General features: G+C 37.9%; 5 protein-coding genes and 1 pseudogene across 5 annotated transcripts; 4 read left to right on the top strand and 2 right to left on the bottom strand.

Moving 5' to 3' along the window:
• The first annotated feature begins 564 nt into the window (after positions 1–564).
• Positions 565–3,697, top strand: LOC137720911 (annexin D2). The gene is made up of 5 exons (XM_068460031.2): positions 565–754; positions 1,821–1,966; positions 2,315–2,533; positions 2,822–3,034; positions 3,183–3,697. Exons 1-5 carry the CDS (start codon positions 679–681, stop codon positions 3,477–3,479), a joined length of 951 nt encoding a protein of 316 aa, XP_068316132.2. The 5' UTR covers positions 565–678; the 3' UTR covers positions 3,480–3,697.
• A 7,137-nt stretch (positions 3,698–10,834) lies between these two features.
• On the bottom strand, positions 10,835–13,124 carry LOC137720198 (uncharacterized). The gene is made up of 4 exons (XM_068459236.2): positions 12,936–13,124; positions 12,743–12,816; positions 11,854–12,295; positions 10,835–11,439 (listed from the first exon to the last, which is right to left on the bottom strand). The coding sequence occupies exons 1-4, from the start codon at positions 13,050–13,052 to the stop codon at positions 11,167–11,169; spliced, it is 906 nt and encodes a 301-aa protein (XP_068315337.2). The 5' UTR covers positions 13,053–13,124; the 3' UTR covers positions 10,835–11,166.
• A 427-nt stretch (positions 13,125–13,551) lies between these two features.
• On the top strand, positions 13,552–15,308 carry LOC137719883 (uncharacterized; annotated as a pseudogene).
• Positions 15,309–16,508: 1,200 nt separating this feature from the next.
• On the bottom strand, positions 16,509–17,351 carry LOC137719885 (uncharacterized). The gene has a single exon (XM_068458877.2). It carries the CDS (start codon positions 17,257–17,259, stop codon positions 16,648–16,650), a length of 612 nt encoding a protein of 203 aa, XP_068314978.2. The 5' UTR covers positions 17,260–17,351; the 3' UTR covers positions 16,509–16,647.
• Positions 17,352–23,851: 6,500 nt separating this feature from the next.
• LOC137719466 (putative xyloglucan galactosyltransferase GT17) lies at positions 23,852–25,602 on the top strand. The gene has a single exon (XM_068458502.2). The coding sequence runs from the start codon at positions 23,988–23,990 to the stop codon at positions 25,428–25,430; it is 1,443 nt and encodes a 480-aa protein (XP_068314603.2). The 5' UTR covers positions 23,852–23,987; the 3' UTR covers positions 25,431–25,602.
• Positions 25,603–46,341: 20,739 nt separating this feature from the next.
• Positions 46,342–48,547, top strand: LOC137720811 (putative xyloglucan galactosyltransferase GT17). Its single transcript, XM_068459918.2, has one exon. The coding sequence runs from the start codon at positions 46,800–46,802 to the stop codon at positions 48,324–48,326; it is 1,527 nt and encodes a 508-aa protein (XP_068316019.2). The 5' UTR covers positions 46,342–46,799; the 3' UTR covers positions 48,327–48,547.
• The last annotated feature ends 23,542 nt before the right edge of the window (positions 48,548–72,089 follow it).

Here is a 72,089-nt window from a genome sequence, read left to right on the forward strand (position 1 = left end):
TATAAAACCACGACTTCTTGTGGTACTACCCATTCAAAAGCGTACATATACATACATACGTTGTATATATTATATATATATATATATATATATATATATATATCTATCTATCTATCTGTCTATTTATCTATTTTTTTTCTGTCATACTGCACTACCAAATACCGTCATTTTATTTCATGTAAATCACAAATTATTATTGGTGATTTGTTTCGATGGTCAGAAATTTCTCTTCAACATACTTTGTATTGGGTCAAACTCCACTTTTTCCTACTTTAGTTTAGAATAGGAATATCGTTTGTATTAAAAAAAATTAAAAATTTATTGACCAGCATTCTAATAATTTTTGTTTATTATTTATCATCTTATTCATTCTCAATATTACGATGACGATAATGAAATAGACAACACCATTACTCCAGACATATACAAAAATTATTCATCTAAATATAAATAACTCGCATATAAAATTGTGATTTGTCGATAAAAAAAAGTATGATTAATTGATTACAGAGAGAGAAACTGGTAAGAAAAAATTTCAAAATGCATGTAATTACTAAATATACTAATGTAGTAGTCAAATTAGCAAGACTGTCACTAAGTCTATATAAAGGACCAAGCTCCGCACTCTCTGTATCATCACTCTTCTTCTTCTTACATACAAAAACAGACAGAGAGAGAATGGCGAGTTGCAGAGTGCCGGATGTGGTTCCTTCTCCAGTGGAAGACGCTGAGCAGCTCAGGAAAGCTTTTGCAGGTCTCTTCTAAAACTCATAACACACTCATATTTCAATCCAATCATTCCAATTCCATATCATTAATTAATTAAATGCAATTAGATGCTTAGTTAATATCACTTTTGCTATCTGATCATCCAAACTTTGATCCATCCATACATCCATCCATATGATTCAAATTCTACTTTGTTTAACTTTGCAATTATCTTCTTTTTGTTTTCTGGGTTGGTAATCTAATATGACAGATTGATAGAGATATGATCATGGTGAATTTCTTTATGTTTGGCTATCTTAAAATTCAATCACCTCAATTGGCATCATTTTTGGTGCATATCAAAGTTTAGATCTGGATCTTTCCCTATTCATTCACTGATTAACTTGTACTTGATGATGATGATGATGGTGATGATGATGTTCAATTTAAGTTAAAGTGTTTGATCTGCTTCTTACATATTCTTTACTGTTAAAGTATGTGTTTTTCTGGATTCTAAGCACAATGAGGTTGTCAGTTGTAACCTTTCTACAATTCATTACGCTAATCATCATGATCGATCGCTTGGTCTTTGATTTTTCTTTTCTTTCGATTTGTTTGGCTTCAGTTTTTGTTGGATCGAAATAATATCACTATAATCTTGATCTGACTCGTGCTCTCTGGATTGTATTACTAATAAACACAAAAGGGGGATTACCCTTTTGCTCATTTTTCACTTGTTGCCTCCAATCTTATTCGGAATATCTTTGGTTATGTGAATGTGAGATCGTATCATTGATAAATATATCCATGTGCAATAGATGAAGAAGATTGAATACTTATTGGCATCCTAATTCATTGTCACGGTTGTATTCTGAAAATTAAAACTTCATTGCTACGAAATCGAATACATGTTTTCATATAATTGTCTCAAAGAGATTGTGATTCTCTGATTACAGTAGAGGAGAGGTGATCTATAAAGAGAGTTGCATGCTTCTATTTTTATTAAAACCATTGCTTACTATCCCCAAATGTTAGGTGCCTCGAATAATTAGCTGCTTGTCAGGCCGAAAGAAAAGAAAGATTGCTTACCTGCTTTGGTTGTTTGTGTGCAGGATGGGGCACAAATGAGGGATTGATCATATCCATACTGACTCACAGGAATGCAGCTCAGAGAAAATTAATTCAGCAGGCATACGCCGAAACCTATGGGGAAGATCTTCTCAAGTCGTTTGACAAAGAACTCTCAAGTGATTTTGAGGTCTGAATTTGATGCATTATTTCTTAAAGTTTAATATACGTGAAATATTTGCCGAAATAAGTATTTAGCAGGCCATCAGAGTTTCTGGTGCACTTCCTTTCAAGATAATTAAAGTTTCAAGTACCTTTAAATTTATAGATTATGCAATGCACCTGATGATCCCTGCCATTTGTGCCTGAATTATCATTTGCCACCCTGGTCTAATCCAGGGTTATAATATGTCGTTTAAGTTGTCAAGAAAAACTTAAAATGCTATTGTTTTCTGGTTCTGTTTTTGTTTTTGTTTTGGTTATTTGGTTCAGTAAAACTTCTGATCGTGCTGTTTTTCCTATTTTGTTCCATAACCAGAGGGCTGTGGTGCTGTGGACTCTGGCTCCTGCTGAGAGAGATGCATTTTTGGCTAATGAATCTACGAAGTTGTTGACTAAAAACTATTGGATACTCTTGGAAATAGCTACAACTAGGTCTTCACATGACCTGTACCAGGTAAAGGTGGCGTATCATGCCCGTTACAAGAAATCCCTTGAAGAAGATGTTGCATATCACACATCTGGAGATGTCCGCAAGGTAAAACCTTAAACTTCCATGGTCATTAGTACCCTGATTGTTCCCTAAAAGGTCAAGTTGGTTCGTTGAACTCTTATCTTCTTTACTTTCTATTTTGTTCAAATTCTTGTATTCGAATTAATATCTTCACACATCTTCAACTACATTGCTTTTGTTTTAATTTCTTTTTGCAGTTTGTTTTCAGAACTTGACCTGTTTTTTCTGCCTAGAATTTTTTTCTGTACTTTCCTTCGGTTGCAGTTTCTGCAATGCGTTTCAATTAAATAAAAAGTGTTAACTATGTTGCAGCTTTTGGTTCCCCTTTTGAGCACTTTCCGATATGAGGGAGATGAGATTAACGTGCCCTTGTCAAAGAAAGAAGCTAAGATACTTCATGAGAAAATCTCAGACAAAGCCTACAATGATGAGGAGCTCATAAGGATCCTCACTACCAGGAGCAAAGCACAGCTGAATGCAACCCTCAATCAGTATAACAACGAGTTTGGAAACGCCATTAACAAGGTACTGTAAATAACTATAAACATCTGTATGGAATGCATGTACTGTCACGAGGGCCGGGAATTCGAGTTGAAAAATTCATAAGGTTGATGTTTTGAGCATTTCCTTTACTATCAAACAGTTGTGTGACCATTACATGTCCGATATGCAGGATTTGAAGGCTGACAAAGATGATGAGTTCCTCAAACTACTAAGACAAACAATCAAAAGCTTGACCTTCCCTGAGAAATACTTTGAGAAGGTTCTTCGACTGGCCATCAACAAGCTTGGGACAGACGAAGGGGCGCTTACTAGAGTTATTACCACCCGGGCAGAGGTTGACTTGCAGCGCATCAAAGAAGAATACTACCGGAGGAACAGCGTTCATTTGGACCAGGCAATTGTCAAGGACACTTCCGGAGACTATGAGAAATTTCTTGTGGAACTGGTTGGACATGCAGATGCTTGAGTAATGCTGCTGATCCCACAAGGGTTACAAACCCAGTGAATGTTATTCTCTATGAGTTATCTATCTTTGCTTGAGTGTGGTTTTTATTTATTTATTTTCTCTGGTTTTGTGTGGAGTTTGTTGAATAAATCTTGCTAGTACGTTGAAAGTAAGGATTGTGGATGGATTTTTGTTGTGTATGTTCTTGTTTTTGGCTAAACGAGTTTTTATTTATTTAATTTTTTGTTTGTTCAGTATTTTTAATGTTTCGTTTTCTCTTTTGTTTTCCCATTTCTTACGCATCATTGTCAAGGTTTCAAAAGACACCAAACGTTAGCCGGTCAGCAGGTTAGGGGCCTAGCGCCTAGGCAGTTAGGTAGGGCTTAGGCGGAGGCCTAGGCGGATTTAAGTACATTTATTTATTTTATTTTTTTGTACAACAATATATTTTACACTAAGGGGAGGGAGGAGTTCGGCTAAAGTCATACAATGGACAACCTAATTTGGTATCGAATTTGCCATCCACGAGAAGTACATTTATTATATATTGTATAAATAAGTGTCTATTTATACTTAAAAACACATGCATAATCATATTGGAATACATAAATTGCAAAATAAAATGACATAAATTATAAAGTGTTAAAATATATTGAAAACAGAGGGAACAATCATATAATGAGTGTTTTTGCAAGTTTTCATCTCTTACATTTTATTGAGAAATTATAATGCAAAATGAAAGTTATGGATTTTCTGTCTAAGTCAAAATCGCGACCTAGGCAGATGTCTAGGCAGGTTTATATGGGCTAGGCAGATGCCTAAGCGGGTCTAGGCATAATTTCTTAATTTTCAAACGCCTAGGGACTAATCGGAACAGTGGCCAACCGCCTAGCACCTAGACAAGAATTTTTAGAATAGTGGTCATTGTAAAGCTTTCTTTCTTTCTTAGATCGATAGGGAGGGATGACGGCAATGGATTATAATTAGTGAGTTTAGGGTTCGATTCCCTCTGATTTAACAAAAATAACCTCACTAGTAGTAAATGAAGGTCATCTCCAACCGAAAGGGCTATGTATAACTTCGTCTAAAATTATAATCCTGTAAGAAATTATTTTTTAATGAACAATGATAGGCCATATTATATATCATCTCCAACCGAAAAGATTAAATATTAGTCCCTTAATAATTTATTAGTTTTAAGTTTACACTTTACATTTATTAAGTAGTTCTTATATCATATGAAAATAAGGTTATTGAGACATGACTTTTTTGGGTTGATAGAATGTGAAAATGGATTAAAATGAGTCAAGATAATAATGATTAAGTAGAATCATGCTTTTCAATTAAAATATCTATAATATGCGGTCTGTATTTGAACTTTTCCAAATCATGTTTTCTAATTAAGTGAAATATGGCCAAATCAGGCCTTTTTTTTTTTTTTTTTTTTTTCTTCTTCTTCTTTGGGTCATAGAAACTTCATTAACAACACAACAAAATTACACAGGATGACGCCCAATTACATACAACAAAAAGGACCCAAAAACCAAACCGGACAAAAAAAAAAAAAAAAATCTGAAACTGTTGTAGGCCTAATTAAATCAACTATATTTAGAACTAGAGAGGGAGAGGGCCGGCGGCAAGAGAGAGAGATGTAATTTTGGGGTGTGTATTGTATCACTCCATTGTGTCTTTATTATTGTAGTAGGATATATTAAAGCCTTACCCTAATAAGATTACAACTCTAATAGAATAATATCTACTAAAGGGAATATTTCAAGATATCCTAGATATACTAGGATTTACACAATCACATTCCTAATCTAATAGGACTGCAACACTCCTCATTGAGTGTGTAAATACTCAAACAAAACTTTGCATTGCGTCTTTAGTAGTTGAGGTAAAAAAGTTGATGAAGTCGTCGGCACAATAGACGAATGTGAGTCTCAAATTTAAAGAAAGTATGCATTGATAGTAAAACTCACAAAATCTCGCTAAAACCTAAGGTAGGTAAAAACTCATAAACTAAGGAGAAAAGTGAGAAGTATGCATAATGTCTAAAACAAATGTCAAACGGGACGAAAGTAGTGAACTCAACGGAATATGATCATCTCAGAATTGGTGTCTCGTCAAAACCTTATTAGGTAGCAAAAACCCAGTGGGAAAAATGCTCCTAATTGTAGAAAACAAAGTACATTAAGATCAAGTGAGTATGCTTTCTGGATACTCCCCTTGAGTTAGACATAACTTCCAAATAAGAGAACTACAAGCAATTCAACTCAAATAATTTACGCACACTGATTCCTTGGAGGAGCTTCTGAAAAGTAGACTTGGGCAATGACTTGGTGAAGAGATCGGCCAAGTTGTCCTGGGAATGGATTTGCTTGACTTCAATGTTCTGATGCTGTCATTACTGGTGAGAGTGAAAGAACTTTGGCGCTATATGCTTTGTGTTGTCTCCCTTGATGTATCCCTTCTTTAATTGCTCGATACATGCTACTTTGTCTTCAAAGATTGTTGTAGGAAGGTCAACGACAGAAGTAAGACCACTATGCTTCGAATATGTTTCATAACTGCTCGCAACCAAAAGCACTCACGTGAGGCTTCACGCAAGGTGAGAATGTCAACATGGTTCGAAGAAGTCGCAACTAGCGTTTGCTTGGTTGACCTCCAAGATATAGTGGTGCCTTTAACGATAAAGACATAGCCCGTTTGAGAACGTGCCTTATGTGGATCAGACATATAACTAGCATATGAGGCGGGAATCAACTCGAGGACCAAGGGGGCGGTAGCTCCTCCCAAGGATTCATGGGTGTAGAACAAGTCCAAATCCGTTGTACCCTTGAGGTAGTGGAAAATGTCTTTAACACCATTCCAATGTTTGCGTGTAAGCACGTTGTTGTATCTAGCCAAAAGATTAACAACAAAGGAGATGTTGGGTCTAATGTATTGAGCCATGTACAATAAAGCACCAATTGCATTCAGGTATGGAACTTCAGGCTCCAAAATCTCTTCCTCATCTTCCTTAGGATGGAAAAGGATCTTGTTTAGCATCTAGAGTCCGAACGACCATAAAAGTACTCGAAGCCTTTGCTTTATCCTCATTAAAACGTCGTAACACCTTTTGGGAGTAGTTCAATTGATGTACTAATATTTCATCTGAACAATGCTCGATCTCTAGGCCGAGACAATATCGAGTTTTCCCAAGATCTTTCTTCTCAAATTCTGATTTCAAGTGAACGACAATTTCATCAAGCTCTGCATGAGTTCTGATGTGGTTCATGTCGTCAACATAAATTGCAACGACCGCAAATCCGGAATGTGACTTTTGATGAATACGTGTGGGCATAGTTCATTGTTCACATAACCCTGACTTGTCAAATATTCACTCAGACGGCTATACCACATCCGCTCGAATTGTTTCAATCCATAAAGTGATATCCTCAATTTAATCAAGAAGGTGTTCCATGGTCTAAAACTATTTGAACCGGTCAATGTAGATTTCCGTATCTAGATCCCCATAGAAATACACGGTTACCACATCCATAAGCTGTATATTCAGATTTTCGGAAACTACCAAATTGATAAGGTAGTGAAACGTTATGATGTCCATTACGGGGGAATACGTCTTCTCATAGTCAATCCCAAGGTGTTGAGAGAAGCTTTGCGCTACCAGGCATGATTTATATTGCACTATTTCTTTTTTCTCATTACGCTTCCTCATGAAAACCCATTTGTAGCCCACGGACTTCACATGTGGTGGAGTAGGAGCTACGGGCCTAAACACCTTGCGTTTCGCAAGCGAATTGAGTTCGACCTAAATTGATTGTTTCCAGTTTAACCAGTAGATTTTACGTCGACATTCATCAATGGAATGTGGTTCAATGTCATTGCTAAGCATCATGTTGGTACCAACTATATACGCGAATGCATCATCGAGAATCATCTCCTTCTGATTCCATTCCTCATCCAATACTGTGTAATGGAGAGAAATCTCATAATTATCGGGAGGCCGGTTTGTCTTGTCTAAGACATCGCCGTAATCTAGAATAATCTTATGCGTTGGAACATATGAGTAAGCGGTGGTCGAATTCAGACTAGGGTCACTAGCTTGTATCGTTTTCCTCTTTCAGAGTTGTGAATCATTTGAACCAGGGGGTCTGTCACCCTTCAGGGTAGGAGCAGATGATTGGCTAGCCGTCAGTGTACCGGCGCCGCGTGGGAGGTGCGCTCGCCCTACCTTTAGGGACGGTCCGGCCTTCCAAGGCAGTGTTACGACTTACGTTAAGTAAGTCCATTCTTGCAGGTGCGTTTGCAGCGGCTATATGTGATCTCGTCACCTTTACAAGATTTGTAAGGCGTCCAGCATGCTTTGAGCAATGCTTTGAAGATCTAGAATACGACGTACTTCAGTTTCAGACTAGGTAATGCGGGGATCTAAAAGCGACAAGGTGGGAGTAATCCACGATAATTCATGGCGTTCGACAGGAACGTTGAATTTCTTATCTCCCCCTAATGATGGGAAAACTATCTCATCAAAGTGACAATCTGTAAAACGTGCAGTAAAAAGATCTTTTATCAAGGGTTCTAAGTAGCAAATAATTGATGGCGAATCATAACCGACATAGATTCTCATTCTTCTCTGAGGACCCATTTTGGTACGTAATGGCAACGCTATTGGCAAATAGATTGCTCATTTAAACACACGTAAATGTGAGATGTCAGGCTCGTATTCAGTAACCAATTGTAACGGTAAATGAGGTTGGGTAGCAATAGGCCTTAGGTGGACCAACATAGTTGTGTGCAATATTGCATGGCCTTACGTAGATATCGAGAATTCAATTCGCACAATCAAAGTCCGAGCTATCGCTTGAAGGCGCTTTATGAAAGCTTCTGCCGGGCCATTTTAGGTGTGAACATGGGGTACATGATGTTCAACTTTGATACCAACAGATATGTAATAATTGTAAAAAGTCTGTGACGCAAACTCTCCAACATTATCCAGTCGAATTGACTTAATCAGGTAATTAGGGTGGTAAGCCCGAAACTTAATGATTTGAGCTAGGAGTTTTGCAAATGCAGCATTGCGTGTGGACAATAAGTAGACATGTGATCAACGCGTCAATGCATCAACCAACACCATGAAGTATCTAAATGGTCCGCATGTTTGTTGGATAGGTCCATAAATATCCCCTTGAATCCTCTGAAGAAACTTAGGGGAGGTCATGAAGAATCTTTGTAGTTGAGTGTTGAATATTCAACTTCCCCAGGGAGCATGGTTTGCATGGTGGATGGCTGGGATAAGATTTTAGGTGATGCCCGTGTGATACTTTGAGGATACGGCGAATCATAGCTTGTCCGGGATGTCCCATTCGATCATGCCAAAGCAGGAAAGTGCTCTCGAACCTAGGCATAGGGCCGGCCTCGTGGTGGGTCTCCATGGATTGAATGGTCGTTATGTACAACTCACTCGGGAGACATTCTAGCTTCTCGTGAATACGCTTCTGGTCATATTCGTAAGAAGTGATCAAAGAAATTCAGAACCATTCTCTTTAGTTGTTTCAACATAATATTGATTATCTCAATATCTCTAAAGCTCAGGAACGTTCTTCTAGAAGGTGGAGAATAGAAGGCCTCTTTAATGGTTAATTTAGTACCATTAGACAACATTATACGGGCCTTTCCGTATCCTTCGATCAGGTTAGATAGGCTTGAGAGGATTGTTAGAGGTGCATTTTTAGGTACGAAGTTGGTAAAAATAATGTTGCTCATGCAAGATGGTTTGCGTGGTACCACTACCAGCCAGACAACTAACTTGCCCACTAGTTATACCTAGAAATAAATTAATTGAATCGGTCACATGCATAAATATAATTCCATTCATTCAATTAATCAATCGAGAAATAATTATCCATAATTCAAAACAAACAAAAAACGAAACAAATAATTCCAAAGACTTAGAAAAATTGTCCAAAAATATAAACCATAAACTTAGAAAAATAAGAAGGGGGGGTTCAAGTTAGACATGTTCCTAAAACAGAGGGTACCCAAAAAAAACATGGTTAGTCATATGGAAAACCATAGACATACATTGTAGAACATTTGGGTTCTATAGATATGTATTGGTTTAATTTTAGCATGAAAGTTACGGGTTTCATGTGGTATGTTTTGAATGAAAACTTTGGGCTTCAAAGGCACTAAAATCGAAACTACAGGCTCAATTTTAGTTATGAACGTCTAGTTCATATATAAGGGTACCTGCAAGAACACAAAATACAATATACAACTAAGTGTAGTGGATTTGTGGATTGCTTTAGGAACCCAAGTGTGAGTGCGTTGGGACTACGAAAGAACCCATGAGCAATAAAGGCAACAAGGCCTAGTAAAGGCAAGAAGGTGATGAGAACACCTGAGCATCGATAAAACCCGATGCTCTACACATCTTCCTCCTAAACAGGAATCTCGAAGATTCGCATTGCGGTGTTGATTAGTGGAAGTCGATCCAGAGTGCGAGATCCATAGAGGAGTAAGCCAAGCTCACTTAGGAGGAAACCTCTCACTTTGGAAAGAAACACTCATTCTGGCGAGAAAAACTTCTTAGCAGGCCATGTTTTTGTCTAAACAGAAAAGCATGATTTTCCTCATGTGTTTTGAGGTTCATGTGTCCAATCAGATGTCAAGGAACCCCAGAAGGTATTGGTGCCAGGCTCCACAATCAAACTATTAGGCAGGCTCAACACACATAGCCTGATCGTCTTTTGGCTATCATATGGCTTGGTGAGTCCTAATTTTTTTTAGCCCAGACCTTTATTAGAATTGAGTTTTGTGGCATTTGGGGAAAAAAATTAGCCTATTACCCTATAGAGATGGCCTAAAATTTCGTAGTTTACAGCCAATCTATGAAGACCTTGAACAATTGCTCTTGAGAACTCGATCGCAAATCCTTTTAGAAGAGAAACTTTCATTTCACGTCCCCACGCCACGGGGTGTATACACACCACACCAATGAGGACTGAGCGCTTCGTTGACTTCATATTTTTGTGCTTGACAAGCCAGTTGAGGTCCATTTTCTTTTAGCAGAATCTTAATAAGCTAGAGTTAAATTGTAAACTTTCTTCAAATAATTAAAATGGAAAATTACTTTCCGCACTCTTCTCCTTCTGCTCTCTAAACTTTCTATCACGAGTTTCTTCATTTATTCAATCCAATGACTAGGGCAAGAAAGGAAGGAGTAGTGCATGGGGAGAAAAAAGTATGAAAATCATTTCCCTTAAAATCAACTTAAATTACGGAGTTATCCACCTTTTTCAATCCGAAAAACAGGGTCTCAACCAGATTTTCTTGACGTCCATGACTGGACCAAGCAAATAGAAGAAGAGTTTGAAAATTCTTAAATTATCATCTATTTTGTAAAGGAAGTAGGTCGTGAAACAAGTACACGCAAACTTGAAACGACTGAGATAAACATGCTTGAAATAACCCAAATAGCCAAACCCTCCAGCAATTTTACCGACGACATTTCATGCCCTACCCATAATGTAAATGTATAGCTACAACTCAGTCTCACATCCACAGCTCCAAAACCCTAGAGATCAAAGATGCTCATCTCATCAGGGTTTTACATGTCAGACCAAAGTTCACTATGGAAAATCATACTATGGGACCGACTTTATTTGAAGATACGGGAACGTAACAAGTCAGGGATTATGAGTTACACCAAGGCGATGCTGCTTTCTCCACCTGGGGGCTGACGAACACCACCCAGATAGTCTCTGGATGATGCCTTTCCATCAGCAAAGATGTTGCTGCCATTCATCTCTCTCAGCTTAGCCGTGCTCAGGGGCTTTTCAGTAGATCCTGGAGGAACATCTCCCTTAAATATATCATTCCCCGTCAGCTCCGCAAACTTCTGGTTATGTATTTTCCTTGGAGTCTTGGAAACAGGTTCCTCACTGAACATAATATTACTCTGACCTCCAGCAGGCTGCGTCACAAAAAGTAAACTTCAACACTAGAATTCAAGAAATGTTACTTCGCAAGATAGTCCAGCATTATTCGGCAGAGTTACAAATATATGCCTGGATTACAGGAAAGTGTTCACCAACGGGCTATCTTTCTAGTTTCTAGGCTATCAATTTTGAACCCTCGGTCCAATTAATTCTTTTTGGAATGTATGGTCCAAACTAACAGTCTCATCACTAACATGCCAGACGACTATTTGACAAAAGACCCTTAACAGGAGAACCCTCAATTGCACAGCTCAAAACCAAAATTACAGAAGTCCAAGTTATCTAGTGTTACATTTCCTAATTAATTAATTATCATAACTAAAGCTGCGAAATGAAAATATGAATGAAAACATTCATTCACAAAAACGAAAAAGAATCAGTGAACTCACATTTGAAACTTTGACAGAGGTGCGCAGATTTCGGGGTGTAGGTTCCCCCATGTCTCTGGTTTCTCTAGTTTGCAGGGTGTGAGCAGCAGCCAATGATCGAGGCAAGACTTCAGGAGGAGGGCCAAAGATGTCATTTCCAGTGAGTTCCTTGGACTTGGTATTTGATACGCTCTTCTTAGATTTTGAATCTGAGTCGGACTGCAATGTCCCACTCAATTCACGCTGCTTGGCAACCTCAGGAACAGTGACAGGCTTCTTGGGCGTGATATGTTCATCAACACTGAATGAGATTTGACTGACTCCATTGAGTGCTTGCTGATAAATACGAAGCCCCGTTTTGTTACTAGCATCATTAGATTCCGGTGCAGCATCCTTGCCTGACCCAGCTGCAAATATACCATTTCCAGTAATCTCCTTCAATTTATAGCCTGAACAAGGCTTCCTGTACCGCATTTCGTCTGGGTTTTAGATTTGCAGTACAATATTGGTGATTAACCATATACTCAAAAGCAGTGATTTCTTGCGGGATCTAAGATGGGTAAATTTTGAAAAAGAGAAACAAAATTATTGGGTTTCATTGCATGCATTTGTAGACCATATACTAAATAAAGATCACATCAAGCATATGTGTTAGGCTAGTCGGCCAAGCCAGTGCCACGGCCTCGTAGATTAGAGCAATTTAGAATATCGTCTTATCACAAGAGATAAATTAAGATCACATGCATATAAAACAATCAAAGTTGATATTTTTCTGATCAGAAAACAGAAATGCTTGTAGCTTTGATTCAGCAGTTTGAGCAGGTTAATGGGTAATTAGCAGAAAATTACAGTAACGAAGCATGCATTACTAAATTAGTAGCTAGATCTGAGCTGAGAGAAGAGATCTTACTGTTTGTTGAGGCTCTGAGCTTCTTCATCAGTGATCTGACCGCCATGGAGCACCTTGCTGATTCCATCGGACGGCTGAAAATGCACCGCTTGAGCTTAATTAACTTTCTTAATACACCACCAGCAAGAAAGAAAACAAGTAGAGATTGACATTTGACTACTAAGTAGGTGTTGAAAGTGGAAAGTACAGCAACCTGATGAGAGCGGGGGGCGGAGGAGGCGGTGGCCGGAGAGTCGGAGTGTGGGACCTCTTTCCACGTCAGCATATCGGCAGTGTCTCTGCGAGGCTTTCTCAGTGGTGTTCTCTCCATTGTTTTCGGTCTCACTCTTCCTCTGGCTCTCTTCCTCGTTTGGCTTTTGGATGACTAGAAAATAGCAAATAATAAATAAATAAACAAAAAAATGTTAATGACATTAAAAAGAAAAAGGTTAATTACATTTTAATTCCATTCACTTGCAATCTCATATAACATCTTCAAACATTTTAATGTCATAAATTTATTATTATTGTATTACAATTTCATACCTTAAAAGATTTTAAGTTAAAAAAAAAGAAGCTCAAAGCAAGTAATCATTTACTACAGTAATAAAAAAGATTTAAATCATTACATGACAGTGTAAATTTAAATTCAATCGATAACGAATCTTATATTTAATTTATCAAAATTTATCGTTTGATAAAAAATAAAAATAAAAAACTCGAACCAAATAAAAAAAAAAATAAAGCGGAACTAATAAAAAAAATTTAGAAAAAAGCGAACGAAAGTAAATAATAATTTTAATTTGGATAAAAAAAAAAAGGAACCGATTGAAAGCCGACTAAAAGCTGTCAGAGTTTGATGGCTGCTTTAGTTTCATTGACTGGTGAGACCCAATTCATTCAGTGTCTGTGCGGTTGTAGTAAAGGGTCATTGAAGCTACCTCTTGAAACCCAACAATGGCTGTCTTCTCAGCTCCGCAACCATTCACCAGGCACTCCTGCAACTCTCACTCCATGGATATGGCCTTTCTTCAAATGGGTTGAATCACTTCCCACTTACAACCACTCCTTGCATTGCTCTTGGACCATGATTCACATCCTCACCAAGCACACCCCCTTCAAACCTGCGCACCAACTGCTTGAGAAAATTGCCCTTAAGAATTTCTTGTCCTCTCCCTCGGTTTTGAATGCTTTGGTTCAGACCCATGACGACCCTGATGTGAATTCACATGTTTTGAGCTGGCTTGTGATCTTTTATGCTAATTCTAAGATGACCCAAGGTGCGATTCAGGTTTTGGGGCACATGAGGGTTCATGGGTTTAAGCCCCACTTGCACGCTTGTACTGTCTTATTGAGTTCTTTGGTTAAACATAGGTTGACCAACATGGTGTGGAAAGTTTACAAGAATATGATCAATGCCGGAATGTTCATTTGTACAATGTGTTGATTCATGCTTGTTGCAAGTCTGGGGGTGTAGAGAAGGCAGAGAGTTTGCTGAGTGAGATGGAATTCAAGTGTGCCTTTCCTGATCTTTTCACATACAATACGTTGATATCGCTGTATTCTAAAAGGGGTATGCAGTATGAAGCTTTGTCTGTTCGAGATAGAATGGAAAGAGCAGGAGTTACCCCTGATATGGTGATGTACAATTCTCTTATGTATGCGTTTTGTAGAGAAGGTAGGATGAGGGAGGCTGTAAGACTTTTCCGTGAAATCAAAGGTGCCACTCCGAACCATATAACTTACACCACATTAATTGATGGGTATTGTAGAGTGAATGACCTGGAAGAATCTTTAAGATTGTGCGAGGTAATGAAGGCCAAGGAACTGTATCCGGGAGTTGTTACTTATAATTCAATTCTTCGCAAGTTGTACGAAGAAAGCAGGATGAGGGATGTAAATAAACTTTTGAATGAGATGAGTGAAAGGAATGTTGAACCTGACAATGTCACATGTAACACATTGATTAATGCTTATTGTAAGATACGAGATATGAGGACTGGTGTCAATGTGAAGGATAGGATGTTGGCAGCTGGACGCGTTTACATATAAAGCACTCGTTAATGGATTTTGCAAGGTTCTGGAGATGGACAGTGCCAAAGATATTTTATTTGCCAAGACATGCTTGATGTGGGAATTTATCCTAGTACCTATACATGGATTATAGATGGTTACTGTAACCAAGAGAATGAAGCAGTTATAAGACTTCCAGATGAGTTTTCTAGGAAAGGTCTTTGTGCTGATGTCTCAGCGTACAGGGCATTAATAAGAAGGTTATGTAAACAAGAAAGGGTTGATAGTGCTGAAAAGGTTTTCGGTGTTATGCGAGAGAAAGGTATATCAGGAGACAGTGTAATATACACTAGTCTTGCATAGCTTACTTGAAAGCAGGAAAGTCAAGTGTAGTTTCGGCGATGTCAGATGAAATGTACAAGTGGAGGTTGATGGTTACACGCATGATCTATAGATCTTTCGGTGCTTCTTATGCCAGTGATTATGATATCATACGCTTATTTTGGGATCATATATGGTTGAGAGAGGCCGAATGTCAAAAAATGTTATTATTAAGGAAGTACCACAAACATAAATGAACGATGCAGATGTTGCTGCGAGTTTGATTATAGGCTCAATGTTTTCATGCTATAACACAAACCTCTCGGCCTCTCTTAAAGGTGTTGGAGACTGTTATTGACTTGTGGCACCGGAAGGTATATGGACTCCTGGAGAAGCTAAGAAACAGTGATAAGTGCTTGTAGCATAGTAATTTTGCTTGTAAGTCAGGCTTTTTATTGTCCCTCAATATGCTTTAATGGGATTTCAATCAGGAAATGGTCTCGTAATGCCTCTTTTATCTATTGGAATTGTACTATACTCCCACCTGGATCTACTTTACAGATATGCTGATTTTGATCGTGGTTTTGGTCGCGGCAACACAATTAATCAGAATGTGTTGTTTTGGGGGGGGGGGGGGGGGGGGGGGGGGGGGGGTGTGGTTTAAATTATACTCGGAAAGCATCTGTTTGGGCTGTTCTGTGGAGATGTGCATCCTTCCATGAGTGGGACAGTTGGCTTGCATTTTCCAAAGCATCAAGTCGAGGTGTAGGCCGAACAGAAAAATATGTGGAATGGGGGTCTTCAAAATCATATGTGACAGATGATTTGTATGTAAGTGCTGAAGACCAAGTAGTTTAAGAATCCATCATGCTGCTGTTTTAAACTGAAACTACTTCAGCGCTTCTGGTTTGGCACATGCGAAGCTCAAGTGATGAATTCTAGCTACATACTGCAGTCATTGTTTATAGGTTAGTGATATTTCTATATCTTTCATTTTCTTCTATCCATTAGAAATAAATTTAGAAAGAAAATTAGAATCGGAATCTTATGAACTGGGATTGGCTCAGCCGTTTTTGTTACTGATTTGCCAAACAAATAAATAGAGAATATTGCACAACAAATAACATAACCTGGTTACAGTAGTTGTTTTTTTTCTTGGTCTGAGGTCTTAGTCATTGCTGTTACTGATATGTTGAACAAGACTTGTGCCAAAACGTTTAAGGAAAAAAGTTCTTTAGAGAACACTCTGTAGGAAAAGCTGTGTGTTTTGGCACAATGTTTTTGAAGCACAAGATCACAACCTAGGTTTGAGTCAATATTTCCACAGTTGCCTAGACTCCAGTAATATTTTGTAATTGATGGAACAATTCGATTACATTATATATTTCCTCATATGCCTTTTTGGATCTTTTTTTTTCTTTCTCATGGATCGTCTGATTCATATACACAGTTACAAAGATAAATTTCGACAATCACTTCAGTCCTAGATAACATAGGTCAGTGTGATACTAGTAGGAAAACCAAAAAACCACAAAGAATGTTTACACCAACCAAAATCCCTCTTAGTGCGCACACACCAATTATTTTTGTGCCTAAAAACCCTCTAGCGCAGCTGCTAGTGCAAAAATTTCATAATCCGAACAAATGCAACCGTGACCATGACCACTTTCACAACCACACTCATCCCATCTTTTCAACCTCCTGTTTCTTTGCCTCTTTTTCTCCATTTCCACATGATCTGCTTGAACTTGAATCTTGATTCCTACTTGCAGTTTAGGCAGTTTGACACCTTCTAGAGCATGCCCAGTTGTTGGAAGCACCGTGACCCACTGGTCCAACTCCATGCTTGGTGATTCAAGGACGTCCTTCCACGGAACCTCTGCCCTGCCCAAGAGTTGTGACCCTCCAATCCTGCCAAAAACCGGCACGGTGCTCCTCCAGCGGAGCTCGAAAACCACACTTTCTTGCTGTAGGGTGTTGTCCATGGAGAGCATCTCGGTTCCAGAGCACTCCAAAGAGACAGACTCATTCCAAACGTGGTTGGACTTGGCGGAGATTTCTCTAGTGTTGAGCATAATTCTTCTGTTGTTTCCTGCCGAAAGAGAGTATCGAACAAAGAGGTTTCCTGTGGTCTTGAATTCGATGTTTTTTGCTTGTATGATCTTCAGGTCACAGCTGAGGGAAGAAAAGATTGAAGGAGTCATTGTATGTGTTTGAGAGTTGTAGATAGATAAAGAGAGTGCTGATGGATGCTTTGGCGAAGGGAAGGTGGGTTATATATAGTGTATGGGATATTGGAAGGAAGGTGGAATTGCTTTTTGAGGAAGCTGCTTTTACTCATTAAAGTAATACTAATAGTGTGCAAGATCAATGTGCAAGATCAGAAATGGAGTATTATAAATTATAGTGTTATCTGCTTCGGATTGGGGAATCATGAGAGATTGAGTGGAAGATTATGATGAGTTATTATAAGCCCCTTGAGATTCTTGAAGAGCTGGATTTCATATAAACGATCCTTGCTGCCACTTGCTACTTGCAACACTAGGATTGGCTTACACTGCAGTGCTTTTGGACCTGCCACATGTACATGCAAATATATAAATTATGGAATGTGCTTGTGCTATGCTATGTGGTTTGTTCTTCCACTGCAAGATCATTTTGATTTCTTCATCAGACCCTGCAACGTTCTTCTGGGATTTGCTAATAAATTGATCATAACTTACCTTTTTTACATGGGAATACTTTGATCTACAACTTATGTTTTGTTTTTGCACCTCTAGACTCATGATTTGTAAAGAGACCGTTTGAGTACCATTCTGTTTTCTGTTTTCAATTTCAGTTCAACCTTTTTTTTTTTTTCTTTCTTTTTTCTTTTAAGTTGAAACGTGTTCGGTAACTGCTTGCATTTAAAAAATAAAAATAAAAAAAGGTCTGAAAGCTACGAGCCTATTTGATAATTATTTGGTTTGTTATGATTTTTTGTTTGAGATATTAAAAATGTATATTGTTGAAATGTGAGATAAATAAGAGCGGTTGGAATATGGAATATAGAGGGAGATGGTAAAAGAAATGTGTAAGGGTACAAAAAAAAGAAAACGAAAAACCTAAAATTAATTCAAGTTTTGCTTTCACTTTAAGTTTTCATCCATTTTTCCTTATTTCTTTTCCTCCATCCCATTACCATTCTTCATTTCTCTCCTTTTATACTTTCCACATATTTCAAACACAAAAACAAAAAGTATAAAAACTAAAAGGAGTTTCTGAACTTTATTCATGTATAAGAGTGGGTTTGTGTCATGCCTAAGTTACTGTGTTTAATATAACACCATGTTTTCGAGCTTAACGATCAATGTGAGATTGATACACATTTGGCCCACTATATGATGGTCTCACGTGAAGGAGGCATTTCATATAAAACCCCCACTTTTTCTACCGTTTTGTTCAAATCGCAAGATGCTAGTTGAGATAAAGCATCGGTGTGGTTAAGAGTGGACTAATGACCCGTCTCTTATAATATCCGACATTAATTTGATTTGGCAAGTGAATTTTCTCGACACCAAAAAGATAGATAATATATAAATTATAAGTGGTCTCCAACTCACATATTTTCAATATTTGATCCTAGACTCTTGCCATTGGTTATGGACAACTTGAAAGATCACCTTAGAGCAAGCCCAGCGTTGGAGAGCCCGAGTGGAGGTGGAGGCCTGAGCTCCGGGCCTGTGGAGAATTGCCAGCCCGAGAGCCCGAGTGGATGTGACATCAGCTCTGATGTCAGCCTGGTGTCAAACCATTTTTGATTTTTTTTCTGTCAGGCGCGTGCACCCCACTCGCGCGTGGGGGCGCATTGCCGACACAAATTCAGGAAAAAAAAAAAAAAAGGTGCTTTTTCAGTTACCGTTGGGAAGCCATGTGGCTTCCCATGGTCCGTTCGATCTCAACGGATCTTTAATTTGGACCGTTCGATCTCAATGGTAAAAAAAAAAAAGTCTTATTTAATATCCACCGTTCGATCTGAGATCAACGATGGATATTATTATTCTTTATAAATAAAAAAATAAAAGAAAAAATAATTTTAAAATTAAGAAAAGTTACCGTTGTGACACGTGGCACAATCTAGAGTGTTGGAATTCAAATTTTTTTATATCCAACGGCAGAGATTAATTAGTTAAATAAAAATTAAAAAAAATTGTAAAAAATTCAAAAAAAAATTGTTTTTACTTTTCTATAAATACCTTCTCATTATCATCTACCTTACACAACAATTTCATATTTTCTCAACTACTTTCAATCATATTCCTTTCTTTGTCTCAAAATTTTAGAAATCCATCACCAATAATTGTATTTTCGGATAATGACACGTGGCATAACGAGTACGATTAAAAAATTTATCAGAAATCCATCCCCAATAATTGTCTTTTCGGATTTTATGACAAGTGGCGCAACGACAACGATTAAAAATCTTATTCGAAATTACAAATAAAATTATTTTGTATTATTTAATAATATTTCGGATAATGACACGTGGCGCAACGAGAACGATTAAAAATCTTATCCGAAATTACAATTAAAATTATTTTATAAATAAATAAAATACTAATATTTTATTGCCTATTGCCAGGGCTATTGAAGTGTAACGGTGGAGATGTAAAGGCTATTGCCAGGGCTATTACTGTTCATTAAGGGCAGTTACTGTTCATAAGGTGGATTGAATAGTGAATAGCTTGGGGGGAGGGCTCCAACGCTGGAGTTGCTATTAGATTGTCTTAAATTGGGTTTGACACTAGCTAGAAACTTATGGTGCTAAATATTTATCCATATACAAATCTACAACTAGAAAAATAAAGCACCATAACACTCAAGTGGGCAAATAGAAACTTGAACAAAATCGAGAATGCAAGAAGATTTAACTTTACAACGCACGAGGCTGGATTAAAGATGGTATTGAAAATACTGACTGACCAGGATCGCCACTTTACTTTGTTATATAATTAATAGGTTTAACACAAAGAAGATTCCGGTCGTTCATCCTTTGGATAAGATAACAGTATCTTATCCACCTTTGGATTTTAAGGTTTCGTGGGAATGTACCTTGGCTCAAACAGTTCGAATCATGTTTTGCTCATTCAAGCTTAGTTCATAAGTGAAAAGAGATGAGCTTGAACAAAGTATTAGGCTGGTTAGAAAAATTAGCCAAGCTTAAGTTTTATTATGTTTGGCTAGTAAAGCTCGTGAACCATTGCGCCTGATTTTTCTACTTCACTTAGGTTTTGTCTCTGTAGGTATTCCAAGCAAGGTTTTATTAGGGCAATTATCATTGGTTGGTGGACATCCAAGAGGGAGTGTTGTAAATACTATTAATTCTGTGGTTGTCCACATGGAGCCAATGTGTAATATGTAATTTGTTAGTACTTAGTCTATGTAAGTCCTCAGCCTATAAATAGGTACTCTCATTTGCGGACGTACTGTTTGGGCCTAAAATAATAGTTTGGGCTGAGATGGGTTGACCGGAGTTGAAAATGCCACAATCCTCGCCCCAGTAAATATCCTTCGCCAATGGGCTTTTAGCCCAAAATGGGTTTAGTTCGGCCAAGTCCTCATGGAAATAGGATTGTGAGAGGATTAGTACAGGTATAGCCGGTCGAGTCCTATGCAAACTAAAAATGGCAAGAAACATAATAAACCTTGGATAAATATGAACCATCCCAACGATCAAAATGCCTACGTGATCAGATGAAAATGAATAGGTTGCATAATTGGATCAAATGCAAATCCTACTTGGAGTGAAAGAGGGCAAGACTGGATGAATTTTTTTGCTAAGAAGGGAATTAAAGAGATAAGTGGAATATTCTAGTAAATGCTGATGTAAACATAGTCCTATAATGACTCTGCCTCGATAGGCTTGTTTATTATGGAAGCCTTGCCTATAAATAGAGAAGGCTCTGCAACGTTGAAAGCCCCTTCAACTCAACATACAAACACCTTATACTTTCTATGTGAAACATTCTCACAACCCTAAGAAACAAATACTAATTATCCTAAACCTCTCCCCTCCCGGCCAACAAATATTTAGTACGTCAGAACATCACTGGGTTGGCAACCGGCAACATATTCAGTTTGTTGGAACATCACTGAAGTCATAGAACTAACTGCTCTAGAAGTACCTTTAGTTCGTCGAAACATTCAGTCGGTTACATATCCAAGTCTTTGCCATTGAAGAATCTTGGATTCTTTTGCCGGAAAAGGTTGCTTCATTAGCTTCACAGCAAAATGAAGTGTTATATGATTGGTTACTCTCAAGTGTATTTTGCAATTCGGCGTTCAGATGGCCGAACCACGTTCACCATAAAAAATATCATCTCCCTTGAGTATATGTTAGCTTGATACCGGTTCAACGCACTTATATTCTCACGAATATAGCTAAAGTAGCCGAACCTGGGGCAGAAGATCTTGAACTTTGCAGTTAACTAGGCAACCTTTCTACAACCCAAGGTCGAGATGTGTTTCTTCCTCGGCCATAGTTGCTTAAGTGTAGAAGTCAGTAGTGCACTTGACACCACCACCACATCTATTCTACTCGCCCCATAAAACTCGGTTGCGAATTGACACGACCGAATTCACAAGAAGATCCCAGTTAACTCATAGTTACTCGCCCTACGCGCCATGTAGGTGTTATGAATTATGAATTTAGATATTACATGACCATTAGGGATGAATTTGTTTGCTTTAATATATAACATTTGAACTCTCATTATGTTTTCGAGTGTGTCATTTCATTTTCTTTGTTTTCTTGGCCATAAATGAGGAACCTTGTATTGATTATCCTTATTTGTGGAAAGTACTCCATAACATTTGAATAGCTTAAAGATCATTTATTTTAACTGCTCTGATTTCTTTGTTTGGATGAGTTAGGGAAGTTGGTTATATTTTGTTGACAATTACTTTTCCATTTGGAGCATGGAATTTGATTCAAAAGCAAGAGTTAGGGAAGTTGGTAAATTTTTTATGTTCTTTGAAACTTTCCATAATTATGAGTAAGCACCGCACATTGGTTAATTTTTTTTTAAATTTAACCCAAGATGTTTGCAAGCCTATAGCAATTGACCACATTGGGATTACATTAGCGGACAACACATGGGTCAAGATGTCGAGTAAAGTCTCCATCATCCCGGATGGTGCTGATAGAAAGCTCCGGGCGCCAGGGTCAGAAAGTCCAGGCCGGGTTGTAAGAAGTGGGCGACACGTTTTTGTATTCCTATGAGAAGCTCTAATATCAATCTTTTTCTAATAAACCTTCAAACATGTGTTTTGTTTTATTTTAGCTTATTTTGTATCATAATTTTCAGCAATAATCTCTGGATGCTGATGGACTATATCAAACTGTTAAATCTATAATTTCTTAAGTACTTTGGATTTTATTTCTGTTTTCGATCATGAAACAAATCAAGATTTCAGTCATTTGACAACAAAAAAATTTGTGGGTGTCTTCGCACAAAACTTGACCATTTAAAATTTCAGTCATTTACTTAGTTTCACGTTTGCTATTTAATTGATTTTTCGTTTCTCTTGGCAGGAATAGTCCAGTGGATACGAAGGAGGAGGGGAAGACATCCGCAATTAGTTGAATATGAATCTACCTGTATATAACCAAGTATCATCTTAAATTATCTTTAAATCTGCAGTATCGCGCATACTTTTTTGCTAGTATAAACTAAGACCAGTTTCAAAAAAAAAAAAAAAAAAAAACTATGACCAGTACCGAACTACACTTTTTAGACCTGAATTTCAGAACCCCAGATGAATTTCTGTTGAATTTTTTGACACTTCGAAGGTTTCTACTCCTCTTCTTATGCCGTCATTGACTATATGGATGCTTTTTCCAAGTTCAGAAAATTCATAATCAATATAGGGTCTCAAAAATGGCGGTGTACGCAAACAATTAAAAATGTGCGTCCGGCCTCAGCTGACTATGTTGAACAATAATAGAACCGGAAAAGGATTCTTACCTGATTCTTTTCATGAAGAAATTTTTTATTGTAATCGGAACACGGGTGGTATTACGTATTTTTATATAAGTAGTGAAAAATTATATTTTTTAAGTTTTTCACCATTTGTATAGTGACACGTAGGCTTGGTTTGGTACTGAGGTGATTCTAAAAAAAACTGGTATAAAAAAAAGCTGGGAGTTGTTTTTGTGTTCGGTAAACATTCAGCTTCAGCTTTTTTTCACAGTTTGGGTGAAAAAAAGCCAAAAACAAGAAGCTGGAAAACTCAGCTTTGAAAAACTGGCTTTTTTTCACATCTGTTTTACATAAAAGTTTACCAAACACTATAATACTGCTTTTTTTTTTCAAAAGCACTTTTACAAAAAAGTTTACCAAACACTCTGCTGCTTTATTTCACAGCTGCTTATTCTCACAACACAGCAGAAGCAGCTTTTTTTCAAAGCACAGCAACACCAAACCAGCCCGTAGTGTACCACTCCGTATTCCGGTCACATTGAAAAATCTTTTCTTTCCCTGAGGATTCGGGGGATCCCTTTATCATGATCGTTCATTGTACATCGTGCAGTCAATTTTCGTTAGATACTATTTATATTTAATTTTAAATTTTAAATTTTAAATGATTTTTGACCGCACGATGTACGATTAACGGTCATGATCGTAGGATTCTTCGGATCCCCAGAAAAAGGATCGGATCCTTTTCCAATAGAACCAAATACATTGATGTCATAAAGCATCAATCCAAGTAATCTCAGAATATTAAAACAGCAAATAGCAGGTTTTTGCTGTATTTGATATTAAAATATTGAAGCAATTGGATAAACCATTTCCCAGCTGAACCTGCATCAGATCAAACAAGTTGAAATTTCTCTTTGTTTCTTGCGTTTCTTCATGTTTTCTGAAAATCAAAGACCTCTTTCTCAGAAAACATGAAGAAAGACATCTCGTTCTCTCTCTCTAATAGACCTCTTTCTCTAATAAGGAGCGGTGGTTTCCTCTTTCTTATTCTCTTTCTCTTTTTCTTTCTATCAGCTGTTTGGCTCATCTTTTGTTATCCATCCGCTCACACTGATAATCTTATCCAACAACTACAACATGAATTACCACAACAACATCAGCACGAGCACCCTGTTCCTAACAAAACCCACCACCGCCACGACGGCGACATTAGAACAAGCAATTCACAATTCACTACAGCCGCCACTTGCGACAAAAACATTTCAGTGTACGTATACAATTTGCCGGCAAAGTTCAACCTCGGCCTCCTTGATCACTGCCACAACCTAAACGTGCACACCGACATGTGTCCCCATGTGGCAAACTCCGGACTCGGCCAGCCACTTTTCAACAGCAGTGGCGGCTGGTTCGCCACCAACCAGTTCACAGCTGAGATGATTTTCCACGCACGCGTTGAAAACCATCCCTGTCGCACGTGGGATCCCGCACGTGCTACCCTCTTCTACGTTCCTTACTACGGCGGCCTTCACGTTTCGAACAAGTTCCGCGAACGGAACCTGACGGCTCGAGATGAGCTGGACGTCAGTCTCGTTGACTTTATCCAATCCCAGCCTTGGTGGCAAAAGCATAATGGTAAGGACCATTTTATGGCCCTAGGGAGGATCGTACGGGATTTTACCCGGAAGAGCGGCGACCGCGATTATGGAGCCGGCCGTCTCCTAAATTTTCCGGCTGTAAAAACCATGTCGTTCTTGATCATAGAGAGACATCCGAGGAATGGGAAAAACCAGTACGGTATACCCTACCCTTCTTATTTTCACCCGTCCACGTGGCGGGAAATGATGAGGTGGCAGAACAAGGTGAGGAGATTCAAGCGACCCTACTTGTTTTCCTTCATTGGCGCGCCCCGAAGGAAGGCGGCAATTAGGAACCAATTTATAAGGCAATGCGGTGAGTCGGCTCGTTGCAATCTCTTGAATTGCGAGACGTCGGACGGGCGTAGCAAGTGCGGGCAACCAAGTGAGGTGCTGAGGATGATGACGGAGTCCAGGTTCTGCTTGCAAGCACCGGGTGATTCGTTCACACGGCGGTCCACGTTTGACTCGGTGCTTGCGGGTTGCATACCTGTTTTCTTCTCGCCCCACTCGGCGTACACGCAGTATGCGTGGTTTTTACCGGAGGATAGAAGCTCCTACTCGGTTTACATAGATGAGAAGAGCAAAGCAGCTAGAAGAATAGAGAAGGAGCTCATGAAAGTTTCGAGCAAAAAGGTGATGATGATGCGTGAAAAGCTTATAGATTTAATCCCAAGTCTTACGTATGCTCACCCCAATGGGACTAATATTGGGTTTGGGGATGCAGTTGATGTTGCACTTGTATCATTCGCCAAGCATGTCAATACAATCATTAACTGATTATTGAGTTATTACTGGTAGTGGTAAAAGAGTTATTTCATCTGCGATGTAACTAAGAAATTTATTGGGACCATTTTATTTGGGGAAGGATTAAGGATTAATAGTAATACCCCTCATTTGTATAACAAGCTTCAAAACTGACCTCTTTATCGAAGTTGTTTACAGGTTTGGATAATGTTAGGCACTTTTTCTATTTGTCTTTTTTATTTATCTTTTCTACTCACCAATTGACTCGTACAACTGTGTATTTTTCTTTAATGTAATGAGATTATTTATATTAAGCAAGGTTCTAAAAGACGTTAGGCGTTAGTCGAGCGGCAGACTGGGGCCTAGCGCCTAGACGGCTAGCCGGACTAGATGGATTTAAGTAAATCTATTGTATTTCGTGTAAATAAGTGTCTATTTATACTTAAAATATATATAATTTCATCGTAAACTAGAAAATAGAATGACATATATATTATGAAGTATTGGAACATAATGAAAACATGGGGAACAAACATATAATGTGTGTTTATTTAAGTGTTCAATAAGTCTCTTACAATTTATTGGAAACAATAAAATGCAAAAGGAAAGTTATCTATTTTTTATCTAAGTGAGTTACAATCTAGGCGGGTGTCTAGTGGGTTTGGGCAGCCTAGGCAGGTGCCTAGGTAGTCTAGGCAGGCGCCTCAGTAGGTCTAGGTGCCCTTTCTTAAATTTTAAACACCTAGGCATTAATCGAGGGCGGTGGCCAGCTACCTAACACCTAGGCCGAGCCTAGGCGACGCTAGGCAGGGATTTTTAGAACGGTGATATTAAGAGAAGAAGAAGTTGTGGTAAGCGAAACACTAGTTTAGCCATAATAATTTAGTATCTATGGATGTAAATTTCCGCCATCTTTTACCTTGACGAAAATGCACCTGCAAAATAATAACACTTTCGATTAAGGCCAAAAGCCTCACGCGCCCATGATGTATGGAAGGGGCTTTAGCCGAAGAATCTTCGATACCAAAGTTAGAATTTTGAAAAGAATGTATTTAGGAGTTTGTGGGTAGCAAATAACTTAGCATTTTATTAGGATAAGATGGGTAATTATAAGAGAGTAGCCAACCCTTTGTGTGGAGACTAGTCAGCCATATTTGGTGATTATGGGTGAATAATTGTAAGATATTATGTGAAATAATATCTTGCAATTAACTTGTCAATTATTCCTAATTTAATTAGGAAGTTTTGAGAGTTACCTTTTGAATAACATCAATAAGGGATTGATGAAGAGTGATGAGAAGAATATGAAATAAATTCCATATTGTTCACCTTTGATTCTTCTTTGATTGAATCATTATTGTCCATTATATGTGCATGGGAATCTTAGTGTGCCTCAAGGGTAGTCTCGTCTTTTTAACCTGAAAGTCCACGTGTCACCTCTATGATTTTTTGGATTATTTTTTTGCTCCACAAATGCCCCCTCACATGTTGGGTTAGTCGTAGGAAAGGGCAGTAGGCACAGAGATCTCCAACTGCTTAGGGAAACATAAGTTTATTTCCTAATTTGATGCAGACTCCCACTTTGACTTGGAATTAGTTTCTTCTAGGAAAGGGAAATAAATCTCCACTAAAGCCCATTTAAGTTTACCTTAAGTATGGCTTTAAATCAACTTCGGAAGGCAATTATTCATCCCCACAAGAAAGAGAGAAATCTAAAGATATTTCTTCCCCCACCCCTAGCATTCTTCTTCGCTTGCCCGTCCAAAGAACCGTATTTCGTTGATTTCTTTGTCTTCTTTGCGCCGCACCAAGGTAAGAAAATTTAATTTTCTTTGTTTTCTTTTTGGGTGGTGCTGTCGCGGGGCAGCCATCAGGGTGGTGCGGCATGTCGGCAGGGGCCACAACTTCGGCTGCTTGGCATAGCTGGAGCCAAGGGCTGGCTTAAGATGGGCCGAGGAAGTGGCATAGCATGAGCCACGATTTGGGCTGCACGGCTTGGCTGGAGCCAAGGGTAGTTGCACGCTGAGGCGCAGAGCTAGTACGTTAGCTTGCTTACTAGACTTTCAGTTGAGAAGAAATCCTTCAGCTGCCTCCGGAAAGCTTAACATTAAGCTATTTCCAGCGTCTAGGTCTGGAGATAGAGTGAAATATCTAGTTGTCGCTAAGTTTGGATTAGCTTATGAAAGAATCACCACTGTCCGTCACTTAGAAAAGTGGATTTGATTGTTAAAGAGGCATCAAAACTCACTTCTTCTGCTGCTGCCACGCCAGTGCTTCTTGCCGAGAAGAAAGAAACTGTTTAAGTTTGATTTCTCAGTTGCCGTAGATAGAGGAATGAGCTGCTAACGATGAAGTGTTGGATGAGCAAACTGTTGAGTGCAAAGTAGCTATTGAGGGCAAAATGGCTGTTGGAGAGCCCAAGGTCATTCAAGCTACTAAATGAGTTGTCTACTTTATTTAGCTTGTATCGGATTTTGGCGACCTTAGTATAAGTTTATCAATTCGGTAGAAATTTAATAAACTATTTTCTTCACTTTACTCCATCTTCGATTTTCTTGAACTTTACTTGCTTAAAGCATCTTGCAAAACTTTTAGCGATAGAACTGTTGGTTGGGCACGCTGTTTTAAAAAAAGCTGACGATCATATGGAGTCACTATGGTTGTGAGTTTCAGCTTCTTGGTGTCAAGCTATTAAGTTCGTCGTCAGCTGTTGTCCCCTGATCATTTGCTGCTTAGCTGGTTTTTGAGTATTCGATCCCTTAAGCTGTGTGGCATGCATCACAACATGGTAAAGATCTGTCGAATATGAAAATCGTTAACTAATCACATCAAAATAAGTAATAGTGTGAAAATACATGGGCAGTTTGCCCCCTTCCGTTGAAGAGTACACCTAGATGGGTGTCAAAAAAATTAGTTTATCCTCTCGCACTGGAAAGCTTACCTAGATGGGTGTCCGGGAATATTTGAGGAATTAGTTTACCCTTTCGCACTAGAAAGCTTACTCAGATAGGTGTCGGGGAATTAGCTTACCCTCTTGCATTGGAGAGCATACCCAAATGGGTGTTAGGGAATTAATTTACCCTCTTGCACTGGAGAGCTTACCCAGATAAGGGTTTGGGTAGTTCTTGTAAATAGCAGTTAAGCTAAGCTTATGAATAACTTCTTAAATCTTCATTGAGAATAAAGAAATGTATCAACTATGCTGAAAGGTAGAAACTGCATAACAACTGGATAATCGTCGGCTTGCAAGGTCTTGTTCATTGAGCTACTTGAGACTTTGAACTTATTTGCATAAGCCTAAATGGGGTTCAGGGGGTGATGGGAGATATTCCCAAGCATTCCATCATGTTGCTACTTGATGAAAGTGGGATGCTTATTTATTTCAGAGCTACCCGTGGCCTGAAAGTGCTCAGACCTGACAAAGATGCCATTAATCTGCATCATCTTTTAATGAGGGTTCAATGTTGTCTTCCACTGCTTGGGTAGGTTGTCGCTAACTTGTCAAGATACTCATCGCACCAACCTTCATTCGTCAGCTTCTCAAGATACTACTTCCACTTCAGGTAATCGTTGGTAGTGTGGCTTGGTCTTTGATGGAATGCGCAATACTTTGTCTGATCTAGCTTGGTAAGATCGCCCTTCATGGAATGCGCAATTTTTCGAATAAAGAGTGCCCGGTGGGAAGACCATTTCTGAATGTTGCCGTTGCTATGCCTTTGTTGTAACCACCATCCTAGCCTTTTCCACTTTGAACCTCTTGACATAGTTGCAAATTGTCTCCCTAAGGTCTTTTATGATACTGAAGAGATGGTCAGACATCCTTTTAATTAAGCAGTTAGACGAATATTCCTTAGTGAAAACTAAGGAAAGTTCGTTGAAACTCCGGATTGACTGCAGCGGCAGGGTATGGAACCAGTATTGCGCTTTACCTTGTAGAGTTGTGGCAAAAATCTAGCACATAAGTGCATCATTGTTCCTGTATAAGATCATGGTACTGTGGTAGTGTTTGAGATGTCGATCTGGATCTTCGTCTCCTTTGTCAGGAGTGAGTGAGGCATAGTGAACCTATGAGGTGGATCTGTGTGTGCTCAATCTCATCCATGAATGGTGACCTACTTATGTTGGTCATGCTTTGTCGAAGTGCCTCGTCAGTAGCTCCATTGCGCTGGAAATCGTGCAATCGTTCGTTCAGAAGCCTTTTAATTTCTTCTTGAATTTGCCTCTGCTGGGGCAGTAGAGCTTTGGGCTGCCCCTGGTCGTGACTTGTTAGTTTAGGCTACTTTTTCTTATGCTTGGTTTGTTTACGTCACGGTTGTGGTGCATATGGTACGTTTTTGGTAAGTGAGCAAGCTGTTCGTAAACTGCTGGTTGAAGTTAAGTTAGATTGAGTGATTGCTTCCCTTCACTCGACGTGCTGCCTACTCCAATATAAGGTGAAGGATGCCCCTTACGGGCCTAACTACAAATGAACACTTCGTCTGGAAGGTTGTCTATGTTGATTATCAGAGTGTGGCCCCAGCCGTGAATGTATGCTTGTTTATGGTTTTAATCAGAAGTGCAAGCTCCTCCACGCGCTAAGATGAGAGTATACGCTATCATAAGGGTTCAAACAAAAATGTACACGACCAGAATGCTCGGTTCGTGGCTGGTTGAGGGCCTACTTTCCAGGACGCTGCTGGAGAGGTTTGTTGTCTACCTTTATCTTGCTTCAGGACATCTCGTCTGGGGTATGCTGCATCTTAGTGCGCTGCAAAAGTTGATTCACCAAGGTCGTCTGCTGTGCGAGGGTGTTTGTCAACTTTATGATTTGTCAGGATAAGTGTTTTTCACCATTTGGGGTGGAATAGCTTGAACAGTATGTGTCTCTTTGAGTGGTGGAAGTGTGATGGACTTTGGGTGTGAGATCAGAACTAGGATGGATCATATCTGTTGAAAAATAGGGTGAAAATACCATTGGTTTAATCGTTGGTCTAGAAATTTGAAGCTAAGACGATTGAACTGGTCTTGGACTGTTAAGTGGGCCATAAGAATGGGTTGGACTGCAAGTGCAGGTCAGATCATGGGCATGGGTAGGATCACGGGCGCGGGCTGGGTCACCAGGGTGCATGGGCGCTAGGTTTTTCCTCATCTCGGCGCGATTTGGGCTTGCACGGCATTTTGGGCCTGCAAGTCTTGAGCTGGCTACACTACAATAGCTTGCTGGGCCGCTGCCCCGTAGTCTTGTTGCTATGCAGCTGCTTGCTGGGTTGTTGCTCCGTGGGCTGCAGCTGTCGTTGCTTTGTAGCCTAGTTGCCATGGAGCTGTTCTACTCTGCATTGCCACGACATTTGTCATTGCTGCCATGGTGGCAAGGTTATTCCTCTTGCTGTGGCGAATCTCGTGGATCGTCGTGGTGTGGCTACATCACAATCTCCATCATTTGATCCAGATCTTTGAACGTAGGAAGTTCCGTTCATCGTGGTTTCCGAATCTTTTGCCATTGTATTTTTCACTTACGTTTATTCAAAGAATTAAAAAATTCTAGGAATAAGAACGTATGTGTCACACCCCAAATTCGAGAATAAGGATAGTAATCGAATTAGGGCATGAAGAGTAACTCAAAAAAAAAAAAAATTTACTATTACAACAAAGGTATGATGGAACCAAAGCCACCTAAAAGTTCATTTAAACTTGTTAATGAAAGCACCAATTTGTGGATGCAAATTTCCGCCCATCTCTTACCTTGATGAAAGTGCACCTGCAAAATAATAACACATTCGATAAAGGCCAAAGCCTCACGTGCATATGATCTATGGGTGGCTTTGGCTGAAGAATCTCCAATGCCAAAGTTAGAATTTTGAAAAGAATGTATTTAGGAGTTTGTGGGTAGCAAATGGCTTAGCATTTTAGTGGGATAAGAGGGGTATTTATAGGAGAGTGGATGGCCCTTTGTGTGGAGAGTGGCCGACCCTTTGGGTGAAGAGTGGCTGGCCATGTTTGGTGATAATGGGTGAATAATTGCAAGATATTATGTGAAATAATATCTTGCAATTAACATGGCAATTATTCCTATTTTAAATAGGAAGTTTTGGGAGTTACCTTTTGAATAAAATCAATAAGGGATTGATGAGGAATGATGAGAGGAATATGAAATAAATTCCATATTGATCACCTTTGACTCTTCTTTGATTGAGCCGTTATTGTCTTTTACATGCGTGTGAGAATCCTGGTGTGCCTCGAGGGTTGTCTTGTCTTTTTTACCCAAAAGTTCACGTGTCGCCTCCATTATTTTTTGGATTATTGTTGGCTCCACATTATTGAAGTCGTCATTCACGAGAACTAAACCTAAAACCTCTCATTTATAAGTGGAGAGTAATATCACTAGACCATAATATAAAGTGGCTAAAATTGCACTTTTAATGTATTGAAAATCTAATTTTTATTGTCCCATCTTTATCCCTAGTAAATATCACAACTTTTACCCTAATCCTATTTGTCTCTGTTTACTATCTCACCATTTTGATGTTGTAGGCTTCATCTTTTGAATGCAAAGGTCATGCACAAATCCAAAATCCTTTGAGAAGCTGTAATCACTGTTATCAAAATATCAAATTGAGCTTTATGTATTTGTTATAGTCAGTGTTGGATCGACCTACATGGGTTTAAATATAAGCATATGTGATATAACATTGCGTACACTTTTATGTCATTTCGTTTAGATTCTTGTTTTATTTTTGAGTGAATTTAGTTCCCTATTACTTAGCTTTGTGTTTTTCTTAGGTTTGAAGGGTAAAAATAAAGAAACAAGAAAAAGGAGGGATTTTGTGATTGAAATGAGTTTTGCATCTTGGAAGCAGAAACAGATTGCCCAAATCAGACAACTTGCACGAAATAAAATGTACATCCTCGAAGGAACCAACTGTTAAGCTTTATACCGCTAAAAAGATATGGAAATTAGCTTTCAGATAAATTTTACAGATCATGATTTCAAATTTTCTAGAAAATGTTATGAAAGGTTTCATATAGGTCGTTATCCAACCAAGCTTACGCCGAAATTGCAAAAACTGTTGGTTCTAAGTCACAACTTAAAAGAAGTCGAAATCCAAAAGGGAATGTGCACATTACTTATATCCTATCTTAAGGCGGTCTGAGAGTAATGTTTTTATCTTAAAACCGTTTATCCATATTATTCTCTAGTTTTCTTCTTGTTTATGAGATTTTCCTTTATGTTTCTTTTGTTTATTATGAGTAATTTTGATTTTCAATGACTATTTGATGGATACTGAGTTTTATTGGACAAATTCTTGCTCATTATAACAATTGAATGCTTTATGATTAAAGTTCTTTGACTGATCACCTATTTGAAGATTTGAGGTGAAGCTGCAACATAATTTGAATTAGCTTCTTGTGAACAAGGGTTGTAAATTACATAGATGTTGTAACAAGATTTATGGTTTGCATGATTCTCTCATTTTCTTGTTCGTAATGAAGCGTTGTGGGGAGTCAGGCAATCCATGACATGGAAGGTCACCAAGTGGTTGTAGGGTTCCACCTGGACTGCAAATTTTATTGTCCCTAATGGTTGGACTGGTGCCTCATTGAAGGTGTGAAGGGTGGTTTTCCCCTTGTTGATGCTATAAAAAATACCCATATTGTCTACAACATCTTAAAGAGGATGTTAACTCCCAATCCGTTGTCCATTAAAACCCGACTGACCATGGCATTGGAGATGTGTACTTTGACGACGAAGGCGCAGTCGTGGGGTGAATGGACGTCGTCTAGGTCTTGATTGGAGAAAATCAAGATATTGGAGTCAATGGCCAGCGATTTGTTGATCGAAGCCATGCAACATTTGTGGTTTCTTGCTAGTCGTCTTTCTTTATTTCCTAGTGTTTCCCAGATATTTGTATTCTCTATATATGCAATTCACTCTAGGGAATGCCTTAGATTGAAGGATGGGATGAAGGCCTTGTAGCCTCTTGGATTTCCAGCGGTGCGTCTTGGGTGTAGGGCGTTGAGGTGATGTTTCGAGAGTCAGAGCAACAATTTATGGTGCCTGGACTGACGCTTCTTTGAAGCGCAAGATGGCTTATTCCAGGTCTTTCACTCGCGTTTTCAAGTTGATGAGATTGAGAGATTATTTGGCTAAAGGACTTCGTCGAAGTTCCTCCAAGGATAGACAAATATGCGTCACGTCTTCCTATATCTAGTCTATGGCAGTAACTTTCCTAATCTTGGGGTCGACGCTATGCGTTGAAGCGTCCAGTTTGTCACGGCGTGATTTAGGGGGATCTCCATTGGGGTAGAGTATTTGGTGAGATGAATATGAGTTCGCTTTCAATAAAAACACCAATTATTGGAACCAAATTTGCACACTGTCGTGGGTGATAGGGGCACAAATTCGAGAATTAAAAAAAAACAGAGAATAATCGTGCACAAGCTTAAAACCAGAGGGTGTGTTGTCAAAGGCTCTCTGACGGTTAAGTTAGTAAGCAATTTTAGACTCAAGCAGTGGGTAAGAGAAGTAGAGTATTAAGATTGTGTTACTAGAGATGAACCCTAGATGGATGTATTTGTATTGATCGAGAGATAGACCTTGTACTAAACTAGAAGAATCCTAGAAGATATCTAGGCCTAGATATTGCGTCATCTTAGGAGTGTGATTACTTACGGCGCATGTCAATTCCTAGATTGTAGAAACTCCAAGAGTTATGAGGAATCTAATTATGTCCTTATCTGGATCAGATCTCGTGTCTTGCAAGACAAGCATGGTCATCTAGCGGCGTCGCTTTTGACTTCGCTATTACTCAAAACAAGGTGATGGTAGCACTGCTGTTCTATGTGATACAGCTCTGCTAGAAGCCACTAAGTTCATGACCAGACTTTTGAGGTAACGTTATTCCGATCAACTGTACTTTGACCTTGAAAACTTATGGTCCCACAATGGAGTAAAGTGGATTAGAATATTGTTATCGTAAAAGTCCAGTCATGGCTCGACCATACAGATAAAGACCGTCACTCAACTGGGAATTGCAGCAACCCTGTAGTGGCTCTGCCAGTTACTCGAGATTCCCAAATATTCCATTTTCTAATGTTAACAACGTATATCATCAAATAGGACCATTTTCTTCTTGAGACTTTTCACTTTTTTTCATCATGTGGGAGTTTAAAATTAATTCCAGTTCATCTACTTCCATCCATGTGGCGGTGGGGGAGGGGGGAGGGGGAGTGGTAGTTCTCCATTGAATTCTCTCTTTTTCCCTGTGCATATGTTCCTAAATATGTGTGCGCCCCAAAAGGTCGACCTCCCACTCGCTTACACAACATTTATTAGCTTGGTTGAGTTGGGGAAATCATGCAATAAGTCTTTCTTAACTCTCGCCTTTCAAGATTTGGTCCATCATCAATTTAATCAGATCATCTTGTTTGCTTTCTTTGATTAGGCTTCCTTTAATGGATTTTATTAGCATTTCGTGTTGGGAGCCATGCTGGTTATATCGCCCCATACACCTCTTTTAACTAACTAAAAGCTTAGGCTTCTTTTGCGTTAAAAATCTTGCCTCTCTTTTCTTGAAATATCTTTTTTGTAAAGTCAGGTCAGACATTCACATCTCCTTACTTGGATCATAACAGGGATATCTATTTAGTAAATATGGTAAATGAATTATAACATTTTTCAAGTAGATGGGGATTGGGGAGAATCTGAAATGTAAAATCAATATATCTATATTAGGAAATCATATAAAATGGATGTTATTACTTTGAGTAATGCTATTCTTACCACAATTTTATACCATATTTTTTTACCATCTTAGGTGGCAGATGAGTTGGACAAGCTACATCATTTAATTTCAATTTTCTTATTAATTAAAACACTTAAATAAGGAAAATTGCAGGCTTCAAGATCTCCCTCTGGCGTTAGTAACTTAATTAGGTATGAACCCTAATCCGATAGACAAATTTGATTTTGACTCTTAATTCACATGAAAGCTAATAGGCGTTACTTAATGAAATAATTAGATGAAATCCTTCTTTTAAACCAAAAAAAAAAAATTTATTTTGAAAAGAAAACAAAAAAAAAATCACGAGATGAACAACCATGAAGCACCAACGAAGATTGGAGACAGAAATACTTGAAGGAGAATGAGGATTGGGGCTACGGGGCATGAGTCTGGAGATAGAAATCAATGGTGATTGTTGTATACGAATAAATTCTACAAAGCTTGACCATAATCATGGAAATCAACATAAATGAATAAAATTTGGCATGAAAAAGAAAGGGGAAGGAAGAAGAAGCATAATTGAAAGTATACCACAATCATCATTTAATTAACAAATTTTTTTATTAATTATTGATTAACATTTTGAAATTAAATGCTAATTAATTTAGACGATGTGGCTGTCCACATTAGATGTCACCTAAGGTGGTATACAATTGTGGTACAAAAACATAGTAAGAATACTTTTGTTTGGATCTAAGAAATTCAATGAATGATCCCTAAAGGGTCACATCATAATAGTGCTTGTTGATGAGAGTTACTTAGGATTCAGAAACGAGAGGATTGGGGCTATGGGGCATGAGTTTGGAGATAGAAATCAATGGTGATTGTTGTATACGAATAAATTCTACAAAGCTTGACCATAATCATGGAAATCAACATAAATGAATAAAATTTGGCGTGAAAAAGAAAGGGGAAGGAAGAAGCATAATTGAAAGTATACCACAATCATCATTTAATTAACAAATTTTTTATTAATTATTGATTAACATTTTGAAATTAAATGCTAATTAATTTAAACGATGTGGCTGTCCACATTAGATGTTACCTAAGGTGGTATACAATTGTGGTACAAAAACATAGTAAGAATACTTTTGTTTGGATCTAAGAAATTCAATGAATGATCCCTAAAGGGTCACATCATAATAGTGCTTGTTGATGAGAGTTACTTAGGATTCAGAAACGAAAAAAAAATGTAAAAAAAAATTATTATTATTTTTTTTATTCTCCCAATTCTAATAAAATGGAACTAGGTCTAGTTAAAGTATGAGTTGGCAATAAAGATCCTAAGATCCGATGCAAACAATTAGTTGAAGAAGCGGAGCTTAGAGCCTTTACATTATATTAGTAAAGAGCGTTCACTCTAATGACGTACCTTTTGCATTGGTCTCTCTTGTTGTTCATATTTCTCTTGAATCTGTAATTTAATTTGTTTTGTAATTAGTTCCTTAAATCTAAATATTGTAACTAAGAAGAGAATAATGAAGTAGCGTATGAAATAAGCCCAAAGATTACCATGCTTTCTATTGGTCAACAGCCAACCACAACTCACTATAATTCTTCGCTGCTAGTGCAGGAAGGTAAGAAGTACTTGTTTTTCTATAGGAAATAGGCCAAGAAATCTTCAATTTGGACTTAGATTCTTTTTCTCCAACTAGCCATGATCCTCCTGCGGGTAAATCATGAAAGTTAAGAAACGAAGAAGTGATGAGCCGGACAGCAATGCTAGGTCCGAGGAAGAGACCTGTAGGTTTGGAAAGCTTGTCGAAAAATTGGAACTTCTACGATTTCTTTTCACTTCCTCCATGTTCAAAGTGCCTTAAATAGGACTTCACTTCTAAGGAGCGAAAGGCCACATCACGTAACTTTCTTTCTAACTTATTATGACGTTGATTGATATGCTACTCCATTCGAAGCGGGATGATCCAAACAATCTTAATGAAAAATGAGTAACAGCCTCAAATAAGTTTAAGAACCCAATAGGTCAGGAGGTAGAGGTATTCCCATGTCTGATTTTAACCAATTTGGTACATTAAGTCGACCTTACTATTTTTCCTTTTTTTACTAAGATCGGAGGTGAAAGCGAAGTTGCTCTGAGTTGATAGAAAAAAGACATTGTCTACTCTAAAGGACTTTGCTGTTGAAGTTTTTAATAGTTGTCAGCGCAGAACCAAGTGACGAGAAGTTTGGGATATGTTTGGCCTTTCTTTCATCCATGATATAGTACATTTTCTTTAGAGCTCTTCTAACAGTTAGCTATCACAAGGCAACCATTCATTCAAACAAGACCAACTACCTTGCAAGGTTCTAAAAAATGCTAGGCATTAGCCGGGCGGCAGGCTGGCTCGTAACGCCTAGGCGGGCGGCTAGGCGGCCTAGGCGGATTTAAGTAAATTTCTTATGTATTTTATGAATTAATTAAATTTACTATATCAAATGTAAATAATTATTTACTAATATGTTATTTCTTATAGAAGAACATACATATGTGAATGTTTAATGTTTTATGTACATATATAATATGCTTGCCGAAGAAAAAAACAAAATATTATCTAAATAATTTATAATTTATATAACATTTATATATATATATATAATATATATCCCAAACTTTTAAAAATATAAAAAGCCCACAAATTGGGTGGTCTTCATTATTAAAACCATCAACACCTCACCTCTTTCACATCATCCGTCCACCACCTTGGGTCCATGGTTTCAATATAAAATATAAATTTGAGATCCCAGTCCATCAAAACCATCAGCGTCCATGGCTTTGATAATTAAAACCATAAGCTTTTCCTTGGATTTGAAATCGCAGTCCTCGCCCTCATATATTGAAATGTTTCAAACTTTCAGTCTCTCTCTCCCTCTCTTCGTACTCTCTCTTCCCTCATCTTCACAGACGAGTTGTAGAATAGACCACAGATTGAAATGTTTAATTGTCTCTCTCTATCTCTTTTTGCACTCTCTCTTCCCTTATCTTCACAAAGACAAGTTGCATAAATTCGCCGGTAATCTCTCTCTCTCTCTTCGCACTCTCTCTTCCCTTATCTTCACAGAGACGAGCTGCAGAAATTCATCAGGGCTCTGCTGCTACATACGAGATCGGAAGTTGTACATCCGTTGCGAAAATTGTAGCAAGTTTGGGATTTGCGGCGAGATTCAAACCGCTTAGACTGCCACCTAGCCCACCCCAGGCGCCTAGCGAGTGCCTAGGTGGCCACCTAAGTCCTCCCCGCCTAACTAAACGTTTTGGTCTAAATAGGGTCGGAGCTCTTCTACCCAGCGCCTAGGCGGCCGCCTAGGCCAATTTTTAGAACACTGCTACCTTGTTGCAACATACATGCCAATGGGGAATTACGATCCACGGTTTTTTCCTCTTTCTCTATCCCTATCCTGTAGGTACAATGTTTAATTAATTTCTCTGTCTTTTGTTAACTTAATCTTAATATGTTATTCGTACTTTGTAATGCATGTTGTGTTGAAAGTTGTCTACGTGTAAGCTTTCTATTGACTCCAATGTATAAAAACGGTAGTGCTAAAATAAGGAAGAAAAAACTTAGCTATGTTCTTGTCGTGTAGAAAAATTTCTGATTTGAATTCTTTGTGAAAACCGGTTTTATTCTAGTTAATTTTTCACATATACAAGCTAGCCAACGGGGTGGAAGTTGTGTGTTTGTTGTCCTTTGTAGTCATGCCGCTGTACCACGGAAAGGCTTAGTTGCATACTTGAAAAATAACACTGTTAGGGCCCAAATATTTCATGCAAGGCCCAAGAGGATTGAAAGCCCAAGTGTTCTACAGTCATACAATTTCATGCTAACCCCTTTATAAATATCTGAAAAATTAGTAGTTAAACATTGTGTCACACAAATTTTAATTAATTATTATGCCACACCATAGAAGGAAATATATCATGTCATGTTGAACATATTCGTTTTAACCCAACACTCAACAAACTCACATAACCCAAGACATGTGGTTTCACTAGGCTTGCTAGAGAAGTTGAGACGTGGAAGGATACAGAGGTCCACAAAGCACATGGAAACTCTTCGATAATGGAGACTTTGACCTACTTGGAAACACCAATGTCTAAATCTAACTTAGAGTTATCCATGCTGGGTGAACAAATGAGATATTTTCCTTCACATTATTTTAGTCGTGCACCGTCATTGGCTTCACTCTAGAGCCACTTATCCTCCCAATGAACCTAAGCTATTTCACCCCATACCTCCACCCAGACATATGTTACCCGTGAACATATTCCTGCTACAAAACCATCTCATTATTTGGTCCATAGGTTACTAAGAAGATTCCATTCCACACTTTCTCACTATTTCATTCTCCACCTTCTCACTCCATGAACAATACCAAATCAAATTCCCCATCAAAAGATGGTTGGTCCATAGTATCTACAAAAACTGGCCATCTTGAGCCTTGGGATTCGAGAGTAGCCACAGGACAGCCTCGACTTCCTCCCTGCTCGTCTCGGTTTCTCCGTCCACGTCGGAGAAGTAAGGATCATGAAAGAATTTGACGGCAGATTTGATGGCGGGAATCGAGTTCGCAGTTGAGTTCACGGAATCGTAAAACGGCATGACGGGTGCTCGTTCGTGGTGGCCGTTGAGAGGGTTGCCGAAGTAGATGACGCGATCCCACGTGACGCAGAGGGCGGCGTCGTCGGCCTTGCATGTGACGTGAGCTAGAGCTTGCTCGCAGTCTTTGCACAACTAGAAGCGGGCGTGGCTAGATTTCAACGTGGAGCTGGGTCTTTGGTCCAGAGGCAGCTTGGACATGGAAACAGTCTAGATTTCAACTACTATTCATACTATTCATTTGGGTGGATACAAAGGTCCACAAAGCATATGGAAACTCCACCCCTAAAACCCCATAGGTCTATTCAATCCACCCAAATGAATAGTAGTTGATTGCAATGAATAGTAAGTACTCAAGTGTATCTCCATTCCTAAACTAAATAGCTTAGTCAATTCGTATTAAAATAATTCCTTTTATAAAATAATAAAAATTTAATTTTTAATTTCGGATAGGCTTTTTAACCAATTTTATCATGCCACGTATCATTATCCGAAAGTACAATTTTTGTGGACGATAGTTAGGTATTTATACATTAAAAAAAAATAGTTTTATTTTTTCAATATTTTTAATCAATATTTATAAATTTATATTAAGTTAATTAATTTGGACTGGTGTATTGAAATCCAACAACCCAAAAGTGGACACATGGCCAACGTTACCAATTTCTGACATTTTCTTTTCTTTCTTTTTTTTTAGTCCGGAGCGCGCACCCACATGAGTGTGCATCCCACGCGCTAGCCGCTAAAAAATGATTTCACATGGCTAACGTAATGCTGACATCGGCCTGGCGTCATGTGGCTCGGTTTCTGGGTCAGTCCATTTTGTGTTGGGCTAGAAGCTGGCCTCCACTTTGGGCCAGCTAATTGGATGGGGTGGAGTGGGTTTTTTAGAGGCTAGGGGGAAAATGGGTTGTTGCCCAGTTAATTAAGGAACGGGTGGAGTTGCTCTAATGATGAGAGAGATCATAGATGAGTTCTTTGAGAAATCAGGGGAAAAATGAAGGAAATGGACTGGGACTTTGGTGATGGTTCTTCATGATGTATACTATGATAGAATGGAATCGAACAAGGACTAGGCACATAATATTGACCATGAGCAATAGATTGGGAGTAGAAAATTAAGCAGGGATAGCTCTGTTTAGAACTTTGTGCTGATAACGAATTGCGAAATCGATGGTATGTGTGTAGTGGAATATAAAGTAAATAAGACACAATATTTACGAGTTTCGGCAAATGTGCCTACATCCTCGGATGGGCTAGTAGTCATTTGTATAGGAAAACATATAGTTTTGTTGACCAGTTAATTAAGGGAGGGGTGGAATTGCTCTAATGATGAGAGAGATCATAGATGGGTTCTTTAAGAAATTAGGAGAAAAATGAAGGAAATGAACTGGGACTTTGGTGGTGGTTCTTCATGATGTATACTATGGTAGAATGGAATCGAATAAGGACTAGGCACATAATAGTTGACCATGAGCAGTAAATTAGGAGCAGAAAATTAAGCCGGGATAGCTTTGTTTAGAACTTTGTGCTAATAACGTGTTGCGAAATCAACGATATGTGTGTAGTGAAATATAAATTAAATAAGACACAATATTTACGAATTTCGAAAAATATGCCTACATCCTTAGGTGGGCTAGTAGGCCTTTGTATAGGAAAACATATAGTTTCCTGCTAAGGTCAAGGGTTGTGAAAGTAGGACATGCTTCACGAGGCTTGCTCCACAACTTCAACATCTATTGGCTGAAACAAGTGGTGGGACGGTGCCCGTTTCTTTAAGTGGGCCATCTACTTTTATATCATTGTTTATATTATAGACAAATTTTTCACGACTAATATGTACAAAAGCCTTTTACAATATTACATCATAAATATTTTTTTATTTCAAAGATAAAAAAAAAAAAAAAAAGTGATGTCGCCATTCTTTGACTTAACTTTGGCATTCGTATTGTGTTTTCCGTGTTCGTGTCATTTTTATGACATACCTGATATCTTAACGGGTAGTGTCGTGTAACATCCATTAAAGTAAACGAGTAATATGACACGACCAGAAAATTGACCCGTTAATGTTATCAGGTAATATGACCTTACTTGTTACCTGTTAAAGAAAATATATTTTAAATCAATAAATAATGAAATTCTAAAAAATGAAACCTTGGTGAGTATAATAAAGCGTCAACAACAATCGATGGTTAAATTTAAATCTTAGGTATATGGATTATGGTATCTAATTTCGGAGTCAACCATTTCACGAAAGTTGTAAAGCTTGTCATTACAAGTGATTGTATATTTATTTTACATTTTTCACACTCCTACAATAGTTATTATTAATTTTGCACTCAAATAAAAAAAAAACACTATTCATGTTTATGATTGGGAATTAATTGGTTCAGCCAATTTCTCCAATTTCTATAATTTTTGGACCCACCTCGTACCCGCCTTGACCCGCAGGTTTGGACCCGTTTGCCCACCCCTAAGAGTTATATAAAAGATAAAAAGGAAATATGTTGGTAGTACCGTCCTTAAAAGAATGTCTCGTTCAAATTATTTGCTGAACCAATTAATTCCCAATCATAAAAACTTGCACAAGCATGCATGTTCTACAAACGAACTTAAAACTCTGTTTTCAAATCATATTCTCTTCTTCCCCCATCATCTTTTTGCCTTTTTTCCTTTTGGGAACTCTAGGCCATAGCTGTCGTCATCTCACAGGATGAGGACACGTAGACGCTTGCATGTGTTTTAACTTCCCCTTCTCTTTTGTCCCTTTCAACTTGGTGCATGAGCTGTATAATTATTAATTCACAGGAATAGAAACTTTCTTTGACAAGGATTATTATATTCTTATACTGTCAAAGGACAAAATTGCCCTTCCAATTCGAACAGAAAATTAAAAGACAATTATAAAATATTTTGCTGGTTTAGCCTGCCTGTAAAAAGTAATATTTTAAAGAGTCACAAATTTGGCTGTAAGTAGAATAACCATAGAAGATTATAAAGTTACAGAAAGAATATATATAGGATTAATCTCAATTTACTATCTTGAAATTTCGTGATTTTCAACATTTGGTATATAAAGTTTTTTTCGTCCCAAAATCATACCTCAAGAATATACTACGTACTCATCTTTCTAGAATGTATTTATCAGCATCAAAATTACTTTGACTCTTCAACTATGTTCTTAGTCTTTTTCTTTTTTTTTTCTTTTTTTTGTCGAAGAGCTGAAATTTATTAAACTTCAAACATCTTGGAAATCCCAACAACGACCCTAGACAAACAATGTGGGAGGCTTCATTCCACACCGACAAAAGCTTAAAATTGAAAACATAGAGAGAGAAAGAAAAAAAAAACCCTAATCTCCACCAACTAGCTCACTGTCGCCGAACTCTCCTTGGCAACCATTGGACATCCATGTAGGAACCAAAACAAAGAAGGATCCGCAAAGAGTCAACCTAAAAAAGAAAAAGAAAATCCGCATCTAAAATCAAATCTCAAAGCGTTGCAACCGACCAAGTCATCTAGACCCGTACCCCAAACCACCACGCTTGCGAGGAGAACTAAGTTGACACAACATGGGAATGGGGAAGGTCAAGGGGATGTATAAAACACCTTTACTATGACGAAGACCAATAAAAAAGAACAGTTCGAATACCATTTGTTAACATCCCTAAAAATATTATTAAAATCCTTTTATAAGAAGGTTTTATTGAAAACCGGCTCTTTAAAATTTAAAGTATATGCTCGCGCTCGTGTGGGAATCTCAGCAATCACTTGTTCTGATTCTATGTATTGATCATTTTGAACTAAAATCAGACTTCTCTATTCTAGCTTCCTATTGATTAGTGGAGTGAGTATTACATAAACTCTCATTTTCTGTATAAGATTCATTCAATAACCAAGTCGGGAGTCTGTACCACTCCGAAATATTAATAACTAAGTTAAAGAGAGAGTAGGGCAAGCCACAGACGAAAGTGAACTACATACTACTTACCAGAGACCATAGGCAATGGACAACACTTCACTAACACAACCTTAGATAGAATATAACGAGTCACCCAAGCCCTAGTCCAGTCTTACTAAGAGTTTGAATTGCTCCCTAGGATAGTAGGGCGACTGAATCAGATTACAAACCACTTTGCCCAAATATTCTGGCATGTTGGTATAGAAAGGGGCAATGGGGTAGAGATTTACATCCTAAATCGAGTCCAAAACTTGAAGATTTGATTTATAGGTAGGAATAAAGGGGAAATGACGGAGAGGTTAAAGATGGAGGTGTCTAGGGATGCAAGGGAAAATAAGAGAAATGGATATGAGGGGAATAGGTGACATAACTGGACGGGTTTGAAAAGGGGATAAAAAGTAAAAGGAGAAGAAAAAGGGGGTAGTAAAATAGGAGAGACGGCGAATGATGCTAGGGAAGCGACGATAAACGTCAAGAAAGCATGCCAACAACTCTCATACTAGCAGAGGTGGTTTGGAGCAGTGTCGATGTTGAGAGATTGAATTATTAGTATTTAAAATTTAAAAAGAGAGAAGTTATGACATATTAAATTGGAAATAAAATACCTAAAATCTTTCAAACTAATTTTTTTTTTTTTTTTTTTTTTGTTGTTGTTTTTGTTTTAGAAGAAAATAGATAGTGTTATCGGGCAACTGAAACAGTATATGAGATGAGCAACTGCAAACTAATAAAAAAAAGAAAACTGTTGAAGGATTAGGCGAGTCAAATTACTGATACGGTTTGGTCATTGGACTACCTTAATCTATCTTTAGCTAGCACACCTTGAGATTTAGTCATTGACTACATAAGTAGGTTACTTTTTCCCGCTCAAAACGATGAAAAATAACTAACTCTCCGATACAACGACCCTCAATCTCCTCGAATCCCTTTTTAGTTGAAGCTAAATGTATCAGTCTTCCACCAATAATTCATAAATCATAAAAAATAAATTGCTAGGAAGGCTTTTCCCAATAAGGGCAACAATATATATTCAATAGCGCCAAGAAATGAGGTGTAAGCAACAAACTATATGAGTTTGTCACTACTATTTGGCCAATAATAGAACACAATGAATAGACGTACATCAATACAATAAGAGTACGATTTTATTCATATGTCCTTGTTCTAATGACATGAGGCACCATATAACAACATATTAATGTTAGGCAAGTTATTCTACGTTTCTTAGGGCTTTTTGGTATTGTACTAAAAAAGGTTTATACTTTTTAAAAATATTTCTTAAGACTATTTCTTAAGAATAATCTTTAATAAAATTTAAAAACTTGTTTGGTATCTATATTATTAAGAGAAGAGGGCTTGTTAACTTTTTGCTCCCTTTTCTTCCAATTTTGCACCTCACTTTTGAATACACAATGTTGACATGAGGAGTGCAAAATAGTAATTTTATACCTTTGACAAAATGACAATCATATTCCTATTTTTCTTATTTTACCCTTACTTTTGATACACAACATTTACATAAAGAGGGCAAAATGGTAATTATATAATATTAAGAAAAATATGCCCTTATTAAGAGATCTCATCATCATTGTCTCATATTCTTTCTAAAAATTTTAAAAACTAATTACACTCCTTAATCAAAAACCAAAAAGGAAATGAAATTGTTCACAAACAAAGTGTGTGCTTATACCCTGGTATAAATTTAAAATTGTTTTCTAAGTTTTGACAATTCAAAATTGAAAACAACTCCTTGGTGGAACCGGAGAAAAAAAGGGCCATGGATGGGAGAGAGAAGAGAGAGGAGAAAAAATGGAAATAAGCGATTGGGAGAGAGAAGGAGACAAAAGAGTCGTGAGAGAGAAGAAAAATGAGAGAAAAGAGGAAGAGAGGGACTTGGATTGTCTGCCCTCCCCATTTCATACCTTTCATATCCCCTCTTATTTTTGTGATCACAGTTAAATCACGTTAATATTTTATATTGATTTTTTATAGAAATAATAAGACAAAAAGCAATGGGAATATAAAATGTTGACTTGACTTAACCGTAACCACAGAAATAGGAGGGGATGGGAAAAGTATGGGATGGGAAGGGCAGACAATCCAGGTCTGGAAGAGAGAGATAGGAGAGAGGAGAGAGGAGAGAGGTGAGGGAGTGGGGGGGGGGGGGGGGGAGGAGAGAGGTAAGAGAGAGAAAGTGAAGAGTGGTTAATTTAAAAACAAGTAATGTTATGGAGATTAAATTTGTAAATAAAATGAGTAATGTTATTTTTACCATAATTTTATATCACATTTCTTTATCATCTTAAGTGGCAGATGAGTTGGACAAGTTACGTCATTTAATTTCAATCATTTTATTAATTAAAACACTTAAATAATCTTAGGTGGCAGAAGAAGACTCCTCGTATACCACAATCATCATTTAATTAACAATCTTTTTATTAATTATTGATTAACATATTGAAATTAAATGCTAATTAATTTAGATGATGTGGCTATCCACATCAGATGCCACCTAAGATGGTATAGAATTGTCGTACAAAAATATGGTAAGAATAACATTATTGAAACAAAATTTATAAATTAAAAGATGTGTCACCAATAAGAAATGAGCACGTTTATCTATATTTAAATAATAATCCAATTATCAAATTCCATGTTATTTAATTTACAAAATTTTATCAATAAATTTAATCTCTTTTGTATTACTCAAAACAAAAACTTTTAAGTCCAACTTCTGAAAGCAGTTCTACCAAACAAAATATTTTTAGCTTGAAACTCAAAAACTATTTTTAAATTAAAAAAATAAATAAATTGAAGTCCAACACCGAACGCCCTTAATTTGCTCATAAGTTTCTCGCCAAAACTGCTGACTATTGCCACTTTGTGGCCATGCATTAAGCCAGCTTTGAATGCTACCCTTCTTTCCTTTCCTTTCCCTATTCGGAGAGACAGCACCTAATGTTCCTCATTGACAGTCTTCTCTTTCACTGCTGCTTCAATTAGCCCTCCATTAACCCAATCAATCCTCTCTCTCTCTCTCTCTCATTAATTCCAAGTCGTCGTCTTCTTGTTCTTGTTCTTGTACTCCATGTTTTCTAGAAGGCAAAGTCCTCCGAGTCCTCCATGGACAGATGACGAGAAAGAGAAACACTACTATTACTCCAACAACAAAGACACCCACTTTAACAATCCCCACCTCCGATTTGGTGCCTTGGTTTTTGTCTTTCTCTCTCTTTGGCTTCTTCTCCTCCTCATTTGGTTCCCTACCAAAACCACACCCATTGTTGAGCTTGATGTTGATCTTGTCCAAAAACCACAGCAGCAACAAAATGTCCACCACCATCTCATTCACAAAACCCAAAATCCTAACCGCATCAATACTAGTACTACCGCCATCGCCGCCGCCACCACCACCACAAAATCCCCATTTACGGTTCCTACTTGCTACCCAAGCGTCTCGGTGTACGTATACCCTTTGCCGGCCAAGTTCAACCTCGGACTACTGGACAATTGTCACATTCTAAACGTGTACACCAACATGTGTCCCCATGTGGCGAACCGCGGCCTTGGCCAGCCGCATCCCCAATTGGGCTCCGCCGCCTCCTGGTTCGCCACCCACCAGTTCATTGCCGAGATGACCTTCCACGCACGCGTGGAGAATCACCCCTGCCGCACTCTTGATCCCTCACGTGCCACCCTCTTCTACGTCCCCTTCTACGGCGGCCTCCACGCCTCCGGCAATTTCAAGGAAGCCAACCTCACCGCCCGTGACGAGCTCGCCGTTGACTTGGTCGATTACGTTCAGTCCCAGCCTTGGTGGAAGAGGCACAACGGTAGGGACCACTTTATCGCCCTGGGGAGGACCGCGTGGGATTTCATGAGGGCCGCCGATGGTCCTGATTTCGGGGCCAACTCCCTCCTCAACTTACCTGCCGTCAAAAACATGTCGGTGCTGACTGTGGAGAGGCATCCTTGGCAAGGTTCAAACCAACAAGGCTTGCCCTACCCTTCATATTTCCACCCGTCCACTTGGCAGGAGATGGTGGCATGGCAGAACAAAGTGAGGGAAATGGAGCGACCCCACTTGTTTTCTTTCATCGGTGGGCCCCGAAAGGGATTAGAAAAAGCAGCCGTTCGGAACGAGTTCATACGGCAATGCGACGAGTCAACTCGGTGCATGCTCTTAAAATGTGGCTCTGGGGCTAGCAAATGCCACGAGCCGAGCGAGGTGCTAAAGGTAATGTCCGAGTCGCAGTTTTGCTTGCAAGCACCTGGTGATTCGTTCACTCGGCGGTCGACGTTTGACTCGGTGCTCGCCGGCTGCATACCGGTGTTCTCCTCGCCGCACACGGCGTACACTCAGTACAAGTGGTTTTTACCTGGTGACGGGAGCACGTATTCGGTTTACATTGACGAGAAAAGTGACGCGAGTAAGAGAATCGAATGGGAGCTGCTGAAGATTCCGAGCGAAAAGGTGACGGCGATGCGGGAAAAGCTCATAGAATTGATCCCAAGTCTCACTTACGCGCATCCGAATGCGACTAATCTTGGGTTTGGGGACGCCGTGGACGTTGCACTTGCATCGTTGGCCAAGCACATCCACACAATGATATGATTAATTAATTAATTAGATATTGGATGATGAGAGGTGGATTTTGATGTGTATTAACCATTACCATTGAGAGAAACCCTGCCGACAGTCGCATGTGTTTATTGAGTGTTTGTCCAATAAAAAAAAAAAACGTCTTTGACTTATAAAATTAGAATTCAGATTAATGTGGTTTGTGCAGCTGAGATGTTTGAAGATGCACTAATAACATGTCAAATTATGCTCCATTACAATTTTGTTTCGTGGTGCTCTTGAAGATTCGGACTTTCTGTAATTATTGAACAATGATTTGAGTTCTAATTTCATATCATGGAGAAATTTTGTGGAATAAAAATTAAATAAAAGTACAAAGTAACATGCATGTACGTCCAACGTGTTGAACAATTGGTATGGGGAATCAAATCATGTTATAGTATACATTCAAATTAAAGTACTTGTTTGCCGAAAAAAAATTAATTAAGGTTTATTATAACAAAAAAATACAGATCAAGAAGAATTGGACAGCAGCTCGTATCTCTATTTTATTACAAGGTATTGGGACGTGGTGCTTAACATCATATAATAAAAAATAAAAACGTGTGTAAGGGTAGACAAATGAATAAAGAATAGCAACTCCTGTGTGATTGATATGTATGTAACTTCAAAACAAGCATCCAAGAGGCAACAGCAACACAAGGCAGCACAGCATCCCTTGCAGAAGCCATCGCCCTTGGACTTGGTTTCTACAGGCAGTGCATCACGAGCAGAAGCAGCTCCTCCTCTCGTGGGATAACCGGCAGGCGGCGGTGCCTGCACATAATAAGGGCCCGTTGCCGTTGAATAAGGTAGCGGAGGGTTTGCCATTGCCATAGTGGATTTACTACTTGAACTCATCGTTGAATTATCGAATAAGAAGTGAGACGAATATTAATTGCTAACGAAAATTAATCGACGGAGTTAGCTAGAAGAAATTAGTACTCGGCAAAGTTTGTGATATTGGGTAGTCGATGATCGAAGAACCGCAATTTATCGATAATTTAAATAACGCGAAAGCCTACAATCACACCGCGTACCATTCTTTTAAGCGGCAAAGAAAAATCACAAGACACAATTGCTACAACGCAAAGTCCTACCAAGGCTACCATAACTTGTTCTCATTACTTTTGTACTAGAAGATACGTAGGAAAGTGGAATCACACTACAACCATCTTACCAACTCCTCAAATTAATTAAGAACAAAAGATAGGGAACAAAAATATATTTGTTAGATATTGATACTTGTACAAATGAAATGTTCATGATGTATTCATATTCAACCATTCGTAGTGAAGCAAAACTTTTTTTTTCAATGTCAAATGTATAGAAGTTAAGGGGTCATATGATAAATTGTTAGTTTTTAGTTCTAGTTTTCAAACTTTTTAAGTAGGGGCCATTTGCTAGCAAGAGTTCTTCCGTTGGTTTCTAGACATTAAGTTACATGCATTATTGAATTAGAAACATTACGTCACATCAACAGGGACCCTTATATAAAGTACATAACCCTAACAATATAGGCCTATCATCAGCCATTAGGAATCCTTACGCATCTATACTTCCTTACATTAGGTCCAAATAGAATAGGAAACATCTTTTCCCATATGTTAGGTATATGTGCCATGTGGCAAACCAATTGATAATATGAAGAGTAATTTAACTTACTCATAAGATATGCAAGGTTCATCGTCCGATCAATGTGGGACATTGTCAACACACCCCTTTCACGTGTGGCAAATTAGGTGCCTTGTCCTATCATTGGGGGACATTGTCAACACGCTCCCTTTACGTGTGATGAATTTTCAAGCCAAACACGTAGACAACACAAACCGGGTGACGTGGAACGCATTTGGCCGTTGGGCTTCACACGTGTGACAACCTGCTCTGATACCATGAAGAAAGTTGAGGTTCCACCATAAAACCAATTGGCAATATGGAGAGTAGCTTAACTTATAAGTTCATACAAAGTCTTCCTCCTATCAATGTGGGACATTCTCCAACAGAATTGAGTCCTTCAGGACAGATTTTTGTTTCCCGTTTGGCTTTGGATTTAAGTTATATTATTTTCCTTTTTCAAGTAGGATTAAGTCTATTTTCTTGTTTTAGTTGATTTAGGAATGTCTTCCGAAACCCATTAGGAATAGGCTGTCTTTTCCAATCATTAGTTGAGCTGGGAATCCTTGTACTATTTGAATCGGGAATTCTTTCCTGATTGTCTTTGTATTGGTTCCCTATAAATATACCATTGTAATTCATAGGGAACTATGAGTTTATGAATAAGAGTTGAGTATTACATTCCTGTGAAAGGAATTCTTTGGTGGGAAACCAAACTTTGGTGGGAAGCCAGTTTCGGGTGCGAAGCCCCTGGAGTGATTCCAGACCCTCTCCCTTTATCTGCTGTTTTTTATTTGTTTTGCTTCTGCTATGCTGCTTATTTTCTTAATTAAGTCATATCCAACATATATGAATCTGCAATTTATAGATGAAGAAAAGCAGATGAGAATTGGTGGAGTGGTGGTTTCTTGGAAGGTTGTTAATTAAAACTGTCGTGTCTTTTACGCGGGTGGGCTATACCAACTTATGTTGCGAAAAAAAATATAACAACGAAACGATAGCACATGACAAACGGACCTACTCAATTCTCTAACTATATATTCTTGTTTTTATTGATTACTTTTGGCTCCAAGTGGAAGGTATGTAGGAAATTATAGCCAATTACCAACTGATGAGGGTATCTTGAATCAAGATGGTGACTTTTCAATAAGTAATGTTCTTTTGTGGAAATCATATGCGATCTATAATTCTCGAGCTATAAACATCCTATTATTTAGGGTTATCTTAAAAGTAGTGTTAAAGCAACTCCACCGTTGGAGTTTGCTTAGGGGACAGGCCAGGAAAAAGGGCCCGAGAGCTTGGCTTCAATGCTCCAGCGTGGGGAGCCCGATGGACAGGTCAGGCCCGAGCTCCGGGCCTGTGAGGAATTGGCAGCCCGAGAGCCTGGTGGATGTGACACAAGGGCTAACGTCATCATGGCGTCAACCTAATATTTTATTTTTTTTCTATCAGGCGCGTGCACCTCACCCGCGAGTGGGGGTGCGTCACCCGACACGGTTTCAGCGCCTGGGGCCCATGATGCAGTTTCGAAAAGTTACCGTTAGGAAGTCACGTGGCTTCCCATGGTCCGTTGGATCGCAACGACTATATAATGTGGACCGTCTGATTTGCAACGGTAATAAAAATAAAAAATCTTATTTAATATCAACCGTTGGATCTGAGATCAATGGTTGATATTATTCAGCTTTATAAATAAATAAATAAAAGAAAAAATAGTTTTAAAATTAAGAAAAGCTACCGTTGTGACACGTGGTACAATCTAGAGTGTTGGAATTCCATTCTTTTAAATCCAACGGTAAAGATTAATTAGTTCAATAAAAATTAAAAAAAAAATTGTAAAAAATCTGAATTTTTTTTAAATTTTTTTTTTTTTTACTTTTCTATAAATACCTTCTCATTATCATCTACCTTACACCACAATTTCATATTTTCTCAACTACTTTCAATCAAATTCCTATCTTTCTCTCAAAGTTTCAATCCTTTTTTTTTTTTTTCAACAAAATGACTACTGATGCAGGTACGAATTGGACACTTCTTGAAGATATTGCGTTGTGTACTAGCTGGGTTGAAGTTACTCATGGTTCGCTTAAGGGTAATGAGATGCAGTTGTGAAAAATGTGGAGTCTTATTCATACCAATTATCTTGAGAAAATGGGTGGAAAAAGAACCAAAAAATCGATGTCCAGTCGTTGGAAATTATTTAGCCAATCGTTTAGTACGTGGAGAGACGTTTTGGCACAAGCCAATAATAATATTCAAAGTGGAGAAAATTACGCGGATCAAGTAACAATATATTATTTATTTGTTTGTATTATTTATTTGTTATCTACTTTCATTATAATTATTTGTTTGTATTATTTATTTGTTAACTACTTTCATTAATTATTTGTTTGTATTAATTATTTGTTACCTACTTTCATTATAATTATTTCTTATCCCGCATTGTGTAGCAACTTCAAGCACAAGCTTGGCATAGTGCCAAAATCAAAACCAAAAATAAATCATTCAACCAGTGGGAATGTTGGAATATTGTCAAAGATTATTTTGTATTATTTAATAACTTTTCGAATAATAACACATGGCGCAACAAAAACGATTAAAAATGTTATCCGAAATTACAATTAAAATTATTTTGTATTATTTTATAAATAAATAAAATATTAATATTTTATTGCTTATTGCCAGGGCTATTGAAATGCAATGGTAGAGATGCAAAAGGCGATAACTGTTCATTAAGGGTAGTTACTATTCATTGGATGGATAACATAGTGTATTGTCTAGAGGGAGGTTTTACATGCTAAAACTGCTCTTAAGGAGATCACATTTTTGTAAACTACATTGTGCCACCTGTATAATAGCGGTAGGACAAATAGCTATGTTTCACTTTTATTACAAAAGTGGTCAATGTGCTACACTAAAATGACTTTTCTCACGTGATTCTTGAAATAGGTTTTATGAGGTCTCATTCACTCACACATCCCTCACTGTGTATATTATTCGATTGATTATTGAATGAGAATATAGTAAATTACAAATGAAAGGACAATACTTAACTTCTTACATGTGAGAAATTATTCATCCTTTAATGAAAATGTGACATGCACTAATCATCTAAAATCATATTGTTCATTATTTAAAATAAAAAAAAAAATTAAAACGTGACAACATTTCACCATACTGTTCATTTTCATTATGTTCGTCTAAAATCATCTCAAGATTGTATAGCCATGCATCCATATGTGTCGAAGAAATAAACGATCTTGATAACAAGTAATATCCTCATATTCATTTTATACTTATATATGGTGTAACTTGAGGCAAACAACTACGTATATTTTACGTGAACAAATCATTTTAGGTAAACGTAGTGACTTTGGGTTTGAGACATGGAAAATTACCATGGCCAACGGTCTACCATGGTAAAATTAGAAAGCTTAAAAAATTCATATTAGCGAAGGTATAATTTACATGAACAATTCATATCAGGTGAGAAACTCATTTTTAGGCACATGCACTAATATGAGCTGTCAGAGCACTAAAGTGGATGCTAAACTAAAGGTGCATCAATGGATACCTTCTTGCTGAGAAGAAAATTAAATTCATTCCTCCCTAACCCTGCTGATCTCATTCCTTATTCACATGGATTTTTCCGAGAGTACCTTCCTTTGGAAAGGTTCCATTACTTTGATCTTCTCCTTCTACAGCTATGGCCTTTTCTCGGAACTACCTCGAGCTATATATTCATTTCAAATTTTTTGAATGCATATGTTTTTCCTAATCATGTTTTTGTCTGCCTAGCTTCTGAGGGTTAGGTCATAATCTTCCCTAGATAGGTGTTTTGTTCTCCACATTAGATAATTAAGACCTCAATTTGGATTAGAATAATGGATTATGACCACGATTAGACTAGATTAGGTTAGATTTCATGTTCCCATCTCATCCATGTATTTAAAGAAAGACTTTTAGATGTTCAATAATCTAATATGTTTTCATTAAAATGCATGGGTTGATCATAGTACATTTGCACATTTTGAATTTAACTTTAATTAATTATGACTAAAGAAAATGGAGATCAGTTGGTAACAAGTTTATCTTAAAATATAAGCCATTAGCATCATCGACAGATGAAGTTTTATGACTGCAAGGTGAATTGCTTCACAGCATAAATCTTCAGATATATATTTGTGACAACAAATTAAAGTAAATATTCACAAAAGTTGGACAGTCCGTGCTATCCAATCGGCTAGGTCGTCGATCCATGACTCAAACAATGGCAAAAACATAAAGATAAACATCCGAGCGTAAAATAGAAACAAAGATCACAGATATCTATGTGTTGAGTTTTGGTTTCAAATATTTGTTGTATATTTCATTATGAGGATTACAAGGAAAAGAAGGCAACTCTTATAGAGAGTCAAAAAGAAAGCTACAAGAAAAAGTAGGCTAACAATTCCAACACAATCCCTAAAATCTGCCTTAACAAGAGGAAAAGCCAAAACCTAATTACAAGGAAAGAAATTTCTACAAGCAACTAAGAAAGGTTGACAAAAAGAGGTAAGGTGAATGACAAGGTATGGGAAGTCATGAAAGTAGGGTTAAGACCATCACTTTAGCCTATGACTTAGCTAAAGTGAGGATGACAACCCATACATACAACCCATCCCTTGAGATCTTATACAAATCAGTTTCAATACACCCCCTCAAGCTGGATCAAGGGGAATGATTGATCTAAGCTTGCATAACAAATGATGAAACTGAGTGGAGTCTAGTGCTTTTGTGAATAAATCAACAAGTTGATCGTGGCTGCATGTGAACACAGTGTCTATCACCTTGGATTGAACTTGAGCACGAATATAGTGGCAGTCAACTTCAATATGTTTGGTCCTTTCATGGAACACTAGAATGGAGGCAATATGCATGGCAGCTTGGTTATCATAATACAAGGACATAAGTGCCATGGTTGTGAATCCGAGCTCAGAAAGAAAACCTTTCAACCATATCTGTTCACAGGCTGTTGCTGCCATGGACCTATACTCAGCTTCTACACTAGATCAAGCAATAACAGTTTGTTTCTTGCTCTTTCAAGTGACAAGATTTCCTCCAACAAATGTACAAAAACCTGTTGTGGATTTTCGATCAAGGGTACTTCTAGCCCAATCAGCATCTGTGTAGGCCCAAAATGTGATTTGATCCATTGTTCTTCATAATTATCCCCTTACCTACTGAGCTCTTGAGATATCGAAGTATTCTCTTGACGATTTCCCAGTGAACTAAAGTAGGAGAGTGCATGAACTGACTAGCTAGGCTAATTGAATATGAGATATCAGGCCTAGTAATGGTAAGATAAATAAGTTTCCCAACCATTCGCTGATAAACACTGGGGTCTAAGAGAGGTTCACCTTTTTCATGCCACTGAAGCTTGCTAACTAGGGGTGTCGGAGCTAGTTTGCACTCTATCATGTTAGCTTCATCTAGAAGATCGAGAACATACTTTCTTTGATTCAAGAACAATCCCTTTGAAGAAGTAGCAACCTCAACTCCAAGAAACCATTTCAAGGGGCCCAAGTCTTTAATGGCAATTTTTTTATGAAGTGACTGCTTAAGCTCCTTTATTTCACTCATATTGTCACCTGTAATAATTAGGTCATCAACATATATAAGCACAACTAATTTGCCAGCAATACCACTTCGAATAAACAAAGAAGAGTCAGCATAACTCCTTTTGAATCCTGCAGCTTCAAGGACTGAACTAAGCTTCGAATACCAAGCTCGAATGGACTGTTTGAGACCATATATGGCTTTGTGAAGTCTGTAGACCTTGTTGGATTCCTTTTCTCTTGGATGACCTAGGAGCAACTTCATGTACACTTTTTCTTCAAGATCCCCATGAAGAAATGCATTCTTCACATCCATTTGGAATAAGGGCCATGCATTATTGACTACCACAGACAACAATACCCTCACAGTGTAAAGCCTTGAGCTACTAACCGTGTCTTGTGTCTCTCAATGCTTCCATTGGAGTTGAATTTGGTCTTATATATCCACCTACTTCCCACTGCCTTCTTGCCATTTGGAAAATCCACCACACTCCATGTCTGGTTGTCATTCAGAGTTTGGAGCTCTTTAGTCATAGCATCTTGCCACTCAGGCATGCAAATGGCTTCATGAAAATTCCTTGGTTCAAAAATATGGGACACTTTGTTAAGTAAAAAAGCATGAGAAAATGAGAATCTGTGATAAGAAATAGCTGCAAAGATAAGATGCTTTGCAATGTAAGTAACGTACTCTTGTAACCTCACTGGTGGATGTCTATCTCATGTAGGATTTCTTCTTGGTGCACTTATAGCTTGCTAATTTGGTTGAGCTTCTAATGGTTTAGAGGAGTTCGGCACTGCATCACTTACACTCTCAGTGGGTTGAGAATTCTTAGTGCTGATATGAGCAAGGGTGATTTCAAGAACTTCTGTTGGAGTAGGCAGTGGAAATAGGTTCATAAGATTTTCGTTATTGGGATTAGTCTCCAAACCTTTGTGGAGGTAAGGTGAATATTCCTCAAATTGCACATCTCCAATGACTGCCAGCTTCCCAATGTTAGGGTTGTACACTTTGTAACCCTTTTGAGAATTAGAGTATCCCATAAACACACATTTGACAGCTCGAGGGTCGAGTTTATCACGATGGAGAGCTTGAATATGCACATAACAAGTACAACCAAAGGTCTTAAGGTGAGACAAGTCCATAGACCTGCCCTTCATGACTTCAAAAGAAGATTCAGTATTCAACACCCGAGTTGGCATTCTGTTAATGATGTAAATGGCAGTGAGTAAGGCTTGAGACCAAAATTTCTTAGGAACATTCATTTGGTTCATAAGTGATCGAGTCTTCTCCAATAAGTCTTGATTCTTTCTCTCTGCCACACCATTTTGTTGTGGCGTACTAACACAGCTAGTTTGATGCAAATGCCATGATTGCTCAAGTAATTACTCATGTTATTGGAAATGTACTTGGTGCCATTGTCTGATCTTAACATATATAACTTAGATGAAAATTGATTGGTGATTAGATTGTGAAAGTCCTTAAAAGCATCAAACAAATCACTTTTAAGTTTTAAAGATACAACCAGGTCACTCTAGAATAATCATCAACAAATGTAACATAATATCTATACCCATCAAAGGATTCTATACGAGAAGGACCCCAGATATCTGAGTGAACAAGTTCAAAAAGTTTACTGGTTCTAGAATTAGAGGAGACAAAATGGAGTCTAGTGGCTTTTGACATTTGACAAGTTTCACACTCAAGTGTGTTTTTACAAAAAATGGGAAACAACTTGGTCATCACAGGTTCTGAGGGATAGGCAAGGCGTTGGTGCCAGAGTTGGTGTTCCTGACTTGACTTAAGTTGACACTGAGCCTTTTGACAAAATTGGACTCCTTTGAGAGATAGTAGAGTCCATTTAAGAAGAACCCTTCATCAATCTTCTTCTGAGTAACTCGGTCTTGAAACACAACAGTGTGAGGAGAAAATGTGGCAAGACAATCTAAAGTTTTTGTGATTTTTCCTATTGACAAGAGCTGAGAAGGAAAAGAAGGTACATAGAGAGCAGTGGAACATAGAGAGCAGTGGAATCAGTATGCTCACTCAGCAAACTAATCTTTCCTTTCCTTAGAATAGGTTCCCCTTTCCTATTTGCAACAGACACATGAATTAGATCAATAGTATTTTGAAATTCATGGAGGCTAGAGGGTTTATTAGTTATATGATCAGTGGCACCAGAGTCAATAATCAAAAAATCATATGTAACATTTGCATTAAGAGTAGTGGAAATGGCACTGATAATACTTGGAATATTGCATTTCAATGTGCTCTCCGAGTCAGCCAAGAATCCAGCAAATTTCCCTAACATTGTAGTAGGGTTTTCAGTCGTCACTTCATCAGGCTCACTGCTTCCTTGCTTCTTTTGAAGAAAATCAGCAAACTCATTAATCAAGGACATAGGATTTGTTGAGAAATTGGCCATCACATCAGCTAAGGAACAAGCTGAGTGAAATGCTTTTGGAGTGACTCCTCCCTTCCCATCTTTGATCATCATGCATTCCTAATCAAACTTAGGCTTTAACTCCGGATGAAGAATCCAACATTTTTCTCTCAAATGTTTTTTCATATTGCAATAAGAACATTTTTAGTCTACCTTCTTCCCAAGCACCCTATCACTCGTTACTTTGTGATTTGTCATGAAAACCCTAGCCTTAGAGTTGGATTTGGGCTCAACGTTCATCACTCTTCGTCGAGTTTCCTCTCTCTGGACAGCATGATACACACTAATAAAGGAGGGCAACTCTGGAGTCATTAACAAATGACTACGCATGTCTTCATACTCAGCTCCCAAGCTTGCCAAGAGTTGAAACACCTTGTCTTCATCACTCTTCTTTAGTAGCACAGCGGAATCAGTAGTGTGTGGATGGTACATATCAAGTTCATTCCATGTGGATTTCATACTTCCAAGGTGTTGAATAAAGGAGAGGTCACCTTGCTTTAAACTAGCAACACTTTTCTTTAGTTGAAAGATGCAAACTGAGTTGTTTTGGCTGCCATACATGTCCTTAACAGACTCCCATATAAGAAAGGAATTATCTGAGTAGCTGAAAAGCTCTGACAGTTTTGGCTCCATGGAGTTAAGTATCCAGGACATAACTAACTGATCAGTGGCGTGCCATGCATCATAGGTTGGTGAAGTGGATTCTTAGGGCTCAGAGCTTCCATTGATAAACCCTAGCTTCAACATTTCTCCTAGAGCAAGTGACATAACTCTTGACCACGGAAGGTAGTTGAACTTGTTTAGTAGCACCGAGCAGAGTCATTGATTTAGGTTGTTCTCACCCCCTTGAGTTAAGTTAGGGGATGGGGACGAGGCACTATCAGCATTAAATGCATTTTCTTCTGCCATTTCTATCGATGATGAGCAAATGAAGAAGTAAAAAAAAAAGAACAAAGTCAGGACCGTATGGTTCCTGCTCTGATACCATGTTGAGTTTTGGTTTCAAATATTTGTTGTATATTTCATTATGAGGATTACAAGGAAAAGAAGGCAACTCTTATAGAGAGCCAAAAAGAAAGCAACAAGAAAAAGTAGGCTAACAATTCCAACACAATCCCTAAAATATGCCTTAACAAGAGGAAAACAAAAACCTAATTACAAGGAAAGAAATCTCTACAGGCAACTAAGAAAGGTTGACAAAAAGAGGTAAAGTGAATGACAAGGTATGGGAAGTTATGAAAGTAGGGTTAAGACCATCACTTTAGCTTATGACTTAGCTAAAGTGAGGATGACAACCCATACATACAACCCATCCCTTGAGATCTTATACAAACCGGTTTCAATACTATGTGACTTCAAAAACAAGCATCCAAAAGACAACAGCAACACATCCCTTCCAGAAGTCATCACCTTTGGACTTGGTTTCTACACGTCCATGAGTAGAAGGGTGACTTTGGTCATCGTCTCTTGTGGGATAACCAGTTGGTAGTGGAGCCTGCACATAATATGGCGCTGCAGTGCTTGTTACTGTGGTCTGAGAAGTACTATTTGAACTCATATTTCTCAGCTGCAAGCAAAAATTAGACGATGGAGAGCAAAAACTAGCTGGGTAGTAGCGAGTTGTTGCAAGTAGATGATGGATTATGTGTATTTATACATGCTGATAAATTATTGCAGGAAATGAGAATTGGTGGAGTGGTTATTTCTTAGAACTTAGAAGGCCGATAACTGGTATCTTTTACGATGGCAGCAACGACACGTACGTACAAGGTGAAGAAGAATGGGACGATTACTACAAAGGCAAGAGGACTATAACTAACTTAGTTCTCGAATATTGTTAGCCGCTTTGTTCAATGGGCTTCACTTTGTGCAACCCGTCAATGGCCACCGTCCCAACATGTGTCCTTTTATTTCAAATTATTTGACATCTACCATTTATATCTTAAATATAGGAATCAAGTATCTTAAATTTGATTTGTATAATATTATTACTATACTAGTATGAATTTTACCTAGGTGCTCAGTATGTTCAAATCATTAGTTTCAATTATATCTCTCGCGTTTGTAATAGTGTTGCACACCGTTTCGCTAAGTTTGATTTTGGTATTTGATGATATCCAGTTTGATTTGAGGACTCTCCCAACTTTTTAAGAACGTTCACTTCCAAGACTTTTCTTGTACTTGAGTTGATGCTTCATTAATAATATTGTTTCCTATAAGCAAAATATGCAATTACTTTTCCTTAATTATAGTCATGTAATTACCTTGAGAAAATATGACCTTTTATTTTCAAGGATAAACTATGATTTTAATGCAAATTTTCTATTAAGAAACTAATGATATTGATTAATAGAAGTTTAATAATACATCAAAAACGTGCACAAGACAATATTTTTTAAGTCCAACATTCATTCATTGATAAGGTAAATGAATGAGTATAAGAAGGATACAATGCATCTATTTCGATGTCAATAAAACTTGCCGGTGATTTCTACCCATGTACCAAAGTTTAGAAGATTTTTGTTAAAGGGCTATTGAAGAGTTTCATTTTTTTTTCTTTTTATTTTTGTTTAGTAATTAGATTTCTAATGTTATAGAGACCCTCTTCGTATGTGATTATCCTAAACACCATTCTTGGTTGTTGGATTATAATAGTGGATATAATCCACAAATCATTACACACATTGTCTGCACAATTATAGGGTACTAGATACATGGCTCAGTCTCAAGCTTCCAGCGATGATCCGCTGAGACAAGTATGTAGGTGCTTAAGAGAGAAGATTTGCTAAGACAAATGTATAGGTGCTTAATAGAGATTAAATTCACTAAATGCGATCAACACAGAGTACTTTCATGGAGTTAATATACATGTGAAGCAAGTTATTCACAATAACAAGAATACAAATTGATCCTTAGATCTGAGATATCTTAGTTGTCTTATAGATATCGACATGACTTTGTGACATACATTACACCCTAACAGGTTATCGACTGTGTGTTTCGGTTCATTGAACTATTCATGATGACATATGATGTACAAGGGGTCTCTCACTTTCTTAATAAATAAAGTAGAATACTCTACAACATGATAATGAAATCCTTAGTCAGGGTACAAGGCATGTTCAAGTACAATTCCCATAGCTTTAATAGGTTCATGTTAACATATAAGATTACATTAGAGGTTTGACATCATTAACCATGTTTTAATAATGTGATTGAGAGTATTGCATAAAGAATGATTGTGTTGCATGATGATTACAATTGTATAGGTTCTCCAATTACATTCTACATCGACTTGCTTGAAGACTATGAAATATGGTCAGGTGTCCTTCATAGTCTGTGAGATGCCTCAGGGTATTTATCCTCACTAAGAGAGTAAAACATAAGTGTTTTTGAGTTCACTAAAGAATTAGAAAAGTCTAAATCACGCTTCATTGATTAGAACCTAATGGATCACATTTTGTGAAGTCTAGACTTATGTGTTTGGCTTTCCTTGTCAATATTGTAATTGTACCACACTTGCTCTAACTAAGTTTTACACCCTTAAGGGCTTCTGTACATAGAAACCAGTGTTCAAGGCTATGGTACATCTCCTTTGTTCATATAAATGCATTACATGTCTAAATTCCTGTTGCATTTCGACTAGTGACCTTGTATTGTCAGAATTGCTCGCTGTTTTCCAGCAAGTTGGGCACACAAGCCCACATGGGCTGACTAGTACATTTTATACAAGACTAAGCTTTTCACCATTGATCTGCTCAAATTACTTTTCCATTTGACAAGTGTTTCTTTATACTTTGTTTGCAGCAATCAAAGGTTTTGTTTTTAATAGGGGTGGAGAATTTTATTTCCTCATTGGCTAAGTGAGATTAATTTTAGAGAGAGTCATTGTTTTTCATTTCCATCTCAGATCTCCTATGAGCATCAAGCATTTTCTGAGTAATGTTCATCATTGAATACGTATAAAGTTATCCATGAAAATGCTTGCTTAAATCTTTTTAAAAGCTCATTTTGTGTTTGGCTAGGAAGTTTACATTTTCTAAAAAGAGTGTTTTCAGCTTTGAGCTACCTTTTGTGTTTTTCATTGAAACCCTAGTCACAAAACCATAGTCATGCACCAAATACCCAATCATTGCATATTAGGGTAGCATTGTCTTCATAGTTTTGTTTTAATTTTGTGGTCAAGAGTTTGCATGAACTTCATCATAACATCATTTGCATTCTGGTTGTGTTGGTTTCAGTGCCACAATGTGAAGAGTTTAGGAGGAGCTGCCATATTGTGAAGACTGAAAACGACTCCATCTCGGTGCCACAAGGTGAAGAGTTCAGGATAAGCTACCACCTCGTGACCTTGTGAAGACCAAAGGGATCCTTATCTCGTGCAAACTAAGGTTTCACAAAGATAAAGCTGCTCCCTAGACTAGGTCTAGGAATTAAGCTTTGCGGGGTACGTACTTTGTAAGAACCTTATTTGTACTAGTGGATTGGACTCAGTGGAGAGTCCCTGATTTGTAACCTAGAGGTGGATTTTTTCGGCCAAAAACTTCTAGTGTTCTCTGTTACTTAAACTTGTTCACATATCTTATTTACTAGCATATGTTTCATGCATCGTATGGTATTGATATGTGTTTATGACTTAAGTTTATAATGCATATTATGAGTAATGACTGAATTGTTGTGGACTAGGATAACATGTAGTAAACTAAGTTTGATTGGTCGATTAGTGTTTGGTTAACTAATGAATCTATACTTAGTTGACTGGCAAGTTTGACTAGTCAATCCAGCATATTTTGATACATAATTGCTTTGTCATTGTCGCTTGCATAATGAACTGATTTTTGAATGTGTTTAAGTTTGGGAATTGTTATTGTGAGACAAATATAGGTAGACTCTGACTAGTTGGATGTACTAGTCAATTAAGTTTTATTCTTGCAACTGTACTTTTAGTCACTTACAACTAGTTGACTAGCTCATTGGACTAACCTATTGTGCATAGTTAAATTTTTACTTGCAAAATATTCCACCTTGTACTAATTTCACATCTCCTTTTCTTATTTGTGGTGAATACAAAAGTGACGGAATGATTAATTAGATTAATTGAAGAAGAAAATAATTAATTAAACTATATAGTTTAATTAATTATAGTGGAGGTTTAACATATAAATCGGGAATCAAATTAGTTTCAGATTTAATTTGGCCCAATCCCATTTGGACTAGATTAAGTCTCTTAGGGTGTGTTTGGTTCACCTTCTTAAGTGAGACTGTACTAGCTAGGATTATCATCCCATGTTTGGTATGCCTGGGGCCTAACTTAAATGAGACTAGCCCAAAATCGTGTGGACTCCAAGCCTCATTAAATCGTCTAAACTAGTCTGCGTTGAACCATGGGATTGCTAAGAACGTCTTTCCTCATTACGCTGCCTCCTTATTCGCCATTCCTTATCGCTCTCTGTCTCTCCCTCATTAAGTCGTACAAAAAGTCATTTATCTAATTACAAGACTCAGATGTTTCATAACTGGAACGAAAATTTATCAATGACTTCCTCCCCCAGGTTGCCTCCAATGCGAATCTCAAATTGAATCGATTCTACAGTCTCGCAATTTCTTTGCCTGATCAAGCTTGGCTATTCGACAAAGGTCTTAACAAAGCCTCTTTGATGTTTATTTCCAGCCACATCCATGGGCTTGGGGATTAGACCTGAGTGCGAAAGGAGCACCAACAATTAATAGGGTTTTTTAAGGTATTTCTTATTTTAATAATCAAAGTTTTTTCTTTGTTATTGGAAACTTGGATCTCTGCTTTCTAGGTTTTGAATGGGGGTAAGCCTATGTTATTGAAAATTTGACAATTCTCCAAGTTGCAGAGGAGCACCTGCAATTCGTGAAGAAGAAAATGACTATGCCTTTCATTTTTCCATATATTCATTTTGATATGTTTAATAGAAAATAAATTAAAATAAAATAATAATTTATTGTTAGTCCAGCTTCTTAGTTTGACAATACTTCAAAAAGCTTCACTAAGTTAGTTCAGGCTAGTCTTGTCTAATCCAGTCCAGGTTAGTCTCTGAATCTAGTCCAGTCTAAGATAGTTTGGTGCAACAACCGCACCTTAGTGACTTAAGTGGAAAGGAAGCCTAAAAGGCCCAAACCAACCATGTGGCTGGTTTTTCCTAAGGTTATTGGAGTTGAATCTTAATTTTGTTTTACAAAATGAATTTAAAGTCAAGTGCTCCATGTGATGGTGTAAGTGAAATGTTGTAAGACAAGCACAACTTCTCTTGGAAGGTTCGTTTGCCTCCTTATACACTCATCTTTCACTCTTATTCCTCTCCAGTCATTCACTCATTGATGCGAGATTTATACGCACACAAATTAAACCCTCTTTTTGACAATTGTAGTATAAGTATAAGTAGGGATCGTTCTGGACCGGGGATTAGGAGGGATTGTTAATCACTTGGATTTGACTCAAAAACGTAAAAACACAATATAAAACACTATACTAGACTCAAAGAATGCAAAACTAAACTTTAAAACACTCAAACAAACTAAAAGACTCAAAACAGCACAAACATGCTCAAATCTGCCTAAAAACCACTTTCTGGGCAGTTTTGAGTACAAACAAAAATTTGGACGAAATTAAGTAGTAACTTGACTCAAGACTCTTAAAAACACAAACTAAATTGATTTCTAACTAATTTGACATTAAAGTAAAGGGGGATTTAGGTTTATACGAAATTAAATTAAATGAACAAATTGCAATTAAAACAGAATGTAAATATGAAATTGATGAAATGGAATGAATGGATGATGGAATAGCTAAGGGGTTCATCTCCATACATGTTACACTTGCATAATAAAATGATTTCCAATTGCATTTCAATAAACCATGACTTCTCAACGCTCCAAGTTAATTAGGTCCGCTTAAATTAACTTTCAGATTTCTCTAGATTCATTGGATTGAATGGAATACGCATTACAACCAAATTATTCCTAATCAAAGTCCCTAACTATGGAATACGCATGATAGAGACATTCAACAAAGATCATTAAGTTCAACGGAAATCATAAACATCGACGAGGCATTCGTTACTATGGAATACGCATGAAACTTATGCCAAGAATTCATTTAACGCGATTGTTTATAAGCAACCTCCACTACTTGTGAATATAAGTTCGTAACTATTAGGTGAAACTCACTTATATTCTAGCGTCATATTCATGCATGAAAATTAAGCGTGCACTCTTAATAAACATACATAAATAAGTTATCAATCAAACAGTTAAACAAATTGAATCCACAACTTATGAAACGCAATTAGAAGTAATCAAATCAAAATGCAAGCATAAACATATATTTCGAATCCCCCCCTAGCCAAGGGGGGTTTAGTTCCTCATACGTACAAAATAAAGAGAATCAAAGAAACACCTAAACATTCCAACAACTCAAACTTGAATTGTATGAACGTTTAGGCACTCTTCTCTTCCTCTTCGTTGTAGCACAAGGTCTAAGGATAGTTTGATGGTGTGAATGGTTTGGGGAGTGGTGGAATGGCTGAATTTCTGGTGGTGTTTGGATTAATAGGGAACTCACGGCCAAAGGGCAGTTTTGATGTGTGAATGGGTGAATTTCTGAAATGGAAGAAATGAATGAATGTTGTGTGAAGTGTGTATGGTTTTTATAGGGAGATGAATGGATGAGAGAGGGAACATGACAGCTAGGTTTGGATGGGAGAGGGAACATGACAGCTAGGTTATGATGATGAATGCATGTGGCTGATTTATGAAGAGTGAATGCATGTGTCTGATTTGTGGTGAGTGGGAATGCAATCTGAAATGGAAGAGCATGTGGATTAAAGGGGGAATGCATGTGGGTGAATGTGTGGCTGCATGGTTGAATGATTAAAGGGTGCATGTGGGTTGGAAATGCATGTGGAATGGCTGGAATGAAGGGTGAATGTGCATGTGCTTTGACAGCTAGGTTGAATTAATTAAAGGGAGTGCATGTGTTGGCTGTTTTATTTGTTGGGAAAGCATGTGAATTAAAGCTAGGGTGAATGATGATGAATGCATGTGGATTAAAGAGTGAATGGTGGCTGCAAAGTGAATGAATAATGAAATGGGAAAGCATGTGCAAGGTTTTGGTGTGAATGATTGAATGTGCATGTGGCTGATTTATGAAGAGTGAATGCATGTGGCTGCAAGGTGTGAATGATTATGGGTGCATGTGGCTGCAATGGATTAGGAATCCTTCAATTTCGTCCATTCCTTTTGCTCCAAACATAAGCTATCCATTCCAAGTCCAATTTTGCTCCAAAATGCATCTTTTTGCTTCCTTAGCCATATGAACCTAAAAACACACGAAAATGGCTTAAACTACTAAAACAACTATGAATTAACAATATAAATGCACGAAAACAAGCTAAGTAAGTCGCCTAAATATGCTCCTATCAAATTCCCCCACACTTAGCTTTTGCTCGTCCTCGAGCAAAACAGAAAAACAAAACAAACAAAACAACACTAAACAAGTAAAACACAACCTAAACCTTCCAACAATCGTCTCAGGGATTTCCAATGCACATGACAAGTTAAAAATCATTATTCCCACAGATTTTAGCCATCTTTACACTTAAGTACATTCTTAATCATAGTCACCACATACTAGTTCACAATTAAGCATTTAAAACACATTTCGAATGTAGTAACATGCCTTACAGAATTTCCTCAATTCCTTACTAGAATGCACTCTATTTTCACACAGATTTTCTGACTACACACCCTACACTAGTTATATGTGAGAGATTGATGTAAACATGAAAGACTAGTATCTCACATATGTTATAACAAAGAAAGCATTTTCTGGATTTACGATAATGACATGAATATGATCTCATGAATGGAATGCTACTACTTAGAATGAGAACCAGTGATTCCATAAGCTCATATCAATTCCAAACTCCACATTATTGAACACATAACGATCAAGATAGAAGTCAAAGGGGTGTAACGGGGCTAGGGTATTGGCTAACAATGAAAGGTGAAGGATAAACAAACATTCTTAAAGCAATAGTGAGCAAAGTATTGAATTAGGCACTTAGAATTCCCTTTTGAATGAAAACTCAACTTTTGAACAAAAAGGGAGAACAAGCTCTTTTTTCTTTCTTTCTTTCTTTTCTTTTCTGTTTTTCTTTTTTTTCATATGTTTTTCACAATTTTTTTTTTCTTTTGACTCTCAAAACATACATAAACACTTAAGAACAAAACATTCTCTCCCCCACACTCATTTTCTTTCATAATGTAACTCAAAAGGAATTCATTTAAGTCATGCTCACTATCTTTTAAGAACAAGGGTGTGGACTGTCCTAAACTAGGCTAGGTGAGGATAATGTGGGTTAACAAAGAATAAAGGCTAAACAAGGCTCAACGGGGTTAAAACTTACAACAAATACAAAATATGGGAAGTAAGGCTATTTGGCTATGGTGGCAACTACACAACTTCATCTTGATATGTGTTATGCAATTCAATGTCATGCTTTGAATGAAACGGATATAAGTTCTAGCATTTAGTTCTATCATGATACAATTGCATTCTAAGTAGCAACCAAGCAAGGAATAATGAGATCATGCAATAACTTTAGAAAACAAAGAATCACAGATTATAACTCTCCAAAGAAGGTAATAGCTCGAGTCTCACAGGGTTGTAGCGTTTGTTTGAGTTCCTTCCTTCAAGCATGTTACAAAAACGAATTTTTCTTTTATGATTGCATGTGAAGTCATACATTATAACCATAACCAAGCAAATACCAAGAGTAAATCAAACTTTTCTCTATGTTTATAACTCTTTTTAACAGTCATGCAATTACAAACCAAATCCTTATCATTGTGTTGGAAGGTACCCTAAGACACAAACACACAAAAACGACTCAAAACACTCTTTTTAGGCTTTTCAAAACATGTTTTTCAAATTTTTATGTGATTTTCGAAGTTATAAAACAAAACATACTAAAAACACTCTAAAACAACTTAAAAACACCTGAAAACAGCAAGGAACAACATTTGAAGTAATGGGTGATAAAATCCCACGAATTTACATTAAATATACTTAGTTACCCCCCCTCCCCCCCCCCCCCCCCCCACACTTAAATCAAACATTGTCCTCAATGTTTTAAGCATAGATTCACACAAAACATAAGTAAACACATAAAAAGCACTTAAACATACTAAACATGGCAGAATGTAACTGACAAAGAGAAGAGTTTAGAGACGCAAATCTGGAATTGGAGTGCTTTCTCGGTCTTCCTTTGTTGAATGCATGGGTTGATCTTGGTGATTCCACAGGCTTAATCTTGAACTGGTTTTCTCCCATCGTTGATTTTCCACAGGCTACTCTTGAACTGGGCTGGAGGATTCTTTTGGTCTCCTCCACTCGTTGATTTTCCTTTGTGCTACTCTTGAACTGGGCAGCAGGATTCCTTTGGTCTCCCCCAAAGATCTGAGCTTCCTCCTTTTATCTGTTTCTTTGTTCAATCTTTCCAATTCGTATTGAAGAGGGTTAGAGGATAGCTCAGCATATGCAGTTGTTGCTTGTCTCCACATGCTTCAATGTATCATTTTCACTTGCCTTACTTGCTCTGTTGAAGATGACTACTCGAGAGCAACGCTAGGTAAGCAACCAAGAATAGATTCCAGGCAGTTGGCTCCAGATCGAAAGACTGACTCCAAGTGCCGGCTGATTGCTTCTTTCACTTTGCCATGCAAGTAAGAACAAGGACAAAGAAAAAGACAGGGAAAGAGCATGATATGAGATACTTTTGCTTTTGATCTTGATGATATGAGATACCTTTGCTTTTGAAGAAGCGGTGAATGAATCAGCACATGCTTCAATCTGCCGTTTCCTCCTGGGTCATCTGTACTCCAGGCATCTAGTATCATCTTTGGGGAAGAAGAAAAAAAATGAGTAATTCGAAAGGCTTTGCTGGGAGTGCGCCCTCAGAGGTGAGGAAAAGTTGGGCAATTTCTTCAGGTCTGCCTTGCCATAAAAGATGAAGGTCGACATATATAGAGATAATAACAAGTGGTGGTACTGTTCTTTTACCCTTGTCGACAAACGTTGCAAATCCGGCTTTTTGAAATAGTGGCGCCTCTTCGATTTCTGAACAACGCCTCTTCGATTTCTGAACGACGCCCCTTCGCTTTTTGAACGACACGTAGTAGTGCGGATGCGGCTCCTTTTGACAAAGCTGCACGCGTTTTCTGAAAAGCAGAGAAAGCGTCGCCGAACTTTGCGCTTGTCGGCTAAAGATGTGTAGTTGCGATGATGGCCTCCACGTGTTTTCGACTTTGTCAGATATCTTTTGACAAAGTTGAACGCGTTTTCTGAAAAGCCGAAGGAGCGTCGCCGTAATTTACGTAGGAAATTCCGTCTTTTTGAATCGGTGGTCGCGACGCCTTGGCTTTTTATAGAGGTATCAATCACCCCAACATACACACTCTGAAGATTGCCCATTCTTGAAAATCGACTCCGGCCCTTTGAGAATTAACTCCATCCACCCCTTCTCTTTGAACACCTTTGAAAAATGACTAACTCATCGAACCTTTGCTTAGATTTGAGTCTCAGCAGCGATCCGGTTGCACCCCGTCAAGGTAATGTATGGCGCCCTTCTTTTTTATCTTCTAATGGTCCTCTTTCAGGTGAAGACTCCATGATGACGGATGCAACAACAGCTACGATAGTAGCTAGGAACCTCCTCACTCCTAAGGATAGTAGGCTGCTTTCAGGACGGTCCGATGAGTTGGCCGTTCAAGAGTCCCTCGCTCTCAGTGTTCAGTGTGCAGGCTCTGTGTCCAACATGGGCCAACGCCTACTTGCTCGCTCCCGTCAGGTTGAATCGTTGATGGCAGAGGTGGAAAGTCTCAAGCAAGAGATCAAACAGCTTAAGCACGAGAATAGAAGTTTGCACGTGCTTGCCAACAATTATTCGACGGGCATGAAGAGGAAGCTTGATGAGCTGCAAGAATCTAAAGGTCGGATTCAAAGTGACCGTCAAAGGTTTGCTGTTTATCTTCAGAGGCACCTTTTTCCTGGGTCATCCAGCGTTCCACCAAGTATTGTGGCCTCTTCTTTGATGCCTCCCACTTCGATGCCTTACGCTCCGATGCCTCCTGCTCCGATGCCTTCCGCTCCGAGAGTTTTGCCAAGTAGTGGGGCCTCAAGCAAACAACCTTTGTGAAAGTTACATTCTTTTTTTTTTTTTTTTTTTTTTTTTTTTTTTTTTTTTAAATCAAACGGCATGGAATTGATCTTTGAATGGACGGTGATACTTGAAATGATCCGGTAACGGTTTAAATTCAAGATTGGATGCCTGAATCATTAACAACATGTTAGTATAAAAGAAAATTGAAATTGGAGGAGGTGGCTTACTTATGTGATCCAATAAGAACTCAAGAATAAACACCCCTTCTTTGAACGTTTCAGGGACTTTGCACTTGGTCAGATTTGATGTGAGGATTGGTCCTTGTCTTGTGTCATAAAATTCAACTTCTTTGGGGTTGTTTATCTCAAGAACGTCCTCTTTGATGAATTCATGAAATTCCCTACTTTGCACCTTTGGAAGGGCTTCCAAGATGTCTTTTTCACTTTCTTCTTCCTTGGAATTCATGAACCTGCAAGGAATAGGGATATTAGGTGGAATGGGGTTAGAACTAATTAAATTTGGAACAACCTTACTTGAATTAGATGGCGTAGGAGCAATAGGTGCCTCCGGCAAAGGTGTTTCCACCCTTGTCGTGGGTTGGGTGTATTCCTCTTCCTTGTGATTTGATTTTGATGGTTACGTGTCCGTTCCAACCTCCTTGTCACTTCTCAACATGATAGCATTGGTGGTTTCAAATTCTCCTTTCTGATTTACAATGGTTGAACTAGGGAGTTTGCCTTGGTCGCAAAATTGTCCTACGAACTCCGCGATCTGCCCAATTTGCTTTTCCAAATGGTCCAACCTTTTGTCTTGATTTTTCCTCTCTTTGTTTTGAGGTTGGATTTCATTGCTTTGGGCAGGTTGTGGTGGCTGCATAGGCGTTGAATAGAACTCCTCATATGGTGGCTGCCAATATCCTTCTTGTTGAGCCTCATTGTCTTGATTTTGTGAGCCCTGCACCAAACAAATTAATTCATTAAGCTTTTGATTATAATCTATTGACGAACTTAAATTTGGTTGGGCATATTGAATATGGGGTTGTGGTGGGTGTATAGGTCTTGAATAGAACTCCTCATATGGCTGCCAATATCCTTCTTCTTGAACATGTTGAGGTTCCCACCACATAGAGTTTGAATGATCACTCCAATCTGAACTGTAAGTATTGGAAAACACGTTATTCCTTGATTGAAGATCAAATATATCAACGCTTTGCATTTGGGACCTTTCCATGAGCTGTGACAAAAGAGAAGCATTATCAAGTGCCATGTTGTTCTTCTCTAGTACTTGAATTCAACAAACAAAACACAAATCAAAAACTAAAACTAAAATACATAACAGAAATGAACAATCCAAGAGATTAGCAAATTTGCTAATCCCCGGCAACGGCGCCAAAATTTGATGCGAGATTTATACGCACACAAATTAAACCCTCTTTTTGACAATTGTAGTATAAGTATAAGTAGGGATCGTTCTGGACCGGGGATTAGGAGGGATTGTTAATCACTTGGATTTGACTCAAAAACGTAAAAACACAATATAAAACACTATACTAGACTCAAAGAATGCAAAACTAAACTTTAAAACACTCAAACAAACTAAAAGACTCAAAACAGCACAAACATGCTCAAATCTGCCTAAAAACCACTTTCTGGGCAGTTTTGAGTACAAACACAAATTTGGACGAAATTAAGTTGTAACTTGACTCAAGACTCTTAAAAACACAAACTAAATTGATTTCTAACTAATTTGACATTAAAGTAAAGGGAGATTTAGGTTTATACGAAATTAAATTAAATGAACAAATTGCAATTAAAACAGAATGTAAATATGAAATTGATGAAATGGAATGAATGGATGATGGAATAGCTAAGGGGTTCATCTCCATACATGTTACACTTGCATAATAAAATGATT

This window comes from Pyrus communis, chromosome 1 (genome assembly GCF_041283825.1).
Source record: "Pyrus communis isolate YQ-2024b chromosome 1, ASM4128382v1, whole genome shotgun sequence".
Classification (NCBI taxonomy): Eukaryota; Viridiplantae; Streptophyta; class Magnoliopsida; order Rosales; family Rosaceae; genus Pyrus; species Pyrus communis.

Bases quoted from the DNA above. Each gene is read 5' to 3' on its own strand.
- LOC137720911 (XM_068460031.2), top strand. From the start codon at position 679: ATGGCGAGTTGCAGAGTGCCGGATGTGGTTCCTTCTCCAGTGGAAGAC. The intron at 755-1,820 runs GTCTCTTCTAAA...GTTTGTGTGCAG, and splicing joins GCTCAGGAAAGCTTTTGCAG to GATGGGGCACAAATGAGGGA. The intron at 1,967-2,314 runs GTCTGAATTTGA...TTCCATAACCAG, and splicing joins AACTCTCAAGTGATTTTGAG to AGGGCTGTGGTGCTGTGGAC.
- LOC137720198 (XM_068459236.2), bottom strand. From the start codon at position 13,052: ATGGAGAGAACACCACTGAGAAAGCCTCGCAGAGACACTGCCGATATG. The intron at 12,817-12,935 runs GTTGCTGTACTT...GTGCATTTTCAG, and splicing joins CCGCCCCCCGCTCTCATCAG to CCGTCCGATGGAATCAGCAA. The intron at 12,296-12,742 runs GTAAGATCTCTT...AATGCGGTACAG, and splicing joins GCTCAGAGCCTCAACAAACA to GAAGCCTTGTTCAGGCTATA.
- LOC137719885 (XM_068458877.2), bottom strand. From the start codon at position 17,259: ATGACTCCTTCAATCTTTTCTTCCCTCAGCTGTGACCTGAAGATCATA.
- LOC137719466 (XM_068458502.2), top strand. From the start codon at position 23,988: ATGAAGAAAGACATCTCGTTCTCTCTCTCTAATAGACCTCTTTCTCTA.
- LOC137720811 (XM_068459918.2), top strand. From the start codon at position 46,800: ATGTTTTCTAGAAGGCAAAGTCCTCCGAGTCCTCCATGGACAGATGAC.